Source organism: Citrus sinensis, chromosome 4 (assembly GCF_022201045.2).
Source record: "Citrus sinensis cultivar Valencia sweet orange chromosome 4, DVS_A1.0, whole genome shotgun sequence".
NCBI lineage: Eukaryota > Viridiplantae > Streptophyta > Magnoliopsida > Sapindales > Rutaceae > Citrus > Citrus sinensis.
Genome location: NC_068559.1, coordinates 15,690,893 through 15,762,981, shown reverse-complemented (window position 1 = coordinate 15,762,981; position 72,089 = coordinate 15,690,893). Strand labels below are relative to the sequence as shown.

Below are 72,089 nucleotides of genomic sequence, written 5' to 3'. Positions count from 1 at the left end.
TACCATTAACTTGAAACTAGGACCATTAAACTTAAAACCAAATGAACTTGAAACTAAGGGCAATGAACATAAAACTTAAGATCATTAACTTGCAATCTCGATTAATGAACTAATAAACATAAAACACCTACCATTAACTTGAAATTCGGGCCAGTAAACTAGAAACCAAATGAACTTGAAACTGAGGGCAACGAACATAAAATTTAGGATCATTAACTTGTAACCCCGATTAATGATTTAATAAACATAAAACACCTACCATTAACTTAAAACCGGGACCATTAAATAAAAAATCAAAAGAACTTGAAACTTAGAGCAACGAACTTAGAACTTGAGATCATTAACTTGCAACTCCGAAAATCATGTAATTAATGGACCAATAAATATGGAACACTTACCATTAACTTGAAATTAAAACTATCAAACTTGAAACTAAAAAAACTCGAAACTTAGAGCAAAGAACATGAAACTTAGAATCATTAACTTGCAACTCCAAAAATCATACAATTAATGAACCAATAAATATGAAACAACTATCATTAAATTTTGAAATTAATTTTTAATTATTATAAAATTATTTTTTTATTATTATGTTGTTTTTATTATTAAAATAATAATTATTTTATTTATTATATTATTTCATAATATAATATTAATTTAAGAGTAGTCGGGTGCTCTTTATCGCTTGTTCTAAGTTTTTTTTTATGTTTAGCTGCCAAGTGGCAGCCAAACAATGGTTATTTTTTTTAATTTTTTTATTAGCCCCATGTATGTGATACATGCTTGTAGCGTTGGCGGCTAATTAAAAGATTCATGTATTTAGTAGATATGACAAATAAATTGACTTTGACATGACAAGACACGAGTTACTAAACAAATCAATTGAATGGCTACATTAAATCACCCACTTGGATTTCTCAGGTTGCGGGCTAACACGGTGGTGGAGTCTGTGTTGGCCCTTAGTATGAAATTGAAAAATAAATTGAAAAATAAAGGATATTTGATCATAAATCATTAATAAAAATTAAAGGGAAGTTTGAAAACAATAATAGAATACAACAACAAATTCATTTCGTATTTACTAGTATAACTTACAATGGAAAAACATAATATATACAATGAAAAAAATCAAATAAAACTAATTCATGAATGAAATTAAATTAAACTAAAGTATAAAAAATGTTATTTAATTTTAATTCCAATTTACATTTAAATGTAGTGTTTTAAATTCAACCGTTAAATTGTTAAACAATATAGAAAATTAACTTTAAAAAATTATAAATGAAATGTGGTGATGCAAATTGTATAAATTAAGTATTACTTGCATTATTTTACAATGATTCATAAATTAAAATAATTAAATAATTAGGTATTTCATAAAATGATAAAATCTATGTGGGCCACTAAAAATGGTAAATGGACTGGCAAGTCGTGCTTGGCATGACTGGTCCAGCTTCTTCGCATGAACCCATGCCAGGATAGGAACCCAAGCCCACACTTCGGTCCTCTTGGCCCATTACGGCAACAATTTGGCATTTGTCAGGTTTAAGGATGTAATAGTCACGACACTGGTAAAACCTTTTATTCCCGTGCTGTGATTAGATTTACATGACACGATTAATAATTTTGTTATATTCGTATTCGAATACCTCAATTTGCGTTTGTGACATAAATATATACATAATGTAACATTGTAACAATGTCTTGTCAAAACGTTTACGACTTCTTTATCACTTTGTTGATCCAAAATCATGCTATAACTTGTTAATCCATTAGTTGTGATATACGTAGAATTTTGTTGTGTCGTGCATCCTGTTCATTAAGCAGGTCGTGCGCGTGTTCAAATTTTTAACAAAATTATCAAGTAGGTTTAATCCGTGTTAACTTAAATTTGATACAGCGTGATAATATAAATTTTCATTATTAACTCTACAGGCAATTAAAATCCACCTCTTTGTAGGATCGACACTCGTCACCGTTGATCTATTCTATAATAAATTCGTGCATTTGCGAGTTCAATATAATTTACACAACACATGGCCCCCAACAATAGCATATTGTCCTATATAAGCATGTCCCCCAACAGAAGCATATCCCTCAATAGAGTCATTCAATTGAGTAATGAGCTCATCAGATAATATAACTCCTAAGTTAAGTCAATATGGCCTGCACTAAGGGAGCATCTTTAAACTGAAGGCAAAGCACTAGTACAACTTCAATTTCAAACGTATTAGCACTCAAAGACTAATGTAGCAACCAAACAATCTAGCCCAAATTTTGAATCTAGCATAATTTTAAGCTTATTATTTGGGTTCGTAACGTTTAACAAAATCCATGAACTTGAGCCTAATCCGTATGGACTCATAATCTTTAATGTAGCATTTTTTTATTTATTTTGGCAATAGTACAATCAGGTTCAAGCAAACCCAAATTTTGCATCTTGTCTCAAAATGATATCATTAAATCTAGTCATCATGAATGTGAAAAACAAATTAGTAGATTAAGTAATAGCGATTGAAACAAAATGCTTGCATTACAGTAAACATGCATTACATTTCAAATGGAACAAAAAGACATTTCATTAATTTAGAGTTCATAAATTGCTCTGAAACAACTGAGAGCAGAAACGACACACACTAGTCCCACAACATTACACCCTTTTAACAAAAATTTGAAATTCACTCCATATGTCACTATAACACCAGCCAAGTTGATGCATTTTTTAAATGTTCTGAAAAGTGTGCTCACCTATGCGTATATCCACAAAAGCAAGGTCAACAGGCCTAAAACTACAATTAACATCTCAATAGCAATGATTAACATCTTAACAGCCCTAAAACAACTTATTGCTCATCAATTTTGGCCAAATCAAATTAATCTAAATTCTAGGGTTTCTAACAACAACAATTAACAACACTCAACAAAACATCAAGGCTTTAATAGCAAATAAATTCAACAAAACTTACTTGACAGTAGTTTAGCCTTGTAACAATTCATTAATTTTGCAAACACCTCTAAATCTTTGAATGAACAAAACCTTTGATGCTCAAGTTTATTTCGTTGATGAAAACGAACTGAGATTGGAGATAAATTGCCTTGATTTAAGCTTCATTAGTAAAACGTGAAGGTGCCTGATGCAAATTGGAGTAAAATGCCATTTTGTTGCTTGTTGGAGTTGGATATCGTGTTTGATTTTTTTTTCAATTGAGCTAAACGAGGTGGATTTTTCTTTTCTTTCCTTTTTTATACATTCAATCGGGTTAAACAACGTCATTTTTCTCTCCTTTTTTTTTAAATCGCATTGTACGCCGTAGTTTTTAGTGTTCGAATTAAATTATGATTTTACCCCTACAACGTCAGCAGTGTTGTAAAAGCATTTGAAAAGAAGTGGATGAGTGCAATAAAATGCTAACTTTAGGTGGTGTGCTAAAAAAAAACATTTTTATGTAATTTTGAAAAGTCCAAACAAACAAGTGAATAAGGGATAATTGTCCATCTTTTAATAGTGCGATTACTAATTTGGATTGGAATGGGCAAGAATCACAATGTGTTTGAGTAAATGAACTGAAATCAGAATAAGAAATGAGAATAAAAATAAGTCGTTTACTTAAACTATGGAAATCAAAATCAAAATCAGAATCAACATGATTCCCAATGATATGTTTATCTTGTTTTGAAATCAGAATGGATTGTTATAAGTTACTAAAATATCTTTAGTTAAAGTTATGTATTCTCTACTGAATATATAAGTAAACATTTTTAAAGGAAATATACTCATGTTTATTATAATATTGTAATAAACATGTCTACATTTTTAGGTTGGCAAATTAAGGGCTTGGACCTGAGCTTGAAAAGAAGTGCAAGGGTTGGGCTTGGACTTTTGCTTTTTTTTTTTCAATTTTTTAAAAATTGTTGTAAACTTGAAATAAGTTAAAAATAATCAAGTTGTTATAATTAACAATGAATTAAAGAAAATAAATATTTTAAAATAAAATAATAAATAAATAAAATAAAGTAAATAAAAGTTTAGAGATTTAATTTTTTAGTACTGGATTCTCTAATTCAAGCACTCGCTTAACTAATTAACACTTAAAGAGTGTATAGTGTTATAATTTTAAATTTTTTGATTCATTATTGATATATAAATTAGGAATTTAAGCTTACTTTTTTATTTTTTCATTATTTTTAAATTGAATTTATTATTCTAATTTATAAATTTATTTTTTTAAAAAATAGAAGGCTTGGGCTTGGTCCGGATTTTTTTCTTGTCCAAGCCCTCATGTGCGAATTTTGGGCTGAAACCCGCCCGAGATTTTTTGTCATCCCTACTAAATTTCCTTTAATAATAATAATAAGAATAATAATAGTAACAATAATCATACTACAATTTTTTTTAATAAACTAATTGTTGTTGTTGTTGTTATTATTAGCAATAAAAATATGAGTTGATTATAATAGTTAATATTAATTATATTTATTAAACTAAAAATAATAGTATCAATAATATTTACTACTATTATTATGATTATTATGATAAAAGCAACAACAACAAAATTAATAATAATTATAGTAATGATAGTAGTAATTATTTTATTAATGTTAATATTATTATTATTACTAGTACTACAAATATTATTAATATAATTGTAATTACTATAATTATAATTGTTGTTGTTATTATTATTATTGTTGTTGTTGTTGTTTGTATATGTAAATTATTATTATTATTGTTGTTGTTTTTATATGTAAATGAAGTAAAAATAAATTGTTTCTCATGACTAGCTATTACCGAAACTAGAGCCAAGATCATCATTTTACAACATCAATGATAAAAAAACAGTAGTAAAAACTATTAGGAGACCATGATAAAATTCATAAAATAAAATTCAGATTCCGTAATATAAACTTACATAAATGCTCAATATCTAATAAACTTACATGAACTTAAATAACAAATCTCGTTCGCCGGAGGAAGAAAAGCAAGTGGAAAAGAGAAAGAAATTAAAGGGTTCCATTGGTGGTGTCTAGACATCCGTTTTCCATTTTAGCAGCTTTCTTTTTATCAATAAAAAATGGACATCTCCTCTAAATAATGCCTGCAACTTTATTAAAATGTTTTTCAATTGAATTTTAATATGGCTGATCATAGAGTCGTCGTCATTTAAGTTGTACTAACAGAGTACACGATTTCACTCTAAAAGAAAGAATAAGGGCCAATTTGGTAATATTATACTTTTTAAAATAAATGTTGTTAATAGTGATGTATAAATAATCATATATCAGTTTTACTGTCATATGTTTTGGTAAATCCTATTATTACACTGTTGTAAAAACGTAAGTAATTGAATTGGACATAATGTTAGAATAAAATTTATTTATATATTTATAAATATGTATATCTAATATTTTTTTATTACATTTACATAATAATTAATAACTAAAATAAATATTTTACATTTTTTTATTTTGTAATCTCAATATAATTGATAATAATAATCCCTTTAAAATTAATGATTTTATCTCCTAATTAATAAGATAATTTTGGATTTTTTAAATATATATGAGGATATATATGAAATTGTATTAAGTAAAAAATTGATTCTCAAAATCAAATTTTGAAAAGTTACATATTCCTTACTTTTCAAAATTTATAGTGAGATGAAGTGATTTTCCCAAAAGTGATTTCTAAAAAAAAATATTACTCGCCAAAATTAACTTTTAATTTTTCAAAATTACTTTTTAACCTCCTGAAAGTAATCCCAAACAACTACAGTAGATAACTAGCCAAAGATCGCCAGATATCAGAAATTTTAAGAATCCAACTGGAAATTTCAAAGATAGCCGGGTATCTGGAAAGCATTAGAAGACCCAGTAGGAGCATTGAATCTGTCAATGTCCAAAATTCTACATCAACAGCTGTTACCTTGCACCTTGCTGCTGAGACAATGTTTCGCCTATTTATAATTGTCCTGTCTGAAGAATCTTTGGACAATGCATTTGAAACAGCTGAGCTGCACTGTCGATTTGTGACATGTTTATACCAGTAAACAATTAAAGATCAATAAGTCCAAAGCTTTAGCTAGTTTTATTAAGTTCTTAATTTCTGAATTTTTATAACAGGATTTGTCCTAAAGATCTGAGTTCTGATAGAATAATTTACCTTCCTTTATTTAGATGCGTAGCTTGCTTGCTAAACTTCAACTTCAAAAAGTAATTGTACCCCCTGCTTTGCATAATTCGTCCCACTACTAACTCACTAACTTGAAACAAGTTCATTTGTATAGAGAAACTAAAAATAAATCAATTTGGAATCCAGTTTTATTGAAAGGTTATTCATTGGACTGGTTATTAATCACCCAACAAACAAATATTTACTCTCTTGAATCTCCAAAATGGGAACACATGTTTCTTCAATAATTCTTAAACAAGAAAACACTTCAGTATACCATATATTCACATTCAAATACTCCATGTCACTCGTGGGCATGAGCTGAACTTGTGGATGTGTCGAAGGATTTCTTCCTGATCAGCAGGCAAGTGATCTTTGAAGGCTGTGCATTTTGAGTATTGTCAAGATTGCACAGCACAAAATCAGGCCGGTGGAGTGCAAGATTAAGCCGATCCTCCCCTACAACCAGTGCAGTTGCGTCAAGCAAGACATGCCATGAGTTCCGGTGAGCTTCTGAAATCCAGTGCATTGAATATCGTGTCCCGTTGATGTCAGCCGGATAAGAAAACAACCCTTTTGGTGTGTGCTTACATTTTCTCCGAAAGTACTGGCTAAGCTGTGATCCCTTGATCCTCAAGTCCAACCATGCTTCTGGTGCAAGTATTACTTTTGATTCCTTGAAACTTGCAAATTCTCTTACATAATCCAATTCTTCACCAATAATTGTCATGTAAAAGTTTCCCCTGAAGAAAGGGTAGCTTTCGCCGACTAGCATCATTGCATCTCTGTAATTTGGAGTGAACAAAACAAGATACTCGTCATCAGGCAATCCACAGTGCTTCAGGACTTTGTTTCGAGCTTGGATTTCAGGAATTGAGATGAAACTTCCGGGAAATGAAGATTTCTTGGTGAGAATGTCAAGCAATCTTGATGGTTCCAACTGAGTTCTGTCCAAATCAGGGAGATTGCTCCCAAAGGAAGGCGTTGATGGTTCCGATCTGAAACCATTCCTAGGGGATTTTCGCCTGTCGTCAGGTCCTGTTTCCGAGGACTCTTCGTTGATACAAAGACTAGAGAGATCTACCTTTTCGCCTTCAACAAGACCAGCATATTGTGGGTACTTTGCCAAGACATATTGCTCAACATATTGCATTTCTGTTGGTGTGATTGGTCCCGACCATCTGAGGTCAAGGCCATGGAGTGTTGATATGGCTTCAGCTACAATATGTGCCGGAATCAAAGTATGTGCTTTCTGTTAAAGGATGAAAAATTTTATTGGAGACAAGACTCTCGCAGGAACTAATAGAACATGAACTAAATGATTAATTTTGAATCCGAAACATTACCTTGATAACCATACTGCTTGGTCTTCCATTTTCTGTTGGTGATTTGGGAATTGAAGCAGAAAGATCTGGTTTATATTCACCTTCCATGATACCCTAATTTGTCAAGTCTCCGGTTTATCAGAATCTTTAAAGCTTTTGATTTCATAATTTTGTAAAACAGCCTACAATCTGCTCCTCAGTGTTCCTCCCCATGATTCCAATTCACCGCAACACTCACTAACAAGAAAAAAATCACTTGTTTATGAGGCAAGAAATTAATTAAACCCAAACACAAATGAAAAAACCATGATAACAATTTAGTAGGAACTAAACATTTCTTGTTGCAGAAGTGTATCTGAAATTCTAAATGAAGTGTTTTAAATAAACAAACTGAAAGAAAAAGAAAAAGCCACCGTCTATGACAAAAGCAATGTCCTAAAACATCGTACCTTGAATCATTTAGTTGAGAAACTGATTTTTAAGTGCATATCATACGTATCGCCAGATCATTTGTTTAGGAATTATGTAATGCTACATCTTGATTTAATTAATGGCCTAGATTGAGTTTTAATTTCTTCACCTCTATCAATCCGACAACTTGAATTGAATTATTTAGTGATAGAATGAGATGGGAACAACCCTGTAAATGTATTCTATTGGAAAATGAACGTCAGCCTGTGAATTTAAAATTTCGGAAGGAAAGTGACTTTTGAGAGTAGTTAATTTGAAATCTTACACGTACAGGTGGGAATGGGAATCTCTTGAGTTAGTCAATCTGTTAAGTAAGTGCTAATTGCTAGCTAAATTTTTATATAAGAAAATGTATTTGAAGAGTATCTGATAGTGAAATTCACTTAAAAATTTCACATTGAATGAACTACTAGAAAGATGAAATCAGGTACAACTTGCATTGTTTTTTTTTTTTTAATATCATATTTCAGCATTGGGACGATGAGTCCAATCCAAAGATCAACTATGAAAATGGAAGAGAGCTACCCTATTAAACAATAAAATTCTAAAAGTTTGCACATTTATTTAAAGAGTAGGTCTTTTGAAACCCTCAAAATTCTTCATAAAACCCTTCTTTAAATGAAATTACTTAAATAACCTAACACAAATTAAATAATTTTTTTAATTTTGAATGGAAATTCAATTAAACACTTAGATAAATTGTTCTTTTATCAAACTTTTTACACTCACCTCATTTCATAATTTATGTCTATATTTTAAATTTTAATTGAAAAGATTAAAAAAATTTATAAGAGTTTAGAGTTATGAAAGTAGAAGTTATATAATAAGAAAAAAATTAAGATAAGTTCCTTATTTTTAGGATTTTTATGCAACTTACAAAGAATTTTTTTTTTTTGGGATAAAATTTGATGAGAAGATAGTTAATTTTAATATATAAAATATATAAATTTATGTTTTATCAATTTGACTAAGGATATTTTAGGAAAAAAATTCAAAAAAAAGATGTTACAAGGATTCTAGAGGAGTGTTAAAAGGTCAACTCATATTTAAAACTTTCCATTGACAATTGACACAAGCAAGAAAATTCTTTAGCGCCTAACGCCTTATTCAGGCTGCTAGTGTGTAATTCTAACCCCTTCACCACGACAAAGACTTTAATTGTAGTAAAATATGAAGTTAGGTTAGCGTTTGACTAAAATTGATTCTACTTGTTGCTTGATGAGTCATTTTTTTAGTGTGGCCCTGTTGACACTTTTGATAATACGATCCCAGGATAACTAATTTTTTCTTTAGTAATAAAAATCAAGAATTTACTCAACTATACTAATATTACGGCTTAAAATTTATCGAGACTAAACTTGATCAACATAACAACGATAAGCATAATTTGAAAATCGACTTCAAATCAGATTATTAAATTAATTATAAGTTAAGTTAGGACCAACCTTGATCAACATAATGATCAATTTCGAAATTGGAGAAGGAGTATTTTAGGAAATATGTCTTATTTTCCAGTAAGAATTTCTTATGATATTTTTCTTTTTGTATGATTCCTATTTAAAGAATAAGGATTCCCATGATATATTCCTTTTTTGTAGGATTTCTATTTAAAGAATAAGTAATTTTCCTTTTGGGACTTGACTTATTCAAGGAAAAATACTACTAGTATAAGAAAATGTTGGGTTCACTTATTTGTAGTATGTAACACAACAATCGGTTCTCTACAAGTAGACAGCTTCTTGCGTGAGAGAAACAATAAGTCTATTGAGAGATTTGGTGTTATTAGAGTTTTGGGTGTGAGAAAAAAATACTAGAGTAATTGTAATAATTTTTCACATAGTGAATTTTTTTCTCGTCGTCCTTGACAGCTGTGGTTTTTCTCCATTATAGGAGTTTTCTACGTAAATTATTGTGTTATGTGATTGATTTTATTCTTCATCTATTTTTTTATTTATTATTTATTTTATATATTTTTTCTTACGGGATCTTGGACGGGATTAAAATTCTCTATGAGAGTGTTACTATTAGAAATTTGTTTGGACTAGTCTTTTTAGCATAGCCCAGAAATCGACTACAAAATCAGAGCAAGCTTCTCCAAGTAACGAAAAATCTGCCCATAACTACCACAAGTGGGAATTGAACCCCTTCTTTCAAACTTGGTGAAACAAAGTGAGAACAAATCCCAACAAATAATAAGGTTTACGTTGTAGCTTATCCTTAAAAATATATGCGTAGATAGAGATTTTTAATTTCAAGAATTTGAAAAAAGATAAAAGTTTTCATTGATTTTAACTGATTCTGATAGTTGTTATTTGGAAAAATAGAACTTTTTAACACCTCATTGGCTCTCATGTTCGAATTCAAGTGGCACGAAATGAAGGTGTCCAAAAACTATTCAGCAAAGCTCTGGCGGCACCATTCATACACACACCCACATATATAGGTAATAATTTTACAGTAAGTGAATCTCTTAGGAATAAGTTAGAAAAAAAAAACAGATTTAATTTGAGTGTGTTTTTTTTATTTTTTATCTGATCATTTATTTTAATAAAATAAATATGTTCGTGTGTATATACACACATGCCCAATTTTTTCCAAAGAATAAGAGTTCTTTTGCATAAAAGTTTTGATAATTAAGAATTTTATCAATATGCTTCTGACTACTCAACACGAGATCTGAAATTGCAAATTATCTGGGTTTTCCCTAATTTGTTTATGAAAATAAAATGAAACAATAATGATTTATTTCGTTTCGGTATAAACAAAGATTTTGGAGAAGAGACAGAGAGAAAAGGATTTATGCCGTTCCAAGATGCCTGAAGCAAGAGATTATATACAGACAAAGGTCATCAACAACAATTAATATTACTTTATGTGCAAATTGGGGTTTAGGAAGATGATCTATGCCGTATTATTGTGACTGCTGCATCATTAAAATTGGAGGGAAATGCTGAACCCAACTACTCAATTAAATTAAATTAAACTTAGTTATTAGCTCTAATGTCTCTTGTTGAAGGAATATTAACCGTATAATTCCTATTATTCTTACTAAAATAATCATAATCATAAAAAAGTTTTGGGCTATGACGATCCTAAAATCCTCTCCCCGTTACTCTTTGAAAACTACAAATATGGTTAAACTAATATCTCTGTCTCATTTGGTCAACAATTGTATTTTAACAATCAAGAAGTTTATTGTTAAAAAATAATGATCTTAAGTGTTTCTTTTCTTTTTTTAATAAATTTAATGCACTTAAGTTTGCAGGCATTATGTCAATAAATTCTTGATTGGAAAATTATATATGTACCTCCTTTGTTTTGTTAAATATACATTTAACCATATTAAAATTTTGATATGTTCTTTGCACTGCCTTTTTTTTTTCTAAAATTATATCAATCAACCACTTTGAAACTAAAAATAATTATTTTACCCCTAAATGAATTAAAAGACTATTTTAATCTACAAAATTTTGAAAAATAAAAAAATATAATTACAATAATACTCCTTAAATTCAATAAAATAAATAAATCTTAAAATCTAAGTTGATAATTTTTAAATGAAATTATAATTATAAAAAATTAACATCTTATAATTATAATTTTTGTAATTATAATTTCATTTAATTTTTGTAATTAAATTAAGTATAGGGAAGTTTACAAAAATTAACATGAGGAGAAAAGCTCCTATAATTATTGTAAACTTCCCTATAATTAATATTAAGAAACTTCCCTATACAAATTATGTTTTTAGTAGATTTTGGGTGTATGTGAGTGAAAGTCACAAAACCAAACTAAGAACAATGAATTTATTTTTGTTGGGACATAGGTTGCCTCGCTTGTTTGGGGTGTATAAGTTGTTTTAGTTTTTAAGGAGTGAAGGAAGAGCAAGAGGATGATGGATAAAGTGAGAGGTTTTAATCCGGCCTCAGAGAGCTTGCCAAGGTGCCTTAAACCTGGAAAACAACAAGAAAGAGATTAGAGGTGGAGCCGAAGGTGGTCGGCGACCACACTCCAACGCTCAAGTCAAAGTTGGGTTATCTTATATTAGAGAGCTTGCAAGCTCTTAATAATGGTAGCTGGAGGTGGAAGAAACCTCAGCTCTTGTGATGTGTGTGTTTGCAGTTGTGATAAAAATAAAACTTGACATTTTATAAGAGTACCCCAACTGCCACGCCACCTGCCGTTATTTTATTAGCGTTTTTTGCTGTCATATTAGAGATATTTTTATCTTTCACACATGTGACTACTTGGATATTTTAAAATTGGAGAACAAATTTGAGAAGAAAATATGTTAGGCGTAAGAGAGTAGTCCTGCGTACCTCTACTAAAGTTGTTGGGATTAGCAGGTGTGGCAGGAGAGGATAGGTGGTCCTAGTGGTCCTGATAACAACCTTTCGTCTTGCTTGCAGACGTAACATGTTGTTGTCTCCTCTTTTTCAGCACAATATTTCCTCATTGATTCTTTATTTTTGCTAGAGAATCAGCCAATAATTTTTAGGATATTGTCTCTTTTATCCCCTGACACTTTTTTTAAATATTTTTAACTTTTTTACCCTTGCTTGATGTACCCTAGGTACCCCACAGAGCACCTAGGGTACCCTTTATAAGCCAACATCCTTTTGATGACTTCAACAATAAAACTCTATATGGACACGTGGCATTTTTGTTAGGTCCTTTCTTCTTCCCCAAACAGATTAAATAAAATTATATTTACAAAAAATTAACATAATAATTTTTAAATGAAATTATAATTATAAAAAAAATTAACACATTGGATTTGAGATTTATTTATTTAATTAAATTTAGGGCTATTCTTGTGATTAAAATTTTTTAAAATAAATAGTCTTTTAATTCATTTAAGGGTAAATTGGTTCTTTTCTAGTGTCAAAGTGATTTATTGATAGAAACTTAAAAATAAAGATGGTTTAAAGGACATGTCAAAATTTTGAGGTGGTTAGATGTACATATAACAAAACAAAGGTGATGTAAAGATAATTTCCCTTCTTGATTTGATTGGTCAGCATTTCATTCCAGAGTTTGAAAATAGATAATTCGAGTCTTTCAATTAACTTTGGGAGTGAATACTCTAAAATATATTTTGAACACTTTTTTTACTCTGCCCATTTATATCAAAATTCAAAATTTTATATATAATTCAAAATCCTAATTGATTTTAAATTATTGTCGATGACTATTTTTGTTGGGCCTAAGGAGGCTTCAAGAATGGTTTTAGGGTTAAGTCCATAAGTTTCCAATGTTTTTATGCTTTTCATGCTTATAACTTTGAATTGGATTATTGGTAGGCTTTTAGTAACTTTATAACACTCATATTATATTATAATTATATTAACGATAAATACATACAAAATTAATCCTACTAACTATTAGCTTTTTCAAGTATGATTTTTCACCATTTGATTGTAAATATATGGTAAAAAACTTACACTTTCACCGACCGAGTCTCGGTTTAAAGGCATTTTTTCAATTGTTATTTTAAATTATTAGCTACGAGTTTAGTGGCTGTTTGGTAATCATAGTTTAAAGCAACATGTTGTTCTTTTATCGTTAGGAAGTAGATGCAGTAGGGATAGTTACAGTAGGGAGTAGTTGCCAAAATTTTAGGATTTGAACATTGTATTTTGGCTATATATTAAATACCATAGTGGTATCAGAGCTCAAGCATGTATGATAAAGTGGAGAAACTGGAGTCAGATGTCGGCTCTTTTATGACTGGTCAACAACAAATTTTAAAGAAGATCAATGAGCTATATGGGAAGCTTAATTCAAGAAATCTTTACTAGATGTTGTACATGAGGAAGGAGAACATTCAAATGCCCTATCTCACAATCTAAAATAATTTGGAAAACAATTTTTGCAATTGTAAAAGCAACGAACAACATTTATATGCTCCAAAACTAATTAAATTTGATTTCCCTGGTTCAATGGCAAAGAAGATACGTCTAGTTGGGTATGTAGAGTTGAGTAATTCTTTCGTCTTCATCAAATACCAGAAGAAGAATAAGTAGTGGTAACTTTAAGCTCAACTATAGTTCCAATTGATCAAACAAGAAGGAGATTTTATAACTTAGCAAGAGTTCTGTGAAAGTATACATGCTAGGTATGGCGCCATTCAATTCCAAGAATTTTTGGTGAACTAATCAAATTGTAATATGAAATACTAGCTATACAACACAAGAGAGGGGTGAATTGAGTTTCTAAAAATTATGAAGTGATTGAAACAAAGTTCAATTCAAATATCTAATAAGATTAAGTAAATAACAAACAAATAAATATCAACAATCAAAATATAAAGAGAGAAAAGAAAGAGAATTGAACGTGAGATTTTTACGTGGATGGGCAAACTCCGCCAACGTCCACACCTCCAAGCTCACCGGCTTGGGGATTTCACTATCCAAACCTTACATCTTGATAAGTGCATATTTTTCATATATTTTGCTATTAATTTCTCTATCTTTTTCTTGTTTTGGTCTTAAATATTCTAGTTATTTTAGTTAATTTTTAATTTAGTAAATTATATTTTATTATGTTAATTTTATGTTAATTTTTATAATTTGTTATTTTAGGTGCATTTTGGGAATAATTTGTGCTTAAAGGGATCAAAGCTAGAGAGAGTTGAAGATTGTTAATGCTCGCTGCCGTGGTGATAAAGTCGAAAGGAGAAGAAGAAACAATTAAATTGATTGGCTGAATTATTAGCTAAAGGACATGAGAAATATTAGCCAAATTAAAGAGTGCACGTGAGGGAAGCCAAAGCAAATTAAAAGGCTTGGCCTTTGGCTTAAGAGTTGGAAAAGTCGGTGGGGCCCATTTGAAGACTAAATATAAAAGCCAAACTTTGGTTTTAGAAAGTGGCGGCTTTACTTTTGTTTTTAATCCTTTTCGTGAGAGGATTTAGAGCATTATAAAAGGAGAGCAAAAGAGGAGAATCGGGAGAAGAGAAGAGCAGCAGTTGCAGGTTTGGAGCAAAACTGATCCAATTCAGCAAGAAGAAGAATTCGGGTAGCAAGAGAAAAATCAGCAGCTGGAATTAAATTGAAGAAAAAGGCAGCCGCTTGAATTAATCTCCATGATTGGTTTTGTCAATTCTCTTATTCCCAATTTAATTATGTTAGGCTAAATTTTTATTTGGTTGAGGGTGAATTCAAAACCCTAAACATGCTATGCAATTAAATTTAAATTCTATCATTTAATTTATTTAATTGAGATTGTTTATGTTCTTCTATAATTAATGTTCATGGTTTATTCTTGTTTTATTTGAGTGGCCGATTAGATAGGACTTGAATAAATATTATTGCTAGATTAAAATTCTTGATCCGTAATTGTCTTGATATTTTAATCATTAGTAGCAGGTTGGAATTAATGATTTCAATTGGAGAACATAACCTAGGTTAAATAATCCGAGCTTGTGTGTTTATTGCCTAGATCAACCTAATATCTTTCTTTGTTTAATGCTTCCATTATCTTAAATTTAAAGAGCTTATTTTAAATTATTTAATGGTTAGAGATTAGGTGAAGAGCTTGTTTTACCTAACGACACACTAAGGAAAGATTGAGACTAACAGAGCTTATTGTTGTCTATGGTTGATAGTTTCAATATAAATTGATAATAGAATTGATATATTATGTGCATGTTTGGTGGTGGCGAATGATCCTTTAACCAAAGTTTTCATCATTATTATTTATTTCTCCTTTAATTAGAGTTTTTATTAAATTCTTGTTCGTAATTTTAATTTCTCTATTTCTTACTATTTAGTTAAAAATTCATAAACCCCTCTTTTATTTTTAATTGATATTTTCTTTAGTTAGACTAATTTATATTATTATTACTATTACTATTATTTTATTTTAAATCTTGCTTTGGAGTTAATAATAAATATAACTAGCATAGTCTCTGTGGGATCGATCCTTACTCGTTCTGTACTAATTATTTATATTAGTGGTAAGGTTTTAAATTTGGTGCACCTTAACGACACTACCACATCTTAAGGCTTGAAAATCTTTACACTTGACTTTCAAGGTGTCAATTAACCTTTACAATCTTAAGATGAATCCTTTACCTCTTATCCAAGTGTTTCCCACTCTTAAAATCCTTCAATTTTTTATATTGAAATGAAGAATACAAAGAAATACACACTCTCAACTAAATATAATCAAATGATAGCTCAAATATGTGTATGTGTACAAGATGTAAGCTTAGAACATTTTTTTAATATAAATAAATATTACGTAGATTGTTCAACATCCTTTGCAATGGTGTCTTCTTCGATGTCCACAAAACTAGCCGTTATTGACTTTTCGATCATACTCAGTTTGCTGTTTATCCTAACTGGATTGCCGTTTAAGTCAACCGTTGTAGCCGAAATTTAAATTTTGAATAATCATTTTTTCATTTATTTGTCATCGGTATGCTATTTGATTCTAGAAAACTCAATTGATATAATCAGTTTACCATTTATTGGTAACCGATATGCCGTTTGATTCTAGAGAGTTATGGTTATGAATCTAGTTTGCTGGTTTTCTTAAGTAGGATGTCGTTTATTAACAACAATAAAGTTTTGTCTTAAAATTTTTTTACGAAAACTCACTTTTACTAAGATTATAAAACTGTATCCTCTATTAGAACTTTTCTTCAAAATATAAAGAAAATGATTTAAGAACTTTGATAAATAATCATTCATTTTCTTGTTTTAAAAACATAATATGTATTTCCAATATTACTCATTAATTTGAAGTTTGTTATCATCAAAATCAAAATACTATATCGCTATAGAGGCTAACACAATAGTTTGGCTCTGTAAATGATTACCATACCCAATTTGAGAAGTTGTTTAAAGTGAGTTTTCTGTCACAAGATCAACAAATTAGTTGTTTTGTGAGTGGGCTACAAGATTCTGCTCAAGCTAATGTACAAGCTGGCAAGCCAATGACACTTTTTGAAGCTATTAGGCCAGTTGGGCTTTATGAAACTCATAATCTCACTCAAGGGCCATTTAAACTTTCTGAAGCTCAAAACAATTCCATGTTGGTGCCTCTCAAAATGGTAAGCACAAAAGGGATAGATAAGAGAAGAAAAGACTATGCTTTAAGTTAATGAACATTTTAGTCCTAGACATCCTTGCAAACAATTATTCATGATTCGAGCTTGTTTCAATGATAGTGATACTAACAAAGAAATGGAAATATAAACCCCAAACCAACAAGCTACCAATAGTATTTGAGTTCTTGAAAATAAATCCCTACTTATAACCTTAAAGACAAAGTTGTTTCTTAAGAGATGAGGAATTGTTTTTTTAATTGTTACTTTAAGTTATTCGATATAAGGGTTAGTGGTTTTTTTTGTAGTCATCATTTAACACAACTTGTTATCTTTTTATTGTTAGGAAGTAGTTGCAACTCTTTTGTCACTTTTTAGGGTTTGGACATATTTTGGCAACATATTGAAAGCCATTATTAAATTAAATTCTTGTAATGAAGTTGCTAGAAACTACAGGATCTTCAGTTAACTTGAAAATTTTCAATTATTTCTTTCTTCTTCAAAATAGGTTTTAGAAAACAAAAGAGAAATAAACCTCAGTAATTACCACTCAGCCTTGTTGGATGATTGTAATCTTAGTAATCCAAGCTATCAAGGTTCTTTACCTATAAGGAATTAGGAGATTAAAGAATTGTTCAAGTATGATTCTTTTATTATGTAACTGTAAATCTAGTTTGCTTTTTTTTCCTCTCCTTTATTTTGTAGTCCCAAGATTGCAAAAAAAAAAATTAAGAGAAAAAGTTATTAAAAATCGAAAGAGTATTAAAGAAGAGTATTTTCTACCTTAAGTGAGGTATAATTAGAAAATGGGTTTTAAGAGGATTTTTTACAATTGCTTATATTCCAACTTGTAAGAAAATTTAATTTGGGCTCTAATCTTGTCATGTGAAGTTCGTTACATGTCACTTAAAGTCCGTTACATGTCATGTGTCACTTGAAGTCCATCAAGCAATCCATGCTGGAGCAAGAAATCCTTTGGTGAGAATCATCACCTGTAATCTAGAAACATTCATGTTTTATCACCAAGAATCAATAACTAATTATGCGGAGGCGTATCTAAATCCATAATGCTTAATTGCTCACTAAAGTTGTGTAGTTGGCCTTGTAGATCTACACTTACTCTTAGAGAATCCCTTAATTTTCTTCGTGCTCTCTCTCTCTCTAATGATGGGCTGTCAAAAAGAATAGAAAGATGTGTAGTTGGCCTTCCAGATTTACACTTACTCCTAGAAAATCCTTTAATTTTCTATGTGCTCTCTCTGTCTAATGATGGGATGTCAAAAAGAATAGAAAGATACGTGTGACTTGGGAAGCATGACCACTTATATCGATAACTTTTCTTATTTTCTTTAGGTATTCCTATTTCAGCATATCATAGAAATAGAAATTATCTTTAAATATCTACACATTAAAGGCCCACATCCTATAAGATATATTAAAGTCCAAATTACCAAAAATCTTAATATATATGATAGTTTACAACACATAATTATTCACATATAAGCCCAACATTGGATTAAGGATCTAACAATGCTAGATTAAAAAAATTCAACAATCTCCCATTTGGGCTATATATGTAACCTTATAATTATGCTTTGTAAAAATATCCATATGAACTCAACCTTGTTGTCACAAACGAAATATATTTATAACCAATCGGGTTCATCAATCATATCAACATAAGATCAAAGTAGCCTTCGCTATAACTATCGTAACTGAATGACATGGATCATGATGTGGATGTATAGTATATAAATTTCATGTTATGTGATCTTAACATGTCTATTTCCAACCGGTCCACCTAAAACCTTAGTGAGATCAAACCGTACTAAAAATTAGAGTGTGAATAAACTAAAAAACTTTTTCTTCATAAAATAACCCAAAATATCCATAAACTAAAATGACTGAAAATGTATGTAACATAAGAGCATCTAAAATTACAAACTACCACTAAAACTAAATATCCTTTAATAACACGACATCCATACAAGCAGTGTGCTCATGAAACATCTTGGGTGGCACTCCCTTAATAAGCGGATCCACAATAATAGAGTATGTGCTTATGTGCTCTATAGACAACTGTCCACTCTGAACTCTTTCTTTAATAACTAGGAACTTGATGTCTATATATTTCGACTTTATCGAGCTCTTATTGTTATTAGAATGTAACACTGCTGACTTATTGTCACAAAATAACTTAAGTGTTCTATCAACACCATTTACTATGTGCACTCTCGTGACAAAATTTCATAACTATATTCCGTGATTGGATACCTCATAACATGCTATAAGCTTTGTTGCCATCGTAGAAGAAGCTATAAGAGACTATTTAGCACTCTTCCAAGAGACAGCACCCACAACTAGGAATTGATGTCTATATATTTTGACTTCATCGACCTCCCATTGTTATTAGAATGTAACACTGCTGACTTATTGTCACAAAATAACTTTAGTGCTCTATCAACACCATCTATTATGTGCACTCCCGTGACAAAATTTTGTAGCCATATTTTGTGATTCGATGTCTCATAACATGTTATAAGCTTTGTTGCCATCGTAGAAGAGGCTATAAGAGACTGTTTAGCACTCTTCCAAGAGACAACACTCCCAACTAGTAAATAGATATAACCTAAAGTGAATTTCATACTATTTTGGCATCCAGCTGGAACAAGTAATCTTTTAGTGAGAACTATCACTTATAATCCTGAAACATTTATGTTGTATCATCAAGAATCAATAACTAATTATGTGGAAGCGTACCTAAATTCATAATGCTTAATTGCTCTATGGAGTTGTGTGGTTGGCCTTCCAGATCTACACATTCTCTTAGAAAATCCTTTAATTTTTTTGTGCTCTCTCTCTGATGATGGAATGTCATAAAGAATAGAAAGATATATGTGACCTAAGGACCATGACCACTTATGTAGACAACTTTTCCTGTTGTCTTTATGTATTCTTATTTCAGCTTATAATAGAAATATAAATTATCCTTAAGTCCTTACACATTAAAGGCCTACACCCTATCAGATACATTAAAACTCAAATTATTAAAAATATTAATAGATCACTTTTAATTGAACTTAACCTTATATTACAGTCTGCAACAAGTAATTATTCACATATAATCCCAATGTTGGATTAAGGATCCAATAATGCTAGATTAAAAAATCCAACAATCCAATTCATCTCTAAACAAACCCAATGCAGTTAAGGCCAAAATTTATAGAATAATCTAAAGTTGTACTGGTACTTGAACTGTGTGGTTAACAATAGCGATTGTTGAATTACTATATGGTTTGTGATAGATTTGTCTATTATGTATGAATGAATACCCTACATCTCCAAAGCTAAGAACAATCACCTCCCACCCTCATTACGTTTACCTCATTATAACATGTTTTCTGGTATATTGCATTAGGGTATATTAAGCTATAATATCATATTAAGTACAATATGAATTATATCATATGTAATGATATTTTATAAGATTCCTCTATGATACTATAATTTTTTTACAAGAAGCGGGGAGGGATTTGGTTAGGATTAGTGACATAGTTGAATTAATGTGCGGCTATGATTGATTTATTGCGTATAAATATTCCCCTTAGCATTTGGTTTAAGCAACAAGATGTAAAAATGACTTATGTGGCTAGTGAAGTAAGGGTACCTTTTGCATATAATATTGTATTTTATTATTGTATTATGGTATACTGCATTGGGGTGTATTCAGTTGTACTGCAATATCATGCTTGGTGTAATATGGACTATATGATATATAATAATATTTTAGAGGGTCCCTCTATGATGCTATAATTTTTTTCGGCGTCAATATTGTAAGAAATATGTACCACTAGACCTAATCAACGATACATTATTTCTATTAATTATTTTTAAAATAATATGACCAATAAACAAATTGATTAAAAGAGTGATTTTAAATTTAAAAAAATGAAAAGAGATACAATAAAATACGTTATCTCAAAATCTTTTTTTTTTTAAATTGAACTCTTGACAAATATAGGTTATTCCATAACACTTTGATGCCAAAAGAATATGAACTGTTGTTATTCTAATTGATTTTATGGTGAATCATTGTGAATTTGGACCCTATTGTCAAACTGGATTATTTCTAAAGAAAAAAATAAAAAGAAAGTAGTGAAGAAGGTCGATGTACAACATATTTCGATTATTACTTTCCAAGTACTTAAACCCATGTCTAAGATTGAACCCTAACCATACTAGCTTCTTTTGTTCACCCGTGCAACCTGCCAGCAATTGTGGTGGTTGAATTTGGGTGGAAGACTGGTGTTGTTTCCAAGGATTGGACTAAGGTTGTTAAGAAAGGGCAAATTGACATAAGTGACTTTTGCAAACATTTTGCTTCTTGTGTTCATTAATATATACTTTGCATTTGTCATGTAGTTATTTCAAGATTATTTAGTACCAAAAATTATTTTTAGGTTGCCAACTATTTCAAAATAGCAAGATTTAATTATTTTAATTACCTGCAATCTAAAGATTACCAATTATCTTTTAATTAATTATTAATTCATTATATTAAATTACTTAAATGAATGATGAGATTAAAATTCTTAAATCTAAGGGTCTACAACAATCTAACTATCAATACTGTAAAATCGTAGAGAAGCCCTATTTAATATCATTATCTATAGGGGTGGGATTGTTTGAACTCACCAAATTTCTCTTTACACCCATTTTAAAAATAAATTACTATTAAAAATTTAAAAATATCAAAATTATGCTTCACTAATCACGTTCTCTCTCTACCGTACAATTCATATTCTTTCTCTACTCTCACATTATGCAAATTAAATGCTTAATTTCACTTTATTTTGACCTCAACTTTTTGGCCTTTTTTTTTAAATTTGAACATCACTATAGGATAGGAAAGTTACGCGGGACCCTTTACCTACAAATTAAAAATAAAAATGAAAATAAAAAAATTGGAGCGGAACATAGACCAAAACCTCCAAGTTAAAGAACAAAAACAACCAACAAAATAGAAATAGTAAAAGCAAATAAAAGAAACAAAAACAAGAACAAGAGAACACCGTATGCAAAGCCTAACAACGTGAGCTAACGCCTAGACCACCGCTTACGATACATGTGTTCAGTGACTAATGTGAAACCTCTTTTTGAACCAGAGGAACACAAGCCAACAACACTAAAGTAAGGGCTATGACGTCCCCTCGTACCCTCAGGCTTAAGAAAAAAGTAATAATTAGCCATAGTACTCTCTTCAGAACCAAAATCCTTATTAGAATGAAAAGGAATCTTGATAGGGTGGAAATTGAAACCCACGACCATTGTGTGAATATCATCCACATAGATTGAGAAAAAATAAAGTTCATAGATACCCTCTGAGCACCTGAATTATCCAAAATCATATCATCACCATCACTAGTTATATTAGTTGTGCTCCACAGAGAAGAAACACCATGATCTTGAGGCTCAACTAACTAAATAGCAATGGCAATATCATCAGTAACAATATCGTTAGTACAATTCAGCATTAGGCCGAATTTTGCCAATTAAATCCATCTTATCATCCTGAGCATCAAAAGTGGGGATTCTAGCATCTGGAGACACACTCACAGCACCATAAGGCCTTAAAGGCCAAACCACCCCACCAAAAATAAGTTTCTAAGTCAAATCAGAAGACAACCCCTAGACAAAAGAAGGCTAAGCAACATGCCCCCAAGCTAATTATCTGTAACTACAATTTACTCGGGAACAATGAGAAGTAAATGTTGAACATCTATAACGGACATAGATTGGCTACCTTTATCTATAGTATCACTACCCTGAGGCTTACAAACAGGCTGTTGAGGCATCTAAACCCCAGGATTAGCTATATAGCAACCATTCGTAGAATAGGCAATGTGCTTACAGGAAGCACAACGAGAAAGAACAAGTTCAAAAATAATATCTTGCCAAAAATCATAATCACCCTCACCAATCCAAAAGCACGACAATAAAGGCCGTAAAATATCATATTCTATCAAAATCCTAGCAATACAAGGCCTATTAACAAAAGCAGTAGCATGGTTAACACGTAAAGGTTTCCCTATGCAGCTATCGAATATAGTTCTTCTTTACAATGAATAAAATAAACAAGTAGATACCGTAAAGAAATGAAAACAAGAACCACAGGGGACTCCTCAGAACAAAGTAGACCATTTAAAGATCCTTATAACTCTACCACTAACATACCATGTCTGCCTAACCTAAATATGAGAATATTCTTCCTCAAATAATTTTTATGCTTTCTATACATATCATGATCTATATTTTATACTTTCTATATATACAAAAAAAAATTCTTGATATTTATTAGCTTTTGTGTTTGGTAAAAATTAATTTCTTGACATTTATTAACTTTCATAACTAATAAAAATTTGTTGATATTCTGTTTTAAATGTTGGTTTTGTTCTTATTAATTAATGATATTAATTCTTTTAAGTTAAAAGAATATATTTCAATGAATTGATGCGAATTTATAAAATTAAGAAAAGAAAGGGAAGAAAGTGTTAAATAAGTCATTTTTCAAAAATTATTTAGATATAAAATTTTTAACTAAAAGGAGGGCGTTGAGAGGAAATGTTACTATTAATTTTAAATAATATTATTCAAATTTATTTATATTTAAGTATTTATTATTAGTTACATTAAATTATTTAAAAATGATTAATTTTTATATTTTTCTGCGATATAATCAAATAATGTAATATTTTATTATATTTTTATAATTTATTATGTATTTTTATTAGCTATATTAAATTGTTAAATAATAATAAATTTTTGTATATTAATTATTATAATGTAATTAAAAAAATGTAACAATATATTATAATTTTATTTTTATATATTAGTTAAGTATGTATATATTAGTTATATTAACTTAGTAAATAATAATTAATTTTTATATATTATAATATAATACAATTATATAGTGAAATATTTAATTGTATTTTCAATATAATTGATATAAAAATAAAAAGATAATAAAATATTTTTGAATAATAAATTATTAATTTATTAATTTCTATTAACTTGTGTAATGTAAAAACAAAAGAAAATAATAGTTAATATTATATACTATTATTTGATAATGTAATATTAACTTCAAATTTTACTTTTATTTATTAAAAAAAATCTAATGAGGTAAACTGATGCATCAACCAAACCCGAGTGCTACAAGGGTATAAAAATTACATGTGAGGGAGCATGAGCCAAAAGAAGAGAAAAGTTGACTTGGAAGCTACATGATGGAATTTTATAATGCACCATAATCCCGTTGCTGCAGTTAAACATGAGACTATGCTGCATAATAAAATGTAATTTCATATGATGCGGAGTGCCAAACACATCCTAAGTGTAATAAAAGAGACAAAGACTGGTGCCTGCTCTTGAGTTTTGGAAATAAAAAATTTGTTTGATTGTTAAAAACAGTTACATAATTCACAACAAGCAAAACCTGTTACCCATGGGGGCCATAAAAAACATTTACTGAAATTCGAGGTGTTGTGTTGTCATTTATTTTACTCATGGTATTTATCTAACACGTTACACGTTCATTGATTCAAAAATCACAACTGCCCTCATTTCACTTTTTTGGATGAGTGTTTTAATTTCAGTTCTTCATCATTGGGTAGTTTTATTATTTGGGTAAAATTTTTATACATTTCTAAAAATATTATTTGTATTTATGTATTTTTTAGGCATATTTAGGTGCAAATCCTTAAATTCCAATACAAATTTATTTTCATTTATTAGAATTCAACAACAATAAAACTAATAAATAACCAAAACAGAATTTGGCATTGATCAGTATTTTATTGACTGAATTTTAAAGTAGAGGATTCGAGTTTCTCAATTAATTCTGAAAATAAATATTCTAAAATATACTTTAAAGTCTTTGTACACTTATATCAAAATTCAAAATCTTTTCAAGTACGATTTTTCACCGTTTGATTACAAATCTATAACAAAAGAATTGCACTTTCGTCGATCGAGTCTCGGCCTTATCGGATGGATTGCCATCTTACAACTATTATTATTTTTTAAATACATACCTTCAAAAGTATAGTAAAAATTTGTTCAATTATGATTCTTTTATTATCTAATTGCAAATCTAGTTTGATTCTCTTCTAAGGAAAAAAATTACTGAAAATTGAAAGTGTATTTTTTGACCCTAAGGATTTTTTATTGTGCTAATAGTCCAATTTGCAAAAGATATCATACAAGATCTAACCAAATCCCATGTATACTTTTCATGCTAATTATTTACATGTCATGTGACACTTGAAGTCCATGAACCAATCTAATTCATCTCCAAACAAACCCAATGCATTTGAGGCCAAATCTATAGAATAATCTAAATTTGTACATGGTAGTTGAACTGTGTGGTTAGAATTAGTGTTATTGTCGAATTAATATGCGGTTGTGATAGCTTTGTATAATATGTATGAATAACCTACCTCTCCAAAGCTCAAGAATATGCACCACTCACCCTCAGTACACTTATATCGCTCACTACAATAATTTTTTACATCTTGTTGCCTAAACCATAGGGTGGACAAAAAAGTATGGGTCGGCCCAAGCCCAGTCAAACCCGGTCTAGGTCCGCAGATTTCGGCCCAGCCCTCACATATGAAAGCCTAGACAAGGGCCCAAGAAAAAAAAACTCGGGCCAAGCCCAATCCCACTATTTTTTTAAAAAATAAATTTATAAATTAAAATAATATAATTAAAATTGAAAAGTAACTTAAAAACACAAAAAAAAAACTTAAATTCTTCACTTATAAATCAATGATGATTCAAAAAAGCTAAAATTATGATACTAAACTCTCTCTTTTGTGTTAATTAATCAAAAGAGTGTTTAAATTAGAGAATCTAGTATTAAAAAAATTAAAGTTATGAGCTTTTATTTGCTTTATTTATTATTTTACTTTGAAATATTCATTTTCTTTAATGTATCTATGATTATAATAACTTGTTGATCATTAATTTACTTGAAATTTACAATAATTTAAAAAATAAAAAAAGCTCAATTTTGGCCCGAGCCTAGCCCAGGCCCACAATGGACCCGGCCCGGCCCGACCCAGACCCTCATGCAAAACTTGAAGTGGGCTTGGACCTGGGCTTGAAAAAGCCCGACCAAGCCCACTGTTTGTCATCCCTACAGTAAATCAATTGAAAGAGGAAGTATTTATACATTGGATTTGGTTAGGATCAGTGAGATAGTTGAATTAACGTGTGGTTGTGATTGATTTTTATTATGTATAAATATTCCTCTTTCCCATTTGGTTTAGGCAACAAGATGTAAAAATGACTTGGCAAGTGAAGTAAGAGTACATCATGTATATAGTATTGTATTAATCATATTGTATTATAGTGTATTGCATTAATTATATTATATTATGTTGCGTTGCATTAGAGTGTATTAAGCCGTAATGCAATATTATGTTTAGTGCAATATAAATTGTATATTTAATAATAATTGATAGGGTCCCTCTATGATGTTGTAATTTCTTTACATCATTAATAATGGAAGAAATATTTGCTATTGGATTTATGGCAATTTTTTAAAACCTTCCCTGAGGTTTGAGGCAGTTGCCACTAAATGGCAAATATCGTTTTATTTTTAAATACACCCTTATGGTTTTGTTCCGTTTTATCCTCATTTAGGTAATTAGGGCCATTTATGACTTTTCTTGAGAAAACCAAAAATTTGCACCATATTTATCCAGATCGGGTAAAAACTCGTTTAGCCTCTATATTATGAGATTAGTACCCGTTTAGTCCCTATATTTTTAAAAGTATCTCAAAATATATTGCAGTTAAATTATTAACACTTTTACCGTTAATTTTTGTTCCTTTTATCTTATTTTTACAATATTACTCTCTTACAATAATATTTCTTTCTGTAGGACATTAACAAAAATAAAAAATTAAATCACCAATTTAACCTAAAAAAATAAAATAAGAACAAAAAGAATATATATTAATTTTTGTGTAAGCTCACATATGTCCAAAAAATTAATATTGTAAAAAAATTAAGTACCAATTTTTTTGGACATTAATTCCTCAGCATAATGTTCCATAAAAATTAATATATATTTTTATTTTATTTTTGAATTTAAATTGATAATTTAATTTTTTTTATTAATATCTAAAAAAATTATTGTAAGCGGATAATATTGTAAAAGTAAGATAAAAGGAACAAAAAATAATGGCAGTGTTGTCATAATTTAAGGAGACGAATGTTTTTAGGTATAAAAACTAATGTACACTAACCTTAAAATAGAGAGAGTAAACTAGCTTTTACCCATTGAGATCTTTTAAAGCCTTCATGAGTCTCTCCAAGGACCCTCATCTCTCCACTCTCTCTCAACACCTCGTCGACGTCTAAACCTGCGTCCAAACCCTCCATAGATCCCACGGCCATAATAGCCTCAATCTCTCCGGCCTCTCCACTCTTTCCTAGCCTTCACAAGCAACAGGGCCGGCTTTAGAGTTTTTGGGGCCTTAGGCGAATTTTTTTTGTATGAGACCTTTTTTTATTCTGCAACTTCAATACTCCAAGAAACATAAAATATCTTAAAGTTCATTCTATATTTAGTTCTTAAATTTCAACAATAATTAAGAAGATCTTAAATATTTTTAAAATAGAATTTAAAAAAATAGTGAAGAAGGTATCTTTTTACTTCCATTAGAACCATTACAAAAATAAATAAACAAATAAATAGGAAAAATACTATTTTAAAATAGAATATCTAGAATTTCAGTACATAGAAAGTTGAGAAGATGAATTGATAATAAGATAATAGATATGAACTAATTTTCTTTATAGATAATACATCAAGAAATTGTTTCATCTATTGATTTTTGAGATTATAAGATTTTTAATAGAAATTAAAAAGAATACAACAAGTCAAAGATTCTAATGTTGAATAATTAAGTTTTCTTAGAAAACTAAAAAGGTGAAGAATTTAATTTCTTTTCTTGGAAAAATTAATAGTTAATGAATTAATGGTTAGATAATATTATTAATTTTATCTCTTTAACACTAAGATTAACAAATATAGATAGCCTTTCCTACAATACATAATTTAAAAAAAAAAACTCATTAATTAAAAAATTATTTAGGACATATTCAAAAGACGAGGCCTTCCCAAAATATGGGGCTTTAAGCAACTGCTTCTTTGCCTATACTTAAAGCCACCACTGACAAGCAACAACATTCAAGGCCTCCCTGCCGAAGATCTCTTTCTCGATCACCATCCTCTCATGATCTCTATGAGGTACAATTGTTTCAAGCACGTCAAACATTGCAGAGAAGTGAAACAGAGCCTCTCGGAACCGGGTGACGAAGAAGGGTGCATTGTAGGCTCCATTTGTAATGAAAAAAACCTTTGATTTGATTGAATGCGTGGAGCTCATTGTTAACAAACCTTGAATTGTTGGACCCATAAAGACATCTTTTGCTGATGGTGTCTCATTGTATTTCACACAATCAATAATTTTGCTTCCGTAAACTATCTGTTGCGGTATCCCTTTAAACGATTTACTCTCGAATCTTTACAATTTTCTTTCTATCAAATTACAATTTTCTCTCTCTCTTTATGTCTCTGTATTAAAAACTATCACTTGGGTAAATTCATATTTTCAAAGTCAACTAACCATCAATGAAAAATTTAACTAATGGTAGGAAATATTTACAAATAAACCGTTCTTCGTCATTTACTTACAACTGCCTCAAATCTTAGAAGAAGTTTTTTAAAAGTTACCCTTGAATTTATTCAATGGTACAATATTTGTGTTAATAAAAATTTAATTATTTTAAAATAATAATAATTGGTTAACAAACTAGCTAAAAATGTGATTTTAAATTAATAAAAAAAAGAGATACGATAAAAAACGTTATCTCAAATTTTGTTTATTTAAAATTGAATTTTTGATAAATATAGCTTTTTTTTTTTTGAAGAGAACTATTACTCATGATATTTACACCATACAAATTACTGAAACTCGTTTACATCAATTTTGATATGGCACCACTTAGATTTTTAACCCTCTCAAATATTCGAGGGACGCCCAACTCCTATTTTGGGAGAAAGACTGCCTTCACTCAAGCATTGGGGCTCCAAAGAAGGACATTTAAATTAAACCCCCGCAATAGGTCTACGAGGGCTCAAACCACTTCCCTCACAATTGTGAGGGAGTGGCTCTAGCCACTTGGGCTTAGCCATAATATATAGCTTTTACCATAACATTTTGATGCTAAAAAATTTAAACTGATGTGATTATTCTAATTGATTTAATGGTGGATACTTGTGAATTTGAGTCCTATTTTCAAACTGGATTATGTTTAACAAAGTAAAAGAGAAAGTTTTGGAGAAGATGGGTGTGCAAGACGATATCAATGATTACTTTTAAGTTCTTAAACTCATGTCTAAGAATGAACCCTAACTACGTTACTTACTTTTGATCAGCTGCACAACTCGCCAGCAACTGTGGCGGTTGAATTTGTTTTCCAAGGATCGGATTAAAATTGCTAAGAAAGGGTAGATTGACGTAAGTGACTATTACAAGCATTTTGCGTTCATGAATATATACTTTGCAATTTGCATTTGTCATGTGGTTATTTCAAGATTATTTGGTATCAAAAATTATTTTCAGGTTATGCCAATTATATTCAAAATAGCATGATTAATTATTTTAGTTACCTGCACCCTGAAAATTACATGTTATCTTTTAATTATTTATTTATTTATTCATTATGTTAAATTATTAAATAAATGGTTGGGATTAAAATACTTAAATCTAAGGGTCTATAATAAACCCACAATCAATATTGTTAAAATACTTACAGCATCACAAAGAAATCCTAGTCAATACCATTATCTATGTTACTATTAATTTTAAATTAATATTCTTCAAATTTGTTAATATCTAAGTGTCTATTATTAGTTACATTAAATTATTTGAAAATAATTATTTTTATATATTAATATGTATTTATTATTAGTTAAATTAAATTGGTAAATAATATTATTATATTGAATATTAAATATAATATAATTAAATAGTGTAATATTTAATTGTATTTTTAATATAATTAATATAATATAATTGAATAATAAATTATAAATTTATTAACTTATATTAATTATTGTAACGTAAAAATAAGAAGAAAATAAAAATTAATATTATATAATGTTACTAGATAATAGAATATTAAATTACAAATTTACTTTTGTTTACTTAAGAAAGAAAAAAGAGCTAATGAGGCAAACCCACGCATTAACCAAACCCGAGCGCTAAAAAGGGTATAAGCTGCCCAATGGGGAGCATGCGCCCAAAGAAGAGAAGTACATGAGCAAAGAAGGTTCGACTTGGAAGCCGCATTGTGGTGTATTAGAATGCACTATAATACTTGTCAAAAAAAAAAAAGAAAAAAAGAATGCACTATAATACTATTAAAAATAAGACTACTGCATAATGCAATACAATTTCATATTATGCAGAGTGTCAAGCTCATCCAAAGCATGATAAAAGAGACAATGATTGGTGTATGTTATTGAGCTTTGGAAATAAAAAATTTGTTTGATGGTTAAAATTATCCACCATTTACATAATTCATAACAAGTAAAACCATTGCTCATGGGGGCATCTTAGGCATTTAGGGTGCGTTTGGTACATGTATTGTATTATGTTGTATTGTATTATTTTAATGCTGGTGTATTGTATTATATTGTACTGCATTAGCATTGTATTATAATAATACTGTACAATATTTGGTACTACACTGTACTGTAATAAATTTTTTGATTAATTTAAATTAAATATTAGACTATATTATATTATATTAATATACTTAAATTATATTAATATTTTATATTATTATTAATTTTAAATTAATATTATTCAAATTTATTCATATTTAACTATTTATTATTAGTTATAATAAATTATAAATTTATTAATAAATTATAATGTAAAAAATAATATAATATAATAATATTGAATAATAAATTACATGTTTATTAATATATATTAATAATTATAATATAAAAATATAAAAATAATATTAAATTAAAAGTTATATTTAATAATAATAATAATTATTATTATTATTATAAAGCAAAACTCAAAAAGCAAGGCTCCAACGACAGTTGCAAAAGTAAAAAGGGAGAGAGAGAAAAAAACAAAAACAAAACAAAACAAGCAGCAGTTGCCGCATTAAGTTAAACCCGACTGTGAGTCGGGTTTAGCTAATGCGGCAACAGCCGCATTAGTTTGGGCTTTTAATGTGGTGGTCTTGTAGCTTTTTATTTGCCAAACATAGACTTGTGTAAAATTAATACAATGAGGTGCTTTAATACAACAACCAAACAAGCCATTACTGAAATTCGAGGTGTTAAGCTGTCATTTACTATACTCATGGATTTATCTAAACGCATTAAGTAATTCACAAATCACAACTGTCCTCATTTCGCTTTTTTGGATGAGTGTTTTAATTTCAGTTATTTCATCCCTTGGGTAGTTTTCTTATTTGGGTAAAATTTTTATAGATTTCCCGAAAATATTGTTTGTAACTAAGTATTATTGAGGCATGTTTTGGTGCAAATCCTTAAAATTCCTAGACAAATTTATTTTCATTTTTTTTTTGATACATTGGAGCCTAGTAAAACTAGGCTAAAATAGAACGGGGAATAGAGGTCCCATATATATCATTACATAACCAATAACCAAGACCCTCGGGGGGATTTTCAAAGACATGAAGTCCAAGGGGTAAGGAACCAGCAAGTTTCGCCATGGAATCTGCAGCAAAATTGGCCTCCCGATATATATGCTTTATGGTAATGAGCCATTGTCTATTCATCAGTTCCTTTATAGCAGTTATGAGAGAAAAATGTGCATTAGGCATCAAGCTAGTAGAGGAAATAAGTTGGGAAACACATTGGCTATCCACCTCTACAATTAAATAATGAATGCCACGGTCCCAAGCAATATTAAGTCCTTGAAAAAGACCCCAAAGTTCTGCAGTAGTCACCGATCCAAATCCAATGTTCATGCCAAAGCCAAACTGCCACTTTCCAGAGCAATCCCTCACCAAGCCCCCAGCGCTGGCTAGACCATTCTTTAATCGTGATCCATCAGTATTTAATTTGAAAAAAGATTCAGGGGGAGCTTGCCATCTAACATCTTTGATGATCTTATTACTCTGACCGAAACTAAGAGTTGATCGTGCATTTTGAATGTCACAAATAACCACAACAGAATTTGGCATTGCAAAAACTGAACTTTAATTGCCAGTGGCCATCACTACCCGGAATCAAAATGTCAGGTCTGTACGAAAATTACCAAAAGCATCGAGAAAGGAAAAAATAAAAAAATTATAAGAAATAGACCCAGCAACAACTCCATAGCGTTCTTCAACTTCACTCATGCCCACCTAATGAACCCAAAACAGCAAAAGTTTAAAACGTGCACCAATGAAGACCCCAAGTCAGCATCTCCATAAAATGATTGAAACACTAACCTTCGTTAAAAAAAAAGGGACGCACATACGCAACTTTGATATGTGAAAATGCAACAGGGCAACAGCACCTATTAGGTAACAAGCTGACAGCTCATAAAAGAGAAATGCAACTCTTCGAACAAAAGCAATAACCATTTCTTCTTCCTCACTCAAGAAAATGCCTGAGACAGTTAAATCATATTAACAACCCATATCAATAGAAAGAAAAGCCCCACCTCTAATCTTAAAGCAGGATGTGATAGACTGATAGAAGTGTCTGTAGAGGAGCTGTGAGAGCAAGAATATTGAAGAAGAAAATGCCCCCTGAAGTACCTTATCCCCGTCCTCTTCTAACCCCTCTTGTTCATTTTTCAGCTCCGGTCTCTCCTGTTAACAACAAATATTTCCGGGGAAACAAGAAAATGAAAATTCCTGGAAAGAAAATGATTATTCTGCTTGTTTTCATCATAACAAGCCTCTCCATCCTCAGACTCCTCAAACTTGCAATAACTACATCTCCTTCACCACCTTCCTCGACTTTGCTGTCAACCTTACAGAACATATGCTCCTCTACTTCTCCATCGTGCAGTAACACTCCATCATACTCCCCGGGAACCTCAACGAATCTGCCTAATGCATCTGCTCTCACCAAAAAAGAATTCAAATTTCTCTCAAATCTCATTACCAGCAAGGCACCCTGCAATCTTCTTATTTTCGGGCTTGATCCTCAGTACCTTGAGCTCTCTAAAGCCAATGCAGAAGGAATAACTGTCTTTCTAGAGGATGACTCCAACAAGATTAATGCAGTCAAAAGAAAATCCAACCGCACTCAAATCTACAAAGTTGATTACCAGAGACCTGCAAAAGATGCTTACAAGCTACTCAAGCACGCGAGACAGAACCCAGCTTGTGCACCAAGATCAGAATTGCTACCATCATCAAAATGCAAACTGACACGGAAAGATTTACCACAAGAAGTTTTTAAGCATAAATGGGATGTGATTGTAGTAGATGGACCACGGGGGGACATGCTGGAGGCGCCGGGCAGGATGTCAACAATCTACACAGCAAGTATGCTTGCCAGAAATGGGGAAACAACTAATGTTGTGGTACACGACGTAGATCGAACTATCGAAAAATGGTTCTCCTGGGAGTTCCTATGTGAGGAGAACTTGGTTTCTTCTAAAGGAAAATTATGGAACTTCAGGCTCACCGGTCAATCAAATTCAACAAGGTTTTGCCCTGCAGAAACATTCTCATAGAGTAGCAGCATTCTTTATAGGGGGGTAATTGCAGCAGCAAAGTATTCCCATCAATTGATTTGCAGGCTTTGGCAGAGATCTGCATCTCAGAATTTGCACAAGACAATACTATGACAACTGAGACCCGAGATTTCCGCAATTTCTTAGTCTCTGCTAGCTTTGATTCATATTATACTACAAACACTACAGCCACACCGTGAACATATATCAATGTAAACGACGTATCGAAGGTTTAATTAAATCTTAGAGAATATAATTATTTTTTGTAAACGAAGCCGTGCATTGTAAAAATGCACTTTCCAGTTTCGATGGCAAACAGAAAAATATACAAGCAATTAACTAGAAAAACTATTACAGAACAACAGCAACAATTAGATACATCATCCTCGTGCTCAATTCTAACATTCGTCAGGAACTATCTCACTTTATACATGAATTATATGGTAACAAAAATGCATTATGAATACAATAAGCACACTTGCCATACTGCTCCTGCTTCATCCCTTTGTGCAATAAATGACGACTAATCTACTAATTCCGAGCGGATCCTCATCTTGAACACTCTTATCTTCCTCTATAAGATCCAGAATCAAACTTTCAACAGAGATGAATAGGAGAAATAGACAACCAATCTCTCAACAAGGACATCATTACCAAGGCCATCAATTCAAATGAGGATCACCAGAATGTTCACCTTCATCTCTTCGCTGCGAGGGGGAGAAATATAAAATGCATGAAGCTAAACTTCATTTACATAAAGCTAAAAAGTCAATAATCTTAACATTGGTGCAAGAGACATTTGCCTAACACAATTACATATCTTATAAATTCTAGGAGTGTAGAATGATTCGTGCTACTCTATTGATGAGTCTACTGCTTAAAAAGCAGCAGCAGTACATGCACGTGCAGGCAATTACCAAGAAACAAGTTTACAACTTGAAAACTAACTTCAAAATGATAAAAGTGCAAATAACCAGAAATTTGGGTGTTTTAGATTTCTGGAACCAGATACTGTGCCACCTGCCATCAAATTCAAATCTCAGTCCAATGCCCAGGAAACAGGTGGGCCAGATATAAGAACCCTTCCTGCTCCCGCTCTTCCAGCCCAAAAGGCTCAAGCCACATACAGTCTTACAACTTGCATAACTAAGCAACTGCAAGGTGTATCAAATTGACCGCATATGACAAATCTACGTATGGAGACATGCAAAGACACGAAATGCCACGAAATATTGCGGTATAAACAAAATCATGATTATCAATTCATGTCATAGGAGCATAGTCTCCTTAAAAAGAATAAAAGCACCTCTTAAACAATAAGATAATTGAGTATGCAGGGCGGGCTTACCATTCGCTTGCTAACATAAGGCTTTATCTCCATAGGCATCTCAGAAAGACTATGAACATTTGTTTGTTTTTGTTTCTCAAATTCAAATTCTTTTCTAGATTCCTTCCGAGAACCTGATTGCCAAACTCTGCCAAAATTAGGAAGCCAGTTAGGATCGCAATCACTCTTAACAATTCCTCCCCTCTTTTCCATCTCCATCTCCATTTTTCTCTTCTCAGCCCACGCAGCTCCCACCCTTTTTGGATTTAATTTCAACTTCCCTGACTTATTTAAAGTTGAAACTTGGTTTAGCTGCACATTCAGCTGATCTCCTTGAGTTTCTTCAAACCATGGAGGAGGTGCCCCAGAATGCACATTCCCTCCAGCCTCTCGTAGAAGGAAGGAAGAAATTTGAGTTATATTCTGCAGACCTAATAAATAAAACACACGAGATAAGGAATATAAATCATATCTGCACCAAGCTACCCAATTTTTAGAAGATCATTATGCTGTCAATAAATTCAATACCAAGAAAACTTGCATTCAACAAATTGCATACAAAGGGCTTGCCGGCTTGCTGAGAAGGGGGAAAAAATTATAAAACACAAACCAAAATGTAGTAGCCATAAAGGATTACCCCGAGAAATGTTCTCTCTGCTAAACACTCTCTCGTCCTGATTGGCCTGGTACATATATTGTAAGGAATATGTTACATGGTTGAAGAAAATCTAACTAAAAATTCATACATGAACAGAATCGGGTGAAAAGCCATCATTTAACAACAAATCAAACAAGTCCAAACAAGCACAACGCCAGGGTGCTTCACTAAAAGCACGCAGTTAAAGAAGGAACCTGTAGTTGCAACAATTGCAACACATATAGGAATCACAGATCCCAAACTAAGGGTATTGTCCATATAAAGGTTCCAGAAGACTGTCATTAAGATAAAGCAATGACTGAGACAAGTCATTTTGCACTTCTGCACACAGATATTCAGGCATATTACAAGCTTCAGCCAAATAAAATAACTGAACAAATCGCACTGAATCACAAAAAGATTTATGGAGAGTGTGATGACTAGTAGTAATGATGGGTACAAGTGATTGAATGAACCATGTGTTACCGTTTCTAAGTTGAATAAGTTAATATACCAATTTTATAACAATATTCACATGGTTATTATATCTTCAATATTTTTAATATAAAAGTCATAAATTTCATTTCAGTTAGTAAATGTAATTCCCTGAATTTGGTTCATTAAGTCTGAAGCTGTAGTCTTCTTTATCCATTTGTCTTCTTTTTGTTTATAAGCAGAAAAATTGAAAATAAAAATTAATCTTCAAAGACAATGCAAAGATCATAAATTGATAGCAGTTTAAGAATATAACATTCAAAATCTAAAACCATGACATTAACAAGTCAATATTTTTGCAGCAGCAATAGCATGATTATGACAGATATCTATTAGATGGAATAGTGTGATGATGACAACTTAAGTAATTAACACTAACATCTCTATATGTAATAGCAATCCTTCAATCAATAGAGAGAGTGAATTCACAGGGCACAAAAGGAAGGCTAATAATATGATTTTTTAACTATGAGGTCCAAGTCTTAATATAACAATCTAGTAGAAGACCTTGAATGCAGTGGCCTTAAGGATAGTCATGGTCCTCATACAATTTCGCTTCTGGCACCAATATCTGGTGATATACAATTTGAATAATTGTTTCATCAACCCTGACCCTAAGCAACCAAAATTTAAGATAATAAAAGATAAGATTGACTTAGCAAGAAAAGGTTTCACAAGAAAGTTACCCCAAAAAAGGAAAAAAAATCAACATTGCAACCTGATATGTGGAACTAAAACAGAAATAAATAAAAATGCTCCAATGGAAAGAGTGTAGGTGGCCTATCTTACCCCTTTTTTATTGTGTGACACATCGCCGGAGCAGTTTGAATCATTAACAGCACCATTCCCATAAGCTAGGAGATACAAGAACACCACAGATACCATGAGACTAGAATAAGAATCTGATTCTGATTACACTGAGAAACATCGAACATCAAATTTACTAACTAACAGGACAAAAGAAAAATTAAAAAATTACAGAATTATTTGCATACCCATTAAATTGTTTGCGTTCCATAAACTTGTACCATCACATGGATCCACAGACAAAGTGGAGGTAATAACATGCATATTTGAACCAACATTTGCAACTCCAGAGTGTTCCAAACGGGATACCTGATACTCATTGGTATGCTGCTGTAAAGGCATAACAACATTTGAAATATTTGAATTAAGATGGTGCAAAGTATTCTTTTCATAGTTATTCAAATTTTCATAGTCAGGTTCTTTGTGGATATCATTTGAAAGTCCTGATTGCAATCCCTGAGATGTTCCCCCACAAGGTGCAGCTTCACTCTTCAGTGATTTGCATTTCGTCTCCCACTACAAAGCACATAAAATACATTCACTGTTGTAAATCTTTTAGCCAAAAACCGACAAAGCAAAACCCTACACTACTAATTTTTCCTCCTCAAACTAACCATCTCAAGCTGAAGAGGGTAAATACAAGCTACAACAAAATATGATGCAACCACAAATGCATGACAGTGCTCAACACTTCAAGCAATTATTAGAAAATATAGTTCATTGTTTGAACATATTTTGTTGTAGTTTTTATTTTCTTTTCCTTTGTTTCTGGAATTCAATAAAACAGCATAAAAACATTAAAAAAAATACATTAAATTTACTTTTCTTCTTATCCATTCTATCAAGAACCAGAGCTATATATATAACCATAAGCTTTCACATCTAAGCACGAATCAACAATACCTTAGCAATATCAGCTTGTGAAATCCTAAAAGCATCTACGCGATCCATTCCACCTCCATATTTCCATAGAAAATGCTTCAAATTCTTCAAATGATCCCCACTCGCTAGGTGATTAATTGCATTTTGACTAATATATTAACAAAACAGTAAAATCAATCATCAGAACCACCTTTTAACAATTCAGTGACTGAAAAATCATTCGATTACTTAATAATGACATTCATATTCTCATACCAAGCAAAGGAGCTACCGAGCTCGTCAATGTCGCAGTCGCAAAAGACACACCAGAGTCGATTGCGTGAGGCGAGCTCGAGGCGGAGAAAGCTAGGGTTCTTCAAGAAGAATCGAACTTCGGTCAATTTATTTTGGAATCGAGAGAAGAATTTAGAGAGTGAGTTGGTGTGGCTTGGGAAGTACTTGTGTCGCTGTCCTTCGTCGTGATTTCGATTGCATACTTTGCAGAAGTCAAACTCGCTCTTCTGCTTCTTATTCTTCTTCTTCATGCTCTTTTGATTGATTGGTGGTGTTAATTCGTTGTTAGGGTTAGGGTTTGGTTTCACGGACGATTTTATCTTTCCGGGGAGAATTTTCAAAAACATTCGAAAAAATAACGTTTCGTACTTAACACCGTAAAGACGCGGCAAAATGCACCGCTTTTCCATTCTTTGTTTACATCCAAGTTGGAGGTACCGGTGCCTTGGGTCCGACTCGATTCGGCTCGATTTGAACCTCGAAACCAAACCGAATCGAGTCGATTAAAATTATTCTCGCATTTGAAACTTTTGAAATCTAAGAGTAATTTATCATTTTAATTGCCGCTAATGATTTGTTTTATTAAACATATATATCCTATTTGAAAAGAGTTCTTTACATTGCTTTATTTGTATGTATATTTTTACTCTTTTATATATACAGACATTCACATAAATATATATAATAAATTTATACTTTAGTTAGAATAATAAAAAATTATGGGTCTGCCCCTAGTTAAAATTTAATACTAAAATATTTATATATATTTCTAATAAATAAAAATGAGCATTTATTTATAGAGTTTTGGTCCCACGCTGAAAAGAGAAGGTCCCCTAGGATTTTAAATCAATATATATGTGGAAAGGTAAAATGCTTAGTTAATTAGGGAGGTCAGCACCGTTTCAAACGATTATAAAGTGTTTTTAAAGTGTTAATTAAGACTATTATACTTTATAAATGACATTATCAACCAGTATACAACATCACTCTCAAGTTTTGGTTAATAACAAGTTTGTCCATTCGAAGTATTTTTATTTGTTTTGCGTTATTACAACTATATAATTATAGCCTTAGAAGTATGTTTTGTAGTAGTTGTTAAAATAAATGTTTCACATCATAAATGAGGCTAACTTATACATCACCATTATGAACATTCAAACAATACAATGATGATATGAATTTTAGAAATATGCGAAGATCATAAATTTCTCGAATTATTAGGGATGGCAATGGGGAGGGGAGGGGAGGGGACCAATCTCCCCGTACCCATCCCCGATATTTTACCTATGTCCCCGTCCCCTCCTCATCCCCGTCAAAATTATTTAAGAGAATCCTCATCCCCTCCCCGAATAATAACAGGGAATCCCCGAAGGTCCCCGATCCCTGAATAACTAATACATTTTTTTTGTTTTCGATTTTGACTTAATCATATTAAAATAAAAAAAAATAAAAGTAAAGTTCGAAATATATCTTACATTAATATCCATTACAAAAGTCACATACATTAAATTAGTAAGTAACGCAGCATGCAAGGGATACAAACTATCATGAACAAATTAATAGCATAATACAAAATTATTACAAATAAAATCAAATTTAGATTCAAAATTAACTTTTCAATGGTGGTGTGGGCACTTTATAAACGTTGACTATTCCCTTTACAGCACAATAGTTAAGTCGAAACAAATCAAGAGCAAATATTAGCTTAAATTAGATATTAAAATTATGATTTGCTGTGGGCAATTATAACATCTAAAAATAAATAAAAAATAGATTTAAGATAAATAAAAAATAGATTTAAGTTTAAAATATTTAATGAATATTAAAATTAAAACAAAAGTTTTGGGCTAATAGAATCTGTCCGGTCTTTTTAATATCCTAAATAAAAATTTAGGACTTTAATTAGTTAATTAGGCCTAAAAATTTAATAATATAAATATTTTGATATTTTTTATTTTTACCAATACTTATAATTTTATAATTCAAATTTTATTATTTATTTACTAGTAATTTTAAAAAATTAAATTAAATTAAAAATTAAAATGGGGAAATGGGTAGGGGATGGGGATTCCACCTCATCACCGTCCCCTCCCCGAATAAGAAATTGGGTAAAAAAATTTTCCCGTCCCTTTCCCGAATAAGAAATTGGATATGAAATTATCCCCATACCCTCCCCGAATTGGGAAAATCCCCGAGGGTACCCGTCCCCGTGGGGATTTTTGCCATCCCTACGAATTATGTTTATACATGATTGCTTTATTATAAATTTTAGGATTTATTTTAAAATATGATTCTTACAATTTATAAATATTTATATGCACTAATAACTAACCCATTAATTGGTAATATTAACATTTTAACATGTATTAAAATACGTTAAGAAGTAAAAAAATATTTATAAAATATATATAGATATTCCCACTTCAAACCTAAGATGTGCCAAATTTAACCTTAAATTGAAAACTAAGATGTTGTCAAATTTAAGCCCACAATTGTCACATAAACAACAGCATCAACGGCAAATTAAGGCATTAAAGGCCGCACCAAAGCCACCCCAGCCCATGTGTAAAATACTAATTTCCTTTCCGAATTTTATAAAATATTGATTCTTCATATAAGGGTCGATGCTGTAACTTTTTTACAGGATTAATAGTATAAAAAATATGGATCATTAGATATAAACAATAATCCATATTATCTCTAATAATTAGAATTTTTTTAGTTATTTTTAAATAATAAGCCAATTAATAAACCGATGAAAGGGTGATTTAAAATTTAAAAATAAAAATAATAAGAGATACAATAAAATACAATATCTCAAGTTCTTCATTGCATAATGTTCATGCATGCATCTTCTTTTAGATAAAGATGCTATATTCATATATATATTGAAATATAAAGTGCTTTTTGAAAGTTAGAGGTTATAATTAGTCATATGTCGTGCTTAGATAATAATAAGAGACCTATTTCAAGGTTTGCACAACAAGAGATCTATTCTAACAGTTGAAGAGGAACAATAGACACAATTTCAATAAGCATAAAATATTTTGTGTCAATATCATTATCATAGAACCTTAGTATTTTCTCTCTCAATTGCTGAAGTTTAAGTAATTTACTTGTGTAATACTCTAACTATTTTGCTAGATATTGATTTTATGTAATTAATTTATTTTCTTTGGATTAATAAAATTTATATTAGCAATTATCTAGTTACTGTATTTGCTAGATGATAAGGGATTTTTAAATTGATGAAATGTTACTAATAAAAAGTTGACGTACAGGTTAGTTAAATAAATAAAGACTTTTTAATTAATTTTTTTATTATATTAAATTACATTAAATTAATGGCTAAAATTAAAACACCTAAACTTAAGGATTCACAATAATCCCACCATTGATGCTGTAAAAATATATACAACATCATAGAAAAATCCTTCATATAAATATAATGGTTTTAAAATATTGTTTTATTATAAATATTAAAAAATAATTTACAAAAACCCAAAAATTTATTGTAAAAATAATTGCTAAAATATTTAATACAGGGGATTTCTATCATTGTTATATTTTGCTAGAAAAAGAAAAAAAACACTAATTATCATTTGTAAATATTTATTGTAAGGTAAATCTTGTATGCGATGAGTACAAATTTTTGAGTAATGCTTGGTAGATCTTCATATTATTCCATAGTTATATATATTTATATTTTTGAAAGGCTCTCTTTTTATCTTTTAAAAAAGAGAGGAGTATTAGTAAGGTTTTAAACTATTTTTTTTCTGCCTTTTCAGGATTTATAAATGGAACGTCATCTAAAAATAAATTGATGAAACTACTTGGTTAATCCCCGAACCACTCTCGATGGACATTAAATTGAATTGTCAATCTTGCAAAATAAATCCAAAAAAAAGTATACTAATCAGTTGAGAAAAAGGAAACGAAACTTGGAAAATGAACACCAATTAATATTGTCCGTCTTGCTGTGGTACTGCAAAAAGATAAAGGGATTCCTCGGCCTACTGTAGTAGTGTTCCCCGCAGCCTCCCAACGTGCTGATGTTTTTCACATGGTGTGTGATCTGAACTTTCCTATATTCGAAAGGAAGCTACCTTTTGACTAATCAATAATCTTCTCACATTTAAATATCTTTGATATTTTTCATATACATTGAAAGAGATATGCCACTTCACAGTTTCATTAATAAATAATACTAGAGATCTTAATATTTGAGTTTAAATGTGAATTCATGTGTCACTCATTCATCTATTAGATTATATATTTCATAATTTATAAAATTATTTAACTATTATTCAATAGATGAATATCACATTAATTGAGATTCGAATTGGTACTAAGATATTAAAATGCTTAGTATTACTCTTCATTAATTGGTGTGTGTGTATATATATATATATATATATTGATTTTAATATATATTGAAACTGTATATGCTATGAAAATAACAAATTTATTCCAATGATCGAATGGACACTAGACTTATCTCTAATAGTGTGTAGAAACAGACATTTGATGTGGCCAGAACATACAGCTTGAATGTGTAATTCATAACCCTAAACGATTACGTGTATGAATGACTGTTGCTAAATCTTTATCCCAGCCAAAATTGATGAATCATGCACTGGTCAGTTTCAATCAGAAGGGACTTGATTGAAACTGTTGGTACGTGAGTCACTGCACTGCCATCACAACAATATATTGATAGGTGTTGGAGATATCCCACATCCGCAGCTCAAAATAATTCTTGGAGGAAGTACAGAAGTTTGTGAGACAATATTTTATTGTCTGAGGTAATTTTTTACTATAAGTTAGGTAGTAGAGTTTTACAATATTTCAAATTTAACTTAGATCCACACAACCTTTTTATTTGATATGAACACATGTGACCAGAGTGATATAGAGAAAATCTCACATTAGCTAATCAACCCACATGTGATGGTGGTGATCATAAAGATAATCTCATATCAACTGAAAATAAATTTTGATGGGGTGTTAGAGTATATAGATGGTAAAATCTCAAGCCACGCCTAGGCTTAACAAAACCCTAGTGCAGTCCTAGGTTTAAAAAGCTTGGATTTTGTGTTTTATAAATTTTTAATTAATTAATTTAAAATTTTTAAATTTTATTATAATAAGATTGGGTTTAGGAAGTTGGACAGTATATGTAAAAGGTTGGATAAATAAATATAAATTATTTAAAAATATATTTTTAATTTTTTTTTAATGAAATTCGAGATTTTTAAGTTAGGTTTGGGATCATTAAGAGAAGTTCGAGTTCAACCTAAATTTATCAAGTGAAGTTGTAGTCTGGCCTGGCCTCACTCTCAGAGAGGCTGGTTCAGGCCTTCCATCCGTGACGTTAGAGAGAGAGAGAGGGGTTCTCACAGTAGTTGAGAATAAATCACGATGGATGTGTGTTAAAGAGAGAATCACGCATCAATTGAAAATAAATGGTCATAGGGGTAAGTGTTAGAGAAGAAGAATCCCGTACGTAAGTGTGCTAAGTGTTTACCATGACATAGGTCATGAATTTCTATAATTACGGGCAGAGCCAGATATGGGCCAGGGGTCTTGCGCCTGTAGGCTCCTTTATTATTATTATTATTATTATTTTTTTTTTTTTACTTACTAAATATTTAAAATGTTAGCCTCTATATTAGACATTTTAATGAATGCGACCCGTACCTTTAATAGCTTGATATATTACCCCAATATTTTACCTGCTCTTTTAAGATTTTGACCCTAAATGTTTACTTCTATAATTTTTAGCCCCCTAAATTTTAAATTCGGGCTTCTTTGATTCTTCTTGACAGTTCACCTTACTGCATTATTATTGTTATTATTATTTATTATTTATTATACCATATCTAAATCAGATGAAATATTTACTTATTGTATATCTTCACAATGATATGCCGACAAATGTGAAAAGACAAATGTTAAGGTTTCGTGATAATGGCAACTTTGATGGTTTGGCAAGTAAGTGTGTCCTACAACTTTTTATTGCTTTTCAACTTTATGAAAGAGTTGATGGGCTCTTGGATTTCTTTGTTGTTTCCTAATACAAGATAAAAGACAACGACCTAACTATTAATTCCTCCATTTATATGAGTATTGATTAAGTGGCTATATTATACAGAAGTAGGACATAATCCCCAGTAAGCTAGCTGCTTTTTTCGTTATGTAATCAGAATTTGAAGATACATATGAAATTTCCAACATTGGGATCTTTTTTTTTTTTTTTTTAATAGGCAAATAATCATAAATAGACAGTTGCTTCTAGTTGGTGCTGTTCTACAATATATGTAATCACTATATGTTGCAGATTCTTATTCCCTGCCAGCTGGAGAAAATATTTGTAATTTTTTCCAGTTTAAGTAGTTAATGCAGTCAAGATTATTCAACAATAAGCACTAATTAAAAGTTGATTAAATTAAGACAGCGTCTATATAATCGGCATAAATATGTGTGTGGATATACACACACGCATAGATAACATATTTAAAATTAAGTTTGATAAAAGTAAGACATGTCACAGATATATGATGTTCAAAAGTGAAAAAAAGGAAATGCTTTTTTGGTGCTTGATTATTAGGTTTAATGAGTTGAGAAGATTCTAGCAGCTCGGGAAAAGAATGAATAAACCAATCAGGCTATAATAATTAATTTGATGATGAGGAATTTTTTTTTTTTCCTGTTTTCATTTTTTCTTCCCATGCTTAAGGCATATGTATTTATGCATACGTTGCTTTCAGGAGGGCCTTAGTGTTTGAAACTTGACGATACTTTGTGCCCCCACTAGATTATGTCTTGACCTTCAGAAAAGAATCAGGCTAGTGAGTGTATTATTGAAGCCAAGTCTTTGACAGATTAACAGCATTTGAGTAAAATGTCTGGAGGTTGCTGACAAATCAAGCTAATTATTAAGTTCCATTTTCTCGCGACATCTTGAAAGCGGTATCACTGTTAGCTGCTGCGTATTGATGCTAGCTTTTGTTTGATGAGACGAGAAGCTACAGTAGATATGATTTGTACGAGTCTTCTCAAATGTAGACGTCCGCGTGCACTTTATAAAGTGTAAACTCGATTGTGCCTTTTCAATATTGTATAAAATACTTATACGGTACTGTAAAAAATTATAAAAACCGTTTATAGTGCTATGAAAGAGTTAGTTCGCAATTTAATGATTTTATATATATATATTTATAGAACCTATCCGAATTAAACGCTTTTCTTTTTAGCCTGCGTTGGATCGCGAACAGAGACAGTGGGCGTTTGGTCTATGATAAGCAAAAGTTAAGAGGTTGAATACAAGTGGATACAGCTAAATATATCCTGTCTTGATTTTGATGAATTACTTGCTTTTTGTTCTGATTCATTTGCCTTTCTATCAATATCAAGGTTCCGAACTTGAGTATAGTGGCAATCAATGGTGTGTCAACTTTGACTCCTTTAAGGCCAAATCATATATTAACACCTGTGTGATTGTCTGAGTAAGTGGTGTAGTTAATTAAGGACAATTTTCCGGTGTGCACGTCTTGCTTGTAAGGCCTTCCAGTTAACTGAACTTTTGGCTGTGTCATAACTGCTGGGTTAATTTTTTCCAAGCCCACACAGTGCCTAGTACTTCTCGTGAATCAAATTATATCGCAGACACGGCTGCTAACTTGGCAACTTTTCCATATTGGTGAAAATTCAGTGAATCTGCTTGCTTTTAATTTCTTTATTGTTGTTTTTGACATTTGATTAATTTTCATGTACTTGAACTTTCCCAGAAACTAATATCTTAGTACCAATCATCATTTATACTTACGTACATCAAGGCTTGTCGCGCCGGCATGTGTTGTAATTATTAGGAGCAAAACTTTTATTTAAAAATGATCGGCAAGCTGCAGGAAAGAGGTTGATTTTGGAACTGAATTAATATTTCTTATTGTTATTTTTCGAATGAACACAGAATCAAACAAATACTTATAGCTACTAATATCAGCTTTAGAAACTCAAATAAAGATTCATTGTTTAACTGATTTCGTGTCAAGCACTGAAGCAACAGTATTTAATATTTGAGTGCGCAAGATACATGAGAGTGCTCAAAATGTCATCAACAAAAAGCTCAGCATCAATTGCTATAGCAGATTGATACATAATTTTCATATCGGAATTAATATTAAAAACAAAAGGGCATGCAAATGCATGACATTAAGCCACTTTTATTGTGTCCTTGCCATTTCAATGTTTGATTATTGATTGATTTCAAGGCCTAAACCTTTGCCTGCAAGACTGGCAAGTGATCTCCATGCACGTAGAATCAATCCGTCTGGTGGCTCTTTCCTTCATTCTCTCAGCTTTTTCAACCTCTTCTCTAGCCCTCTCCCACATTTGCTTCGCTCTTGTGAACTCCGATTGAGCCAACTCCATCTCCCTCTTTGTAAGCTCCCTCACCCTCTCCGCATAGGCCCTTTCAATAGCCGCCAGTCTTATTTGCTCCGCCGCCTGCCATTTGAGCGCATCGATGCAGCTCGTCTCATCACCAACGTCGCAGATTTGTCCGCTCAAAACCGTAGGCTGATGAATCTGATGGTGATGGATTGGCCTTACACTGATTGATAGTTGCAAGTCTAATGACGGCGCCACCACGTCGGATACCATTGATCGATATTTGGATGAAGAAGAAGCTGTCGGATGTCGAGTAGGCAACAGCTGCAATTCTTTCTGATGATGATCCTCTTCCATTGGAAATTAAAAAAGAAATTGATCCAACCAAGTGCAAGGAAACCTGAGTAGTGATGAATAATGAAGGAGAATGTATAGGGCGACACACACTTCTGCCCATATATATATATATATATACAGCTCATATACAACGTGAAATTACCACTACACCCATATTTCCCATGCAAAATCACCTAAGCTAAACCAACTTGAAGGCCAATAAAATGACCATTGCGACCTTCTTTTTCTTCATCCATGATACATGCTAGCTAGGCTAATTTACCACAGTAATATAATTCTTAATATGAAAAAAAAAATCAACAAACTTTCTTTCCACTTAATTATTAACCCAATTCTTCATCCCAAATTGATTTTATATTCCTCAATTAGATGGTAGAATGGTGTAATAAATAATTTCAAAAGATATACAAAAACAATCAGTTAATTGATTAGAGATACATTATTAAAAATAAAGGTCTACATAAATTAGCTTTTTGATTGATATACAAACATAAGTTTGCGGAACCTAGTAAATTAGCTTTATGTACGCACAATTCGCGTAATCTGGATATCTTGCCTTTGACTCATCGAATTTAATTTAAACAATATTTGGAAGAAAATTAATTAAATTAATTTTCCGCATTAAGTAATTTGGAGTATGATTAATATTGTTGTTCTGAGAGTGGTTACAAATAAAGAGTGCTTTGTTAAAATTATATTTAAGAGACTAAATTTCCTTCTGAAAGAGTAAAAGTAGGACCATAATCCTCTCTTGATTTAAATTTTATATCAAATCTATGGGTAATAGGAAATAATAAGAAACTAAAATAGAAATTGGTATAAATCCTATGGAACTAATAATAATGATTGCATATCATAAAATATTATAAAATTTATATGAAGAGATTGTATAGTATATCAAATATACTACATTCAGTTAATGTATATATTCATGTAATTTATAATTATATTTAATTAAAATATATATAACATACATACATTAATTAGATATATTATTCTAAAATTTCTCAAATTAGTTTTGTTTGTGTTTGGTTTGAAGCATTTGTTTTCTTTGTGTGTGTGGATATATAATTGCTAGTAGCGCCTTTTTCTTTCTTTTTGGGAAGATGAGGATTGAAGGATGCAGTGTGGGCGTGTAATAATTAGAGTCGCACGTGCGTTAAGGGTGTGGGGGTATTAAGAAAATTATAAGGAGCCTTTTGGTTCTAGGGATGGGATTGTTGCTTTATTGGTAGGGCCTAAGTTTGTCGGCCCTCGGTTGCAAAAAGCTCTTCGCTTTCTAACTCAGCACTCAGCAGCACACACACTCAAGCCAGACTGGCACGTGGGATTGCACACTGCTTTGCCTGACCACCATTGTGCAAACTGACTCTTCCACTTGGACCGTTCATCTATGGGACCCACTTCATCTTAGACGTTTCCTCTTCATCCTACGTGTGGGGGTCGGGTTTCCTGTGCACATGGCAGGTGTAATATAGGTGTGTCTTTGCAATTTGAATAAATATCTTACATGTACTTACCATTTTATAATTTTATGTTACCCGTATTAATAATAGTTTACAATTAAATAATAAGGTAAAAATCACATCAGAAATAATTTTTTTTTCTGCATTATTAAGCTGCACCATATAAAATTGAATGAATTGAAATAGATTATCATGTAAATGTAAGTATTCAAGTGTCTTAAATTTAATATTGTAACAAATTTGGTGTAATATGAAAGCGTAAACCTATGATCTAATATTTGACATTATTATTTGTATTAAATGAATATAATTTTTATTGATTATTAAAAATAAAAAAATCCCAATGTTAGTTCTTAGTTGTTTTTGCCTTTACTAACCACACAACGTCAACCATCTTTTTTTAGTATTCATTGAAATTAGTCAAATTTAATACTGTCAAGATTTTATTGTCAGATCTATAAAAATCTATACAATAAAATTTCATTCGTAATAAAAATAGGTGAACTTAAAAATTTTAATAAATTAAAATTTATGAATTGTGCCCAAGTTTGGACTTATGTTTTTTAGTTAAGCATGGACGAGCCGAGTTGCACTAAGTCAGACCCAAGCTTTTTTTTTTTTTTCCCCATCCCTAGTTCTTTGAAAATATATATTTGTTTTTAATTTATGAACATATCAATCTCTCACGTTTTTACAGAGAGGAATTGAAATTACTTTACCTATGTTTGCATTTTTGGCAATTTTTTAGCTGTATCTTACAAATATTAATATATTATGTTTTTAGATTGCCGACATCTTTACAACAGAATATCGCCTAATGATTTAAAGTATGAAAGTATATAATGTAGTGTTATATCACCTTTCGAATTAAGTTACAATAACAATTGTCTCAAGGACATTCGTTATTGTCCGAAGGGAATGATCGAGTGATTTTTAAGCAGCTTTATTTACCTAGTAAATTTATAATAACAACTTCACAAGTTTAAAGTTTCAATTATTAAGAGTTGCGTTGTATACTATAAATATCAAAACTATTACATATTATCATTTGACTTTGTGATATCTTGCAATATTGAAAAAATAAAGTTAGGGTGGTGATATTCCCCCTCTTTTTGCAAAACAATCCTAGTGATTAATCCACCCCGTAAAAAATTTAGGTCGTGCTTGCTTTCTTTTGTTTGGTTGGAATGAACTAAGTAGAAATTAATCTCCAAAAAATATCAATATCTGTTGTACTAAGGAATTCATATTCTTCTTTGAGAAGGTAGGAATTATGTTTCCATGACTTAAAAATATCCAAATTGTCATTTATAACCCTACAACATTTTCAAATTTCTCATTTTACTTTTGTTTAAAATTTAAAAACTGAACCCTAAAATGTTTCCTAGCTCGTAATATCTTTCTAACTAGTAGTCCCCTATTTGATTTCATCCCATTTTCACGCTCGTTGTCATTGATTCATCAGCTGCTGTCGTCGATTCATCATAATTTGTAGGTAAATTTTTTGATTTTATAGATTTATTTACTTATTGATATGTTGATTTTTTTTTAATTTTTTGAGTTTATGATTATGTTTGGTTACTAAGAAAACTATGGTTGAGTTATTTTTGTTTTATTTTTTTACTAAACTAAACTTGATTAATTAATTATGGTTGAGCTTTTCATAGCTCAGAATTCTCTGTGAGCGTGCTAGTAATTATATATTAATTTTATAATTATATTATAATATTAATATTATCATTGCACATGCGCGCGCACACACATAAAGATTTCCATGCATAGATGTTCAAACTTGGAGGTTTTTCATAGCAGCAAAATTACAAATATTTAACTGCTTTTCTCTCTTGATTTCTTTTTGTCCCTCATTTTGGCCTTTAATGTGGTTTTACTATTAATTCTATTATTTATTACTTTATTTAATTTTAATTTTTTGGTTCTACCATTTATTGTCTATAGTTTAACGGAGTTCAAGTTGGTATACAATCACAAAAGGGATCACAACTACCCACGAGATATTGTAAAGATTTTAGTGACTTCCTAAATTTAAATAATTTTAGCCTTATTGTTGTTTGGATGACTTATTTTAGGTCTAGTTTTGTCGATGTACTATTTTACCCTTACTGTTGTTTTTATGCACTCATTTTAAGTTTACTATTGTTTATGGAATTTAACTCATTTTAGACTTATTATTATTTTGATATACTCATTTTTGTCATGTTGATATTTTGATTTTTTTTTAATTGTCAAAATTTTGAAGCATTTATAATTTACAGGTTATGTTCTACTCAACCTATACTTAATCCTTGCTATTAATTAAGTTTTAAATATATCATGAATTTGTTTAGGATATTCTGACATAAGAAAAAATGGTTTATATAAGTTGAGGAAAGTTTAGTATTAACATTAAATTATATTTAATCACTAATATTGATAGTTTAGTATTTAAGGCAAAAGGTAAATTTGTCAAAAAAATTTTAATTCATTTTCCTATGAAATTTTATATTAAATTAAATAATGAAATTTAATTTCATTATTCTCCTCATCCCCTTTTTTCTCCCTTCCCTTCCATTTCTTTCTTCTCCTCTCCGCTCCTTTCCTTTCTTCAAACCAAACATTACCTTAATTGAATATGTTTTGCAAATCCACTACTTAAATACCACAAATAACCCTGTCCATTTAATATTTCTATTTTTTCCTTTTATTTTTTGAAATACTTTTATTGTTTTCCTTTAAATAAAAAAAGAGAAACAATTGTTTGTTTGAAATGCCATTACTAGAAAAACCTCTAGATGCTATATTGCATATAGTGGCAGATTCAAAAAACGATTTACTAAGGGCTAAGTTACATAACAATAAAATGTAAAAATTGAAATGTTATGGGTTTGTGAGTTTATGGAGTTATTTAGGTAGATTTAGTAGAGACTAAATTGAATAATTGTAAAACCATCCGTTTGGGTTATTGTGAGCTTTTATTATTATATATTTTTAACTAGAGTATGTATTTAAACATTTCCTAAAGTTTAAAAATTATACTGTGTTTATGAATTTATGGAGGCTCTTTTTATAAATTCTAATAGGGATTGTTTTGTTAGATTTACGAGGCTAATTAGAAACTCAATTAATTTTTTCTTCAAATTTGAAAGGAATTCTATCACACTGGGTTTGAGGAGGACTAGCAAAACCTATGGCAGTGCACTAGGGAAAGGAAAGGGCCAAGCTCTACAAGAATATCCACAGTAAGTGTACTGAACAAAGGGTTCCACAAGCACGCGATTAGTTTTCATTCAAAAGAAAAATGTATCCAATCCCCATTAAGGGCGCTTCAACCCCCACTTGTTATTGTTGGGTCCATCTCATTTGGGGGCTCAAAATCCCAAAGTCCAAAAAGGCTTACTTGATGTCCAATTAATATTAAATTTTGGACTTGGATGAAAATTGTCATGAAATTCGGCTTTAAAAGCAAGCTACAGCCCTAATTTGTGGAATCGCAAAAAGGACGAGTGGAAAGAAAAAGATGAGAGAGAAAAAAGATAGTGACTGGTTATTACAATTTAGGGGTAAGATTTTCAATCTTTAATTGGGTGATCAGAAGGCGAAATTAACTCTGTATTCTCCCAAATTTTGAGGGTAAGTTCCTACTATCGTCCTCTACAATCTTACTAGTCTTGATTATTATTTTATCCTCTCATTGGCTATTATTTGAGATGCCCACTTATTAGAGAGACAATTATTAAGCTGTTACTGTAAGCCAAGAATCAAGAATATTGAGATTCTTGATGTTGGTAGCCTCCAGTATTATTTAGAGAATAATTTGTACTGTAATCCCATTAATATAGTGGAAGATTATATCGGACAACGGTCTTGTGGTTTTTCCCACTTTGGGTTTTTCATATAAAAATTTGTGTCTCTTGTAGTTGGTTTTATTGCTTTGAATTTATTGGTTTATTTTTTTGCTTATTTACTTATGGTACACATTCTATTTTAATCACACAAATAGGAAAAACGTTTTGTTTCTGCCTAATTTGCAATTAGTTGTGGTAGTCCATTTCCCAACAGAATAATATCAGAGCTTCAGGTTTTGTGTTTTTATTACTTGTGTGGTTGAGATGGTGGAATCCTTGGCATGCATGATTAAATTAAAATCATAGAATTATGGTATTTGGAAGTCTAGAATTGAGGATTTGCTGTACATGAAAGACTTACATGAGCTCACTGAAGGCAAAGAAACCAAATCTACTGATTTAGATAATAAGAAATGAGCTTAATTAAACTAGAAGACCGTGGGTACTATTAGATCATAGATTGATCAGAGTGTGTACCACCATTGTTGTTGCTTAATTCTTTGCCTAACAGTTGAGAGACATTAATGGTGTTAGTGAATAATTCAGCGCCAAATGGGAAATTAACATTGAATATGGTTACAGATAGGCTGCGCAATAAAGAATTTAAAAGAAAGAGTGTTGAAGTTGTTCTCTCTGAGTCAGATGCACTTGTTTCAGAAAAGCAAGAAAGGCAGGGGAGAAGCCAAAGCAAAAATTCCCGCTAGCAAAACAATGATAACTCTGAGTCAGATGCACTTGTTTCAGAAAAGCAAGAAAGGCAGGGGAGAAGCCAAAGCAAAAATTCCCGCTAGCAAAACAATGATAACTCTAGAGGAAGATTTAAGTCGCAGAGGGGAAATATGAAGTGCTTTCATTGATAGAAAATGGGTCATGTTAAAAGTGAATGTAGATTGTGAAAAAGAGAACAGGCGAAAGAAAATGTTGCTCATAAAAATGACAAAGAGAATACTATAGCCATAATTATGGTGATTTGGGTATTGTTTATGATCAGAGTTCAGTAAATCTCACTTGCCATACCAGTGATTGGGTGATTGATTTGGGTGCTTCGTTTCATGTTACTGCACATCGTGATTACTTCATAGCCTATGTCAATGGTGATTATGGTCATGTTCGGATGAGAAATGAAGGGGCATGAAAGATTATATGCATATGAGATATTTGCTTGGAAACCAACGTTGGTTGTAAGTTGTTTCTTAAAGATGTCAGACATGTACCAGATATTTGCCTTAATTTAATTTCTACAAGCAAGCTTAATGATGATGATTATATTAACCAATTTGGTGAAGGAAAACGCAAGCTCACCAAAGGTACTCTTTAGTGTTAGCTAAGGGGAGGAAAGTAAACACTCTATGTGTTAAAAGCCAATATTAATAAAGAAGATGTGATTGTGGCTGTAAAAGATTCTAATATTGGGATATGACATAAACAATTTGGTTACATTGGTGAGAAAGAGTTGGAAACTCTTGTCAGAAAAAGATTTCTACTCAACTTTGCAAGTATGTCCCTCAAGACTTGTGTTTATTGCTTAACTGGAAAGACCCATAAAGTAACTTTTAAAAGTTTTTCTCCATCTAGAATGTCATAAATATTTGATTTCATTCACACTGATGTTTGCATGATGCAAAGTAGATCAATAGGAGATGTACTTTATTTTGTGACTTTTATTGATGATTGATCTAGAAAAGTGTGGGTTTTGCTTTGAAATCTAAATACAAAGTGCTTGGTATGTTTAAGTTCTTCTATGCTTATGTTGAGAGAGAGACAAAAAAAAAATGTGTTAGAACAGATAATGGTGGTGAGTACAGAGGGCCATTTGAGCAGTATTGTAGATCCCATGGAATAAGACTTGAAAAGGCTATACTAAAGACCCTATAGTAGAATGGTGTTGCAGAAAGGATGAATAAAATAATTGAAGAAAGGGTTAGGTGTATGCTTTTTTATGCCAAGCTTCCCAAATCTTTTTGGGCAGAGGCTATGAGTACTGTAATTGACTTGATTAACCTTTATCCTTAAGCTCTATTAGATGGCAATGTACCTGAGAGAGTTTGGACTGAGAAAGATGTTTTTTATAAATACTTAAGAGTGTTTGGTTGCAGAGCATATGTTCACATTCATAAAGATGAAAAATCGAAACTTGATGATAAAGGCAAGGAATGCATTTTCTCATACTATGGGCATGAAGAATTTGGATACAGATTATGGGATCCAGTGGCAAGAAAATTGATTAGGAGTAAAAGTGTTATGTTTTTTGAAGATCAAATAATTGGTAATGCAGAGAAGAATAATGAATCTCAGTCATCTCAAGAGATTCCTATTATTCTAACTTCAATTTCTCCACCTGCAGTTCATGATAATCATGGGAAAGCTGGAGAGGATAATAATGATGGTCCAACAGAACCAATTGACCAAGCACCTCTAGAACCACCTGCTCCACTAGTTGAGCCAAAATTGAGAAGATCCACTAGAGAACGGTAACCTTCCACATGAGTATGTGATGCTTACAAATGAAGGGAAGCTAGAATGTTTGTAAGAAGCCATGTCTCACCAATATAAAAATGAGTGGGTTAGTTATGCAAGAGGAGATGAAATCCTTGAATGAGAACCACACTTATGACTTAGTAAAGCTTCCTAAGGGAAAAAGGACACTGAAGAACAAATGAGTTTATAGGTTGAAGACTGAAAATAACTCAATAACTCACAATAGCGGTACAAGGCTAGATTGGTTGTAAAGGGTTTTGGTTATGAGAAATGTGTTGATTTTGAAGAAATATTTTCTTCTGTGGTGAAGATGTCTTCTAACCGAGTTGTTCTGAGTTTAGCAGTTAGCTTGAATTTAGAGATTGAATAGCTTGATGTAAGAACAACTTTCTTGCATGGTGACTTAGAGAAGGAAATATACATGGAGCAACTTGAAAGGTTCAGTGTCAAAAGAAAATAAGAACTTGTGTGCAAGTTGAAGAATAATTTTTATCAGCTGAAACTAGCACCAAGGCAATGGTACAAGAAGTTTGATTCTTTCATGAAAAATCATGGTTTTAGCAAGACTTTGTGCGACCATTGTATTTTTATGAAGAAGTTTGGTGATAATGATTTTATTATTATTCTGCTTTATGTGGATGACATGTTGATTGTTGGGCATGATGCTAGTAGGATTGACAATCTCAAGAGAGAGCTTAGCAAGTCTTTTATAATGAAGGACTTGGACCAACAAAACAGATTCCTGGCATGAAGATTTTCGGCCATAGAAAAGTTGAGAAGTTATGGTTATCTCAAGAAGCATATGTTGAAAGGGTTCTTGAAATATTTAACATGAGTAAGGCAAAATCTGTTTGTTCTCCACTTGTAGTTCATTTCAAGCTTAGTTGCAAGTATTGTCCTATAAGTGAGAAAGAGAAGCAAAAGATGAAAGGAGTTTCTTATGCTTCAGCAGTTGGAAATTTGATGAATGATATAGTTTGTACAAGACCAGATATTGCTCACGCAGTTGGTGTAGTCAGCCAGTTTCTCTCCAATCCAGGCAAAGATCACTTGGCAGCGATAAAGTGGTTTCTCAAATACCTCAGAGGCACTTCCAAGGCATGTTTATGTTTTGGTAGTGATAAACATGTATTACAAGTGTGCACAGATGTAGATATGACAATGGATGTTGATTTCAGAAAGTTTCTATTAGGATATTTGTTTACCTTTGTAGGGGGAGCAGTCTCATGGCAGTCCAGACTTCAGCAGTGTATTGCCATGTTTACTATTGAAGAAGAGTATATTGCAATCACTGAAGGTTGTAAATAAACATTGTGGAAGAAAAATTTCTTACAAGAGTTGGGTGTGAAGTAAGACAACTTTTTTGTGTACCGTGATAGTCAGAGTGCCATTCACTTGGTAAAGAATTCGACATACCATTCGAAATCTAAGCATATTAATGTGAGATATCATTGGATACGAGACGTGCTTGAGAAGAAATTATTGCAGCTTAAGAAGAAATTATTGCAGCTTAAGAAGATACACACAATGGAGAATTGGTCAGATATGATGACAAAGCCATTGCCCAAAGAGAAGCTGAAAAACAGTATACAGAAAGTGGGCTTGGCGGTATCCCTCAAATGATCTGGAGGGTTGTTGAGTTTATCTCATTTGGGGCCCAAAAGCCCAAAGATAAAAAAGGCTTGCTTGATGTGCAATTAATATTAAGCTTTGAACTTGGATGAAAATTGCCATGTAATTTGGTTTTAAAAGCAAGTGTAGCCTATTTGGAATCGCAAAAAGGATGAGTGGACAAAAAAAAGGAGAGAGAGAAAGACAGCGGCTGGTTATTATAATTTAGGGGTAAAATTTTCAATCTTTAATTAGGCGATCAGAAGGCGAAATTAACTTCGTTTTCTCCCAAATTTTGAGGGTAAGTTCCTGGCATTGTCCTCTACAATCCTACTGATCTTGATTTTTATTTTATCTTCTCATTGGCTATTATTTGAGATACTTACTTGTTAGAGAGATAACTATTAAGCTGTTACTGTAAGCCAATAATATTAAAATTCTTCATGTTGGTAGCTTCTAGTATTATCTAGAGAAGGATTTGTGTTGTAATCTCATTAATATAGTGGAAGATTATATCGGACAAATGTCCTGTAGTTTTTCTTACTTTGGATTTTCCACGTAAAAATATGTCTCTTGTGGTTGATTTTATTGCTTTGGATTTATTGGTTTATTTTTCTGCCTTTGAATCACCGCTGCTTTATCCGACTGCAATCTCGAGAACTCTTCTTTTAATTAAGCAAATGAAACTTTGCCCGAGCAAGGAAATGGTTTGACCGAGGGTGATAACAGAGTCATCGTCTCGTGCTTTGTCTTTTGCACAACTTTGAGGTCTTTTAGGTAGGTATCGTTTAAATTCCATAATGGCACACATCTATTTTTAGTGGTCAATCTAGTTTATTATAAAACACAGTTTTAAGGTTTGTAAATGTGTATCTTGTTGATAATTGTTTATCTTATGAAGTGGATTGAACCCACAAATTAGTATCGTTTGCCTGGAAGATGGATTCAAATTGATTTATGACTTTTCTAGTTGTTTGATTTGGTCTACTTTCCATTCCAGCTAATTTAATTTATCATTTGGTACCTTTTGAAATTTAATATGAGTAATTTGTTCATTAGCTTTGATTGTTTGATCTTTACTTTCTAATGAAATCTCTACAGTTTATACATATAACCGCTGTAAGCCAGGGTTGTTTGTTTATCACATAAGACTCAACAATTACTCGTATGCTGCCTCATAACAAATTTCGCATTAGATTTAATTTCTAGGGTTATTATTGTTGCACTACTTTAAGAATTGCAAGGTATCAAATGACTATAATAAATATTGTTTCCTATAATTTTATTAATATAATTATGTAAAATCTTTCATTTACTATTTTTTTGTTAAAATAGTTGGTTGACCAATTAGTTAACTTGTAAAATATCAATTTTACCTTTTATGGTAAAATACACAAATAGAGGTATCAAATAGTAGATTAAGACTTATGTTACGCCCTTAAATTGTTAAGTAATAAATTTAACCATGAATTTATGAATAACCCTAAAGTTGTGAATTGATAAAAATACTCCTGGCTATTTTTATTAAGAAAAAAACACACAATATATTCTGGAAAAAATAAACACTTAAATCTTATCTATAGAATCAACACTTCTATTTTAAGTTCTTTTTTTAGAATAGATTATTCTGCGGGTATTTTTTGAACTCATTACTTTTATAGTTGTAATAAATCTTGGATTTTTGATAAATTCATGATTAAAACTATTATTTAACAATTTAAGTGCATAAAATCATTTTATATCTATTATTCGATATCTTTATTTGTGTATTTTACCATATATGATAAAATTAGTATTTTACCAATCAATTGGTCAACTAACTGTCCTATCAAAAAAGTAGTAAAATAAAAGGTTTTACAAAATTATAATATTAAAAATGATACAGAATAATTCTTCTTGTAGTCATTTAATATTTACAAATTTTGAAGTATTAAAATGATAATAATCCTAATTTTTATCAATCTCATGAAAATGTCATCTTGATCTAGACATATGAGTTTCTTTGTAGCTACGTGGAATTGAATTATTTTCAGTTAATTGATTACTATTCCATTTTAGCAGTAATTGATTTATCCAAGTAATTGGTTCAATCTAGTCTACTGGTCAAGCATTATAGTGTCTATACATACAGAAATTTGTTAACAAGCATTTGTGGTTGAAGATTTCCAATTTATAGTAAAATCTACTTGGCATACGCTATTGGTAGTGCTTTCTAGATATATGATATATGCCTTAGTGTATTGCTATCTTTCAAACTAAAACAGGTATGCATTCTTTTTATGCCTTAGCTTCTTCTCCAAAAGAAATGATGTTTGATAGATGTTCAGAATATTTTATTAGTGTTCTCTATAGATGTTCAGAACATTGTATAAAAATTTTATATCGTAATAGTTTTTATTATAATGAGATAGAAATCAACATGTTATAGATGTAAGTTCTGATTATGCACATGTTTACTATTTCCTAGTTTTTCATATATTGCAATGGCACAACAGTCAAGGAGATTGACTTGAACATTGAGGTACCAAGATGCTCGGGGAGGATATCCGAATTCTGCAAAGATTAAGAAGAGATTGAGTTACCAATTTGTTCAAGCAACGATCAATTTTGCTCAGTCAAGGCTCAAGATTTACAAAAATGTTCTCAGCAATGGACTTGTCCTGTTTCCCGGAACATAAATAATTGAAGAAGGGGGTAAGAAGTTTGTTTATGATCTTTTGCCTTATAAACCATAAGTTCTTCTCTACTAGGAATGGCAATGGGAAGGGTAGGGGAGGGGATTGATATTCTCATACCGATCCTCAATATTTTGCATATGTCTCTATCCCCTCCCCGTATCCATTAGAATTGCTTGAAGAGATCCCCATCCCCTCCTCAAATAAGAAAAGGGGATTCCAAGGGCCCCTAATCTCAAAAAATCCTAAATAATCAATATTTTTTTAGTTCCCAAATTTGGTTTAATCTATTAAAATAAAAAATTTAAATAAAAATAAAGTTTTATAAAATATCTCAATAAAGTTTGGATGTTATTACTTTGACTTTTGCTTTAGTTTTTGTTTTATTAGATAAAAGTTTAAAAAAAAAAAATTGGCCCAAGGCCTTTTGAATAAAACCTGGTCAAATAGTAATTCAAAATTATAATTTGTTAACTGGGCCAAAAATTTTCATAATATATTTCTATAAATATTTTGATATTTTTTATTTATACTAATATTTAATATTTTATAATTTATTCATTACTATTTCTAAAAATTAAAATTAAAATTAAAATCAAAATTGGAAAATAGGGAATTTGGGAGGGGAGGGGATTCGAGCTCATGTTTGTCCCTTTCCTGAATAAAATAATGGGTATAAAATTGTTTTCAAACCCTCCCCAAAAGGGGAAAATTCCTAAGGGGCCCTGTCCCCATGAGAAGTTTTGTCATTCCTATTCTTTACACATTTGTAACAATTTATATTTTGTGTAGAAAGCTATCAATTGTTTTCTCGAATGTGATGACTATTGGATCTTTAATATAAAGTTAGTCTTATATGTGAATAATTATGTTGCGAACTACCATACAAGGTTAAACCTAATTAAAAATGATCTATTAAGGATTTTTGTAATTTCATCTTTAATATATCAAATAGGGTATGGGCCTTTAATGTGTAGAAACTTAAGGGTAATTTTTATTTTTATGACAGGCTAAAATAGAAATACCAAAAGATAACTCGAAAATTGTTTATATAAGTGGTTATGGTCTCCAAGTCACATGTAACATTATATATATTTTTTAATATCCCATAATCAAATAGAGTGCAGAGAGAAGGTTAAATTTTTTTTCTAGGAAAACATATTGATTTAGAAGATAAAGTGAACGGCTCCTATAAGCGATTGTTCAGTAATGAATTTAGGTATTCTTCTATACATTTCATTATTGATTCTTGATGATACAAAATGAATGTTCTTGGATTCTAGATGATGATTTTCACAAAAGGATTATTTTTTAATAATTGGTATAAAAGCCTCTTCATGTTGAATCATTATGAATTGAACAATTGGTGATTGTTTTATAGAATAAAGGGTTACAAAATTTTAGTGATTCAGTTTTGAAGATTTGAGAAATTCGATTTCTAAGATTTGTAGCTGACGATTGCTACGACCTTAACCTGGAAAATGGCAGTTCTAGAAAGCAAGGAGGTGGTAGCAACTTGAGTAAAAGTACGGCTATTAAGAAAGGAAAAAAGGGAATGGGTTTCGGTCGGACAAGGCACGTCATTGGGCCACAATTTAGAAAGCAGCGTTTGAAGAGAAGAGGCTAGTTTAGGATCCGGGTTGGGTTGACCAATCTGATCCAGCCCTGACCTAGTCAACAATTGATCATTGACCATTGACTCTAACAAATTCTTTTTTTAATTCAAATATTGGAATATTTATATATATTTTTAGATGAATTAATTGAAGTGACATGTTGCTAAAATAACCTCTCTTGTGGAAATTAATTTGTTTTGGAATATAAATGGTTGTTTGTATGTAATTTATATGAATACTGATAAGTCCAAAGGAAGGTCCATATTTAACAGAACTGTAGGTGCACCTGTAGTAATAAATGTGTGATTATTATTTGATTTTACACTATACTAAAAAATGCATCTTTATGATAAAAAATTTATGATACATATCGATTTGCCATGGTAGTATCATCATACTAATATATTTTTGTCAAGCTATTATGACATTTTTGTGACTCGTATATTTATGTCATTTATTATTGTTAGAAACATGTCATGTTCAATTTTTATTTTTTTAGTCATTTATAAAACATAACAAGCATCAGTCATGGGTTTAATCGACATTGGTTTAAAATTGATTTATTTATTTTTTAATATCCCTAAAATCTTTTTATTTGCAAAATTCCAATTAACCAAATACTTTTATTTTTGTAATTATTAAAAAAAAAAGCTGGTGTCATTCAAGTGTTATGCTTTTAAAGACAGAAAGTTTCAACACTTTAAAAATTTTACATTTCATTTTGTTGTCTTCTTATATATTTGGGATGAACAACTTTTTCTCACTTGCATATAGGGATAGCAATTTGGGTCAGGATTCATTTATTCGATTTAATTTGATGTGAATTAAGTGGATTTGGATTTGAAAAAAATAATTTATTAATAAATGGGTGAATTCGATTTGATTCGCTAATTAAACAAATCAAGTGTGAGTTTGAGGACATTGATTTGTTTATTCATTTACGATTCATTTAAGATATAGGTCATAAAAGAAAGAATTTGATTCATTCATTTAAAATTCGTTTATTATTTGTTTAATTAAATTACTTCTTTATCCTTAAATATATATGAAAAAATTTTAAAGTTTGCAGACTTATGTAGTAATTATAAATGATAACAAGTTTGTGTTTTGTAGGATGTTAAATTTGTGGTTTTTTATATTTTATTTTGCTTAATTTTTTTATTAATTATATTTTGTAAATGAATTCGTATTCAATTTGATTCGTTCATTAATTTTACTAAATGAATTAAACAAATCAACCAAATATTCGTTTAATAATCCAATCGAATTTGAATACTGAGATTTCATTTTGTTTAATGAACTAATCAAATTTGAATCTCCTGTGCAGCACTCTCTTAGTTACTGAAGCACTTTCATAGACAACTGCTGCTTACCAAACTAGTCAAATGTAGATTAGCGTTTGATTACTACACCAAGATTTACAGGGTGATATTTTTTCCAAAGATGAAATGTTAATAGAGTGTCCAGTGTCTTGAGATGTGGTTTATTTTTATTTGAATTTGTTTTTGTTTTTGAGACTTATATGAGCTTATTTTGTTTGTTTGTTTGTTGTTTCCTAATTCAACTACGACCCATAGTAATATTATTGTCAAAATCAATTCTATTCTTACACTGAATGACTTTAACTTCATGTCAAGGAGGATAACCTTTTAATAGTTCTAACAATCATGGATCTTGCCTTTACTTTCAACGTTAATTGTCCCTCACTTCTTACGGATGAGAGTATATCTGATGACAAGAAGGATACATAAAAGTGGGAGAAATGAAACTGAATGTGTATGATGATCGTGAAGAAAGTCATTCTGGAGCATTTAAGGGTTCTATGTCTGACAAGATAATTGTAGTTAAGGAATTCCCCGCAGACACTGTAAAAAGATTTTTCAAGAACGAAAATGTTAAAATAGGTTCGCTTTTAACAAGTCTAATTTTAATGAGATATAAGGGCTAAAGTAATATCAAAGAGTACATTATGGAGATGTCTCATTTTGCTTCCAATTGCGAACATTTAAGCTCAAATTTTTTGAGGACTTGCTGGTACATTTGGTTTTAGGATTCTTGCCAACACAATTTAACTAGTTTAAGGTGAGCTATAACTGTTAGAAATAGACTTGGTCTCTGAATGAATTCATATCACACTGCGTTCAGGAAAGGCTGAAACAAGATGAGACATAAAGTGCTTCATTAGCCTCAACTTCTAAGGACAAAGACAAGGGAAATAAACAGAAGAGGAATAAGGAAGCTGTAAATACAACAATGCAAAGAAACATCAAAAGAGACTGAGTGGTTCAGAAAGCATTTGTTATTTCTTTTGTAGAGCCAAAGGGCATAAAAAAAAGCATTACACCAAGTATCACCATGGCGTACTAAGAAAAAGTATGCTTCTTAATTTGGTTTACTCAGAGGTTAGTTTAACTTGGGTACTTAGATGCACGTGGTAAATATATTTTGGTGCAAGAATCCGCACCAGTGTGTCTAACTGTCTATACTGGGTTACTTGAATTGTTGAAAGCCAAGTGATGGTAAAACACACATCCATGTTGGCAATGGCAAGCAGTTGAAGTTGAAGTAATAGAAAATTTGGATTATTATTAAAGACTGGATTGTATTTAGATCTTGATAAAAAATTTATTGCATCGTCTTTTAGACAAAATTTGATTTTTATTTCTACTTTTACATAAATCTAGTTTTTCTTGTTTATTTAGGAATGAAAAATTTTGTTTGTTTCATAATTCAAAATTAATTGGCTTTGGTTCTTTGTGAGGTTATGGTAATATTTATTTACTTGATACAATTACTTCATTTTATAAATACCTGGAATTGAGTACAGAAGATATAAAGAGAAAATTAACCAATAAAATTTTGGCTGTTACAAAAGATTAGGTTATATCTCTAAATGGAAAAAAGAGAGATTTGTGTTAGATGAAATTCTAGACCTCTTAGATTTTATAGATTTTTTTATGTTTATTTAATTGTATAAAAGGAAAACAAACTAATAAAAAGAGATTTGAAGCCAACAAGACTTTGGAAGTCTTGGAACTCATACATATGGGTATTTGTGGGCCATTTCCTATAGTTACTTGGAATAATCAATAGTATTTTGTAACATTCATAGATGATTTTTTTTAGATATAGCTTCGTATATATCCTCCATGAAAAGTTATAGTTGTTGGATATGTTCAAAAATTAAAAGACTAAAGTTGAGAACCAACGTCTCGTACTATTTGCAAAAAGGTCAAATTTGGTCGTCATAGTGACTATTATGGTAGATATGAGAGTTCACGAACAACGTCTAGAACTATTTTGCTAAGTTTTTAGAGGAATGTTGTATCATCTTGCAGTATTTTACGCCACGTTCATCTAATATGAATGGTGTTGTTGAAAGACAAAACGGGACACTTAAGGATATGACGAGGAGTATGATTTGTCATTCTACTTTTCTAGGTTCACTCTAAGGAGAAGCGTTTAAGATTGCAACATATATCTTTAACAAGGTTCTAACTAAAGCAACTCTCATAACCCCTTACAAACTTTGGATGATTAGCAAGAAGCTTAGCCTAAAACACTTGCAAGTTTGTGGATGTCCAGCTAAGATGACGCTAGATATTTGGACTTAAGTATGATAAATTACTATTTTATTGGATACTATGAAAGATTCAGGAGATACAAGTTTTATGATCCCATGACTGAGTCGATTTTCAAGTTGAGAAATGCCAGATTTGTTGAGGACGTTGAGTTTGCGAGGGAAATATAGTTAGAGACTTTGTCTTTCAAGAGGAATATGTTGATATTTTCATAGGTGTTATTACATTAATCGGGATCTCTTTCCTAACTTTGTTTAAGACACAACAAAAGAAGACAATATTGGAAAACTCTCTGTTTAAGAAATTATTTGAGAAAAACAAATTCTACCATCTCAAGAATCTATGTCTTTAAACAATCAATTGATTATTTTCTAACAATGACAAGTATGGATATATCATTACGGAGGGAATGGAAATCTTATTGGGAAATTATGTGGCAGCAGTCGGGAGGTGGTTCATAAAGTTACAGTTGATCTTCCAAAGAAGCACGGAAGAGCTGATCAATCAGCCCTCAGATTTTCTCATCTTCAAATCGAGAAATGCCAAAATTATCTTAGGGAGGTCGTAGAGCTTGCCACAAAGAATTTTATAAATTCCTGCAACTCGCCAACCAGCCAGGCAAATGTTGGTTTATACTCAGCTGCATCTGCCGAATTTAGAATAGAACTAAATAGTTACAACTTACAATCATACCATAGAGCTTCGTCTGATGCAATATCCAATATGAATTTTTTGAAAGAAAAGTTTGTGTTTGGTGTAGATTGATACTATAAAGCCACTAGAAATGAGAGCCATTTGTTGTATGGATATAAATCGGTATGAATTGATACGTAGTGTGACAAATGACATTGTCATAAAGCACTTAATAAAAAGCAAGAAGTTGACACCAGTAATTTTGAAGATTCAGCTACTGCTTCTAAGCTATTTGTTGAGCATCACAAGCTGTTTGGCTGCTCAGAGGAGATAGTCACCAACAAATCACAAGGGTCTCAATTCTCTGCAAGGGATTTGGTGTCGTTCTCTTTTTTACATTGATCCTTTCATTCTAATAATTGATATTGCTAGTTAGTTTGTATCTTGTCAGATGTTGACGAAATATTAAAAAAGAAAAAAAATTTAGTTTACAACCTAATTTAATTATGTATTATGGTGAATACAATACAAAGCTAACTATGATATTGTATAATCCTATCCAATTCAATTATGTCTAGCGTCCAATTATGCCTAAAAGTTTAATTGAAGGTTTTTTTTTTTTTTCGAAAGTATTTTCAAGGGTGTATTTCACTGCCAATTAGAAGGACCACGCGCTCTTTCCACGCGTGTACGTACTTCCATCTCTTTCCACGTCATTTTCCCGCTCTTTCTCCCAAAGGATGGGGGTTTTTAATTAAATACCCTTTAATAGTTTTAAAATTATTTAAATACCCCCTCCCTTTTTGGTTTTCATGGATACCCTAACAAATGTGAGCAAAGTCGGAAATACCCTTAATGAATGCATCAAATGCACTCAATGAATTGTCTTCATATTTCTTTCCTCATTTCTTTCACTTAAATCTATTTTTGCTGCCGATTCTTTCAAAATCTCTTAGAATCTCTCAAAATCTCTCATAACTTCTTACACAAATACAATTATGTATTCATTTCTTTAACACCCACTCTTTCTTTAAAGGTGCATTGCTTATTAAACAACCCAATAAGGTATGTTAATGTTGTTGGGTTTTAAATTTTTTAATTTTTAGGAAAATTTAGAAATTTTCCTCACATTACAATATTTTATTTTCACCATTTTTTCTTATACGTAGAAATATATGCAATGTAGGTTGTTTAATTATATTTTTCAGCAATATAACTTATTTATGGCGAAAATATTTCGAGTCGTGCATTCTTTTGATACCGTGTACGTCATATAGTTAGTCGTGTAAGTAATATAGTCGTGTAAGTCGTGTAGGTCATGTAAGAAATATAGTCGTGTAGGTCATGTAAGAAATATAGTCGTGTAAGTCGTGTAGGTCATGTAGGTCGTGTAGTTACTTGTATATGAAATTTAATATTATTGTTTTTATTGTATTATCAGATATGGTTTTGGTACGCGTGTCTATTCTCTTCAATGGTGAATGAATTAAACAAAATGACGAGTATAAGTTCAAAAGTTCAAAGGCTAAAGGGATAATGATACCACGATCGACAACATATGCCGCATTGGTGGAGAAGATAGCTGAAGTTATTGATATAGATACTTCGGAATTCAAAATCACAATGAAGTTCAAACTTAAGACATCTGATCCTATGCCACCAGTTACAATTCAAACCAATGATAATTTGGAATTTTTTTAAATTCCAATTTAATTTCACTTCTTTTTTTAATAATTTTCATTGACATTTTCTGCATAGCAGCAAATATAAATTCTTAGCACAAATTAAGTCTTTAAAGAACTAAATTAATCTAATGATTAATGGAAAATTCGTGTAATTTTAAAGTCGCAATTAAACATATTACAGCCATTTAAAAAGTTTTTTTCTTTTTTTTTTTTTATCTTCAAAGTGCTTTCTTCCTCTGGCCAAGCATACAAGCATACATGAGGAATGCTTGCATATAATTAATCCATGAAATCAATTAAGAAAAAAAATATCAGCTATAGGAAATTAATGTAATGTTATACACATAAAAACACCATTCGCAGTGATAAAATATTTTCACTCATAACTAGACATATCATGACTTACCATGACTTATAATTGGAAATTAAGAATCTCTCTAACTAATGACATTTCACAAGGTAAAGGTATATGTACAATTCCAATTTATTGTGAGCCTAATTAAACTAAATGTAATATGCAGATTCTATTGACAAGAAACAAAATGTGGAATTGAAGGTCGTGTAATTGTGTAATACAAGAAGATCGTATAATTGTATAATACATGAAGGTCGTATAAACATGCAATACATGAAGGTCGTGTAAACGTGTAATACATGAAGGTCGTGTAATCGTGCAATACATGAAGGTCGTGTAATCGTGCAATACATGAAGGTCGTGTAAAACACAACCTTGAATCTTACATAACCTTACACGACCAAATCTTATATTACATAACAAAATTATAATCAGCACAATCCATTAATTTTTCACAATTTGCATGCAGCAAAACAACTAGAAATTTGTTTTCGAACATGTTATGAGAGACCCACAACTAATTAATCTATTTTTTCAATATAAAACCCTAACTTTTTATTTTTTTCCCTTGAATAGTAACAAGAAAACTAATTACATGGAATTACTTGTCTCAACTAGTTACATTCTGACAATTTTGCAGTAAATGATCAACTCTCTCCGGCGATTATGTAGTGACGAACTATGCTTCACTTTCTCAGTTGTGGCAGCTTCTCCTTCTCAGGCTTAGTTTGCTCGTGTTGAAGTTCGATTTACCATATATGGAGAATGAATGTTTGTTTCAGTAGAGGTGATGTCAGTGAGGGAATTGCAGTGTTTGTTTGTTTGAGTTTGATAATTGAGGGAATTGCAGCAGATGAGTGTTTGTTTGCTTCAGTAGAGAAGGGAGAGGTGCTGTCCGTTGAGTTGAAATGTTTTAAAATGAGGATAACTTAGTAATTTCCTATCCGTTTTGAAAGGGTATCGATGAAAATTTCGGCAAAAATAGATTTTAGGGTATTGAGATAATTTTTGAAGTATGGAGGTGTACCGGGCGCAATTGGCTCCAAAGGATGGAGGGCGATTAATAAAATTTCCAGCAGATTTTCTCCGATTCCGATATTTCTCGGGCGGCTTTGAAACTCCATGAACTCACGAGAGCTAACTCTGGTTTCAACAGCCGCTGTCCTTGGAGCGTTAGCTTCTGCAGTTGCTTTTCGTTTCTTCTTCTCCTCTAACCCTAAAAAGCTCCTCTCTCGAATCGATTCATCCCAATCCCAAAACGGTGTCGTGGCTTCCAAAGTAGTTTCTTCCAGGAGCCCTTTTGATCCCTCAAAACGCAAAGGGTTAGTAAATTTACGAACTTTATTTTTTTTCAAAAGTGTTGGGTTTAATTACTAATTTGTTATTTTTCTTAATTTGATTTGATTTTAGAGCAGATACTTGTCATGGGATGATTATTTTATGGCAATTGCATTTTTATCGGCTGAAAGGTCCAAAGACCCTAACAGGCAGGTCATATTTTCACTACTTTACTATTAATGTGGATCCTTGGTTTTACCCATTAATATTTCATATTGGGAATTTATAATTTCGATTTTTGAAGTGTTAATTTTGGACTGATGTGGGCTTTCGACTGTGCTGTAGGTTGGAGCATGCTTGGTGAGTCAAGATGGCATAATTCTTGGTGAGTCCTTTGCCTGCAAAATTGTATTTTAATTCTTTGCATCATTAGTAAATTATCCATCTTTCTTTGCATGGCAAGTCAACATATTATTTCAAGTGAAAGGGGGAATAGAACGATGAGTAATGCATTATATACCTATGTCATATTATTTTGTGAGTTCTCATGTTCGGGGCTAGGCATTATTTGACTGGATTGGTGGTTTGTGCAGAAATAAAACACTTTATAATAAAATCGAGTAGCAATCATTGATACCTTCGCTGTGAAGCTGCTTTCTTTTTTTTATCCATTATGTATTTTGGAAGGATTTACAGCAACTTTTGCATTGAACCTGTATGCATGTGCTATGAGCTCACTTATCTTTAGTTGATTAATAATGGAAGTTGTATGTGCAATGCCTGCAAGCTAGACCTTCAAAGAATCCCGATATATTGATTGCCTTTGACTCTAGGGCCAGTTTTCCCTCTGCAATATTATAGGTTCTAATGATAATTGAATGGTAGTCCCATTTATTATGGCGTGTGACTCAGATTATTTTCCTTTGGCTAGGCATTGGCTATAATGGGTTTCCAAGGGGTTGTTCAGATGACAAGCTTCCATGGGCAAAGGTTGGTATTTCATATTAATGAGTTCCAAGTATAGTTATGGAACTAAAATACTTTTCTTCAGTTAGAAATTGCGAACTGCAAATTTGTCCTTTCTGTTTCAGAAATCCAAAATAGGGGATCCTTTGGAGACAAAATATCCGTAAGTGTTCTGCTCTCATCTCTCCACTTTCTGATTTCAACCTTCTACTGCTAAAATCCTCTTCCCTGCCTCTCCAACCAACAGCGGTTTGTGACCTCATCAATAACTTTTCTATAGTAAGCAGTTTTACATTATAAACCAATATGGATTCTATAACTTTTCCTGTGTTTTTGATTGTCCATGATTTTATGATCTAGCAATTCCTCTGTATGGTTTCTTATATATTCAATCGTCTGCTGCAGTTATGTTTGTCATGCTGAAGTTAATGCCATACTAAACACGAACCACGCATCAGCTGCTGGACAGGTTCGTTGTAGACATTCCTTGTCATTTTTTTTTCGCTGGCATGTCTAGTATTTTGAATTTCCTTAGCAAGAACACAACTATTTTGGTTGATTCCCCCCTTTTTGATGGTCTTACCACTTCAACTACATCTTTGCAGAGGCTTTATGTAACCATGTTCCCATGCAATGAGTGTGCCAAGATAATTATTCAGGTTTGTTGTCCATTCTCTTCTTTGTCACTATTTCAAAGATTAACAGTTGGCAGTTCTTTAAAGCAAAATTGTAAAATTGTTCAGAACTGACCCTTTGCATATTATTCCTTGTTGTCCACACTTCGGTGCTGTATGGATTTAGCTATACTTCTGTCTTGCAGTCTGGTGTCTCTGAAGTCATTTATTTTGTGGAGAAGAGGCTAAATAATTCAGACGTTGCATACATTGCTTCACACAAACTACTATCAATGGCTGGTGTTAAGGTAAGGCATTGATATTGGCTTTTCTTCGAAAACTTATCTCCTGGCTTCTTGACACCTGAGTATAATCAGCTTGGTCTGGTTTTGAAGAAGTGGCTGTTTAATTTATAATCAGAGTTAATCATTTGTTGGTCTTATCATCAATCTGAAGTAACATGCTACATGTGGCATTATGTGGTGAAAGCTGGACTGTCATGGATCCTGAATGTATAATGCTTGAATTGTGTTAATTTCAATAACTTATCCTACCTGTGTCATTTTGGACACATAAACTTATATTAATGTGATTGTTCCAACTTGGTATTTATTGTAAATTTACACTTCTTCTAGGTCAGGAAGCATCAACCACAGATGAGACAAATTTTAATTACGTTCGAGGAGCGGTAGATTCTTACTTGATATCTGTTCTTACTTCATACTGGAATTAATGAAGCTTGTTCCTTGTAACATATACCGTATTTGTTGCACGTGTATCTGTAACTGTGAGTACACTTCAAACCTGGCAATTGTAAGATGCAACCGACTACTCAATTCCACCCTTTGTTCTTTTTGTGTCATTTTCTTTTAAGAGTTATTTGTATCTTTTAAAAGTCACTACTTGGAGGTTTATTTGTCTGTCATTTTATGTTTTTAATTTTTATTGATAAACATTCTTATTTTTAGTTTTTATTGATTTTAGCCGGAAATCCTAAAACTTAGATGTTATTCGAGTTATTGGATAAATGAGTTGTAATACTTACATTATTTAAATGGGTCCAATGTTATCATACCTGTTGGTGCAAATTTTGTCCCAACTTATGATGGTGAGTTCGTTCTTTGGGCTGATCTTTATGGGCCTTTGTATATACTCTTCTGAGTCCACTTCCTTAGGCAATCAGAAGGTCCTTGTCTTGTGATACTCTACAAACACAAGAAAATTATCAAAGGGCCGGCTTTGCCGGCGTAAACCCTCCGACGGTCAAGTCAGTCATCGGACTTTTGGAAATATGAATTTAGAAAGAGAAAGATTAGAGGGAGAAAGTTTGCATTTTCCCCTTTTGAGTCTCTTTTTTGTCTTACCTTTTGATGAGAATGAAAGACATATTTATCGACCAAACTGATTTGACTTGGGTCCTAGTTATTTCGATGACAAATGTCATTGTTCTTGTGACATTTGGCAATACTTGTCCTCTAGAGCCCATGTGGATTGACACATGGATATACAAACTTGTCTACAAATTAGAGGAAGAAATGTTCTATTCTTAGGTTATTTTTACTAAGACCTTGGGATCATAAGAGCCTTCACACTTAGTAGGTTTGTCCTAGGATAAGAGCCTAGAACCTCAGCACGTTTTGGACTTTAAATCCTTGCCACCTAGTTGATTTATCTTAGGTGATTTGTCTTAGGATAGGAATCTAGGACCTTGGCTCCTTTTGGGCTTTGAAATCTTATTACTTAGAAAGGTCATTCTAGGTCATTTGTCCATCACTTCGTGGGCTTGATTGGGAGGAAATTTATTAGATGGGCCTTATTAGACTTATTTTATTTTTGGTCCAACAGTTGCCCCCCCAAGTCTAAAATTTTTAAATAAATAAAAAATTTAGACTTTCTTATTACTATTTTTTAATATCTTTAAGAGGATTTTCTCCAAGAATTTCATCCTTAGGAGGAATTTTCCTTAAATTTTATCCTTAGGAGGATTTTATCCTAGGATGATTTTCCTTAAGGAAAGTTTCCTTAGATTTTATCATTAAAAGGATTTTATCCTAAGATGATTTTTTTTAAGGAAAGTTTCCTTAGATTTTATCCTTAGGAGGATTTCATCCTAGGATGACTTTCCTTAAATTTTATCCTTAGGATGATTTCATCATAGTATGATTTTCTTTAATGAAATTTTCCTTATATTTTATCCTTAGGAGGATTTCATCCTAGGATGATTTTCTTTAAGGAAAGTTTCCTTAGATTTTATCCTTAGGAGGATTTCATCCTAGGATGACTTTCCT

The 72,089-nt window shown here is 31.2% G+C and overlaps 5 protein-coding genes and 1 long non-coding RNA gene across 9 annotated transcripts; 3 read left to right on the top strand and 3 right to left on the bottom strand.

Annotated features, from left to right (window-relative positions):
• Positions 1 to 6,311: 6,311 nt before the first annotated feature.
• On the bottom strand, positions 6,312 to 8,084 carry LOC102614362 (hypothetical protein). 2 transcript variants are annotated; one of them, XM_006485292.3, is made up of 3 exons: positions 7,944 to 8,084; positions 7,516 to 7,731; positions 6,312 to 7,421 (listed from the first exon to the last, which is right to left on the bottom strand). In XM_006485292.3, the coding sequence occupies exons 2-3, from the start codon at positions 7,600 to 7,602 to the stop codon at positions 6,474 to 6,476; spliced, it is 1,035 nt and encodes a 344-aa protein (XP_006485355.1). In that variant the 5' UTR covers positions 7,603 to 7,731; positions 7,944 to 8,084; the 3' UTR covers positions 6,312 to 6,473. The 2 variants fall into 2 exon arrangements, with proteins under 2 accessions (XP_006485355.1, XP_006485356.1); XM_006485293.3 differs by lacking the exon at positions 7,944 to 8,084 and having other exon boundaries at positions 7,516 to 7,928.
• A 24,803-nt stretch (positions 8,085 to 32,887) lies between these two features.
• LOC102614080 (glucuronoxylan 4-O-methyltransferase 1) lies at positions 32,888 to 33,832 on the top strand. Its single transcript, XM_006485291.3, has one exon. It carries the CDS (start codon positions 32,888 to 32,890, stop codon positions 33,830 to 33,832), a length of 945 nt encoding a protein of 314 aa, XP_006485354.1.
• Positions 33,833 to 34,167: 335 nt separating this feature from the next.
• On the bottom strand, positions 34,168 to 38,654 carry LOC102613776 (TITAN-like protein). Of its 2 annotated transcripts, XM_025101483.2 has the most exons (8): positions 38,236 to 38,654; positions 38,002 to 38,128; positions 37,287 to 37,614; positions 37,081 to 37,145; positions 35,797 to 35,842; positions 35,181 to 35,590; positions 34,781 to 34,852; positions 34,168 to 34,539 (listed from the first exon to the last, which is right to left on the bottom strand). In XM_025101483.2, exons 1-7 carry the CDS (start codon positions 38,598 to 38,600, stop codon positions 34,823 to 34,825), a joined length of 1,371 nt encoding a protein of 456 aa, XP_024957251.1. In that variant the 5' UTR covers positions 38,601 to 38,654; the 3' UTR covers positions 34,168 to 34,539; positions 34,781 to 34,822. The 2 variants fall into 2 exon arrangements, with proteins under 2 accessions (XP_024957251.1, XP_006485353.1); XM_006485290.4 differs by lacking the exon at positions 34,781 to 34,852 and having other exon boundaries at positions 38,236 to 38,652.
• A 7,625-nt stretch (positions 38,655 to 46,279) lies between these two features.
• LOC102613482 (zinc finger protein SHOOT GRAVITROPISM 5) lies at positions 46,280 to 47,097 on the bottom strand. Its single transcript, XM_006485289.4, has one exon. It carries the CDS (start codon positions 46,999 to 47,001, stop codon positions 46,522 to 46,524), a length of 480 nt encoding a protein of 159 aa, XP_006485352.1. The 5' UTR covers positions 47,002 to 47,097; the 3' UTR covers positions 46,280 to 46,521.
• A 9,490-nt stretch (positions 47,098 to 56,587) lies between these two features.
• LOC107177867 (uncharacterized) lies at positions 56,588 to 60,760 on the top strand. The gene is made up of 3 exons (XR_001508797.3): positions 56,588 to 57,175; positions 58,866 to 59,092; positions 60,562 to 60,760. It is a non-coding gene; the product is annotated as an uncharacterized LOC107177867 (long non-coding RNA).
• A 4,870-nt stretch (positions 60,761 to 65,630) lies between these two features.
• Positions 65,631 to 70,768, top strand: LOC102612998 (uncharacterized). 2 transcript variants are annotated; one of them, XM_052439779.1, is made up of 10 exons: positions 65,631 to 65,649; positions 67,999 to 68,265; positions 68,359 to 68,434; positions 68,567 to 68,606; positions 69,153 to 69,211; positions 69,313 to 69,350; positions 69,593 to 69,656; positions 69,793 to 69,846; positions 70,008 to 70,109; positions 70,437 to 70,768. In XM_052439779.1, the coding sequence occupies exons 2-10, from the start codon at positions 68,066 to 68,068 to the stop codon at positions 70,491 to 70,493; spliced, it is 690 nt and encodes a 229-aa protein (XP_052295739.1). In that variant the 5' UTR covers positions 65,631 to 65,649; positions 67,999 to 68,065; the 3' UTR covers positions 70,494 to 70,768. The 2 variants fall into 2 exon arrangements, with proteins under 2 accessions (XP_052295739.1, XP_006485350.1); XM_006485287.4 differs by lacking the exon at positions 65,631 to 65,649 and having other exon boundaries at positions 67,953 to 68,265.
• Positions 70,769 to 72,089: the final 1,321 nt, after the last annotated feature.

Bases quoted from the DNA above. Each gene is read 5' to 3' on its own strand.
- LOC102614362 (XM_006485292.3), bottom strand. From the start codon at position 7,602: ATGGAAGGTGAATATAAACCAGATCTTTCTGCTTCAATTCCCAAATCA. The intron at 7,422-7,515 runs GTAATGTTTCGG...ATCCTTTAACAG, and splicing joins CAAGCAGTATGGTTATCAAG to AAAGCACATACTTTGATTCC.
- LOC102614080 (XM_006485291.3), top strand. From the start codon at position 32,888: ATGCCCCCTGAAGTACCTTATCCCCGTCCTCTTCTAACCCCTCTTGTT.
- LOC102613776 (XM_006485290.4), bottom strand. From the start codon at position 38,600: ATGTTTTTGAAAATTCTCCCCGGAAAGATAAAATCGTCCGTGAAACCA. The intron at 35,591-35,796 runs GTAATCCTTTAT...TTTATTTATTAG, and splicing joins CAGAGAGAACATTTCTCGGG to GTCTGCAGAATATAACTCAA. The intron at 34,540-35,180 runs GTAAGCCCGCCC...TCCCCCTCGCAG, and splicing joins CTTATGTTAGCAAGCGAATG to CGAAGAGATGAAGGTGAACA.
- LOC102613482 (XM_006485289.4), bottom strand. From the start codon at position 47,001: ATGGAAGAGGATCATCATCAGAAAGAATTGCAGCTGTTGCCTACTCGA.
- LOC102612998 (XM_052439779.1), top strand. From the start codon at position 68,066: ATGAACTCACGAGAGCTAACTCTGGTTTCAACAGCCGCTGTCCTTGGA. The intron at 69,351-69,592 runs GTAAGTGTTCTG...CGTCTGCTGCAG, and splicing joins CCTTTGGAGACAAAATATCC to TTATGTTTGTCATGCTGAAG. The intron at 70,110-70,436 runs GTAAGGCATTGA...CACTTCTTCTAG, and splicing joins TATCAATGGCTGGTGTTAAG to GTCAGGAAGCATCAACCACA.